General features: G+C 42.6%; 1 pseudogene; it reads left to right on the top strand.

The window, feature by feature from the left end:
* The first annotated feature begins 47,984 nt into the window (after positions 1-47,984).
* LOC124583706 lies at positions 47,985-57,778 on the top strand (annotated as a pseudogene).
* Positions 57,779-72,089: the final 14,311 nt, after the last annotated feature.

Raw genomic sequence — 72,089 nt, 5'->3', positions numbered from 1 at the left:
TGGCAGTCACAAGCTGCAGCCTGCTGCTACATTGACTTGTTTTTATAGTGATGCCCAACATTGGTAGCACTTGCGCGTAATGAAAAGATTGAACATTCACAAATGTGTACATGAGGTTTCCATTGGGGAAAAATATTTCTCTGGCAGCTAAGACACATCAAAAAATAATGTACACAATTGTAGCCGGAGCGTCTGAAAGAGTTAAGGCGCTGCTTCCGGGGCGCGGAAGTTTCCCGGCCACCGCTCAAACCCGCCCGGCGGATTAATGATGACGGTCGGTGTGCCGACCTCTCTGCTTGTGGTTTTTTGGTTGTTTCCCATATCGCGCTAGGTAAATACCGGCGTGGTAAGCACGTCCCCCCTCAGGTACACGAATTGCAAACATTTTTAACATGGTGATGACTGGAAGGGCAGTCGGGCACCCCTCGAATTAACTAAACCAAATTCATTTGTAATCAAGCTGACCCTGCGTCAATGTACGACAAAGGTATAAGAAAAAGAAGAATCCCCTGTTGCAGATGATTAATGCTAGTGTGTCCACGGGGTGGGAACAGAAGATTAATGGGTGAGACTCCTCTTGTCTGCTCATGGGGAAACAGACTGTACGTCTCATTTCCATCCTATAAACCTACAGCCCCATATCAGACCAAACACCAAGATGTAGAAATGTGAACATGAACGATGTGTGCACGTATTTCCACTCCCTCCCAGCAGCTCGTGATGAAACGCCAAACTGAATCTTTATTACTAAATATTAAGAAATTCGTTGTAGATGTACAAAAGGAAATCTCTTAACTTTGCTTAAATGCTACCAAAGACAAGTTGGAAATTGGGTGGCCGCGAGCCTTAATGCGATTATTTTTAAGGAGGCAAATCTTCAAAGCAGAGCAAAGATTCGCGGAATCACTTTGCCTAATTACGAACTTCCGTTTTAATCTTTTAAATACCGACTTATTCGATTCAGAGTCCTGGACCTTATCTAAAAGTAAAACCTGCTGTAGGGAAAACGGCGTTCATCTTATTTAGATAATTTCAAACATACGAATGAACTTCAACTAATATCAGAGACACTCACGATTGCATCGTTGTAGACATTCTTTACCAATCTGTGTTTCGTACATTGTACGTGCCCTATGATTTCGATGTTGGGGAGACCGTGGTGAAGTGAGCATAGGGGCACAGTGAGCAGTTCGTTAAAAGAAACCTATGTTTGAATGTAGGGTGACGTAATTTACCCAAGGGAAGGTACTCATATGCTGGTAACGCTAACTGGCTTTGCAAGATGGCCTCTCTCCATGGCTTGCAATCAAACATCGCTCGTGCATCTGAACTTCGTTTCTTGCAAGATTTCCGTGAAATAAAAACGTTTCTACCGGTTTAGCTTGTTGCCGTGAGAAATCTAAAGCAATAAGCAAGAATGTAGCACGTTTAGAAATGATGTTTAAGCCCTGAGATCGATCATACATGTACTTGTAATTTTATTATGTAGTAAGTTTTGCGTACACAGTGGCAATTGATGCTTAGGGCACAGTGGGCATAGTGTGCAGTGCGCCCCGCTATCATTGCAATTATTACTCTGTAGTCTTACCCTGTTTTCTCTCTCATGTTTCAAGAAATATGATCCGGAATTTGAAAAGGATAACTAATATTGTTATGACACCTAAAGACAGGATGAAAGAACTGTACAGGCTGTCCTAGAAGATGGTTATGCTGTGTCTGCAGCATCTAGGAATATGGGATTACTAGACAGATACTTACACGGTATGTTAACGTTATTAATCTATGGCCAAATTTGAAAATACAATTCGAAAGAAGTATATAACTCTATGCTAATTCACAAATGTATTTTTCCAGGTATGTGAACAAAGCAATGGCCGTACCTACCTTAAAAAGATGTTCGAATTTATTTAAAGTATAATTCTAGACAAGTTTTTACATTGCAGTAAGAAAAACTTTCACCTGAGTATGTCACGGTATCTGCTAACATTCTGTATTTTAATACCATACGCAGCTTGACGAGCTGGCATATGAGACCGCAACTAGCAATAACAGAAGAATGCCAGGAAATTGGGACACAAATAAACATGCTGGTTCAGATTGGCACTAGGAGTTTTTGAGCAGATATCATTCACTGAGTTTGAGGGAGCCAGAGTTAGTTGTCAAGAGCAAGGTTCAACCCTCACAACATGGGAATGTTCATTGGGAAAGTGGTGCAGATCTTCAATCGCCATCTATATGACCCTGAATCCTATACAATTTGGATTAGAGTGGAGTGACAACCGTGCAGCAAAACTCATTGCTCCAAAAGGACAAAAACAGGTAGGGCGCTGCACGTTATGCCAAACGTGGCCAACTTGTTACCCTACCTCCTCATACGCTGGAGAACTCTATTCCAACAATATTCCCTAGAGTTTGTTGTGCTGGACACATGATACATGGCACATCACCATAAGTGCTAGGGTTAGCTCATAAGTCAGGATGGTTGACAAAGGAATATTTTGTTCATTACATGAACCATTTTGTGAAATATTCACGTGCATCAGCTGACAATCCAGTTCTGTTGATTTATGAGAATCGTGGGCGCCATTTCAATATAGAATGTATTGACACAGAAAAGCAGCATAGTGTAACAATTCTGACACGCCCACATCATTGTAGCCACAAACTGCCACTTCCAGAGAAAACTGTTTATGGTCCTTTTAAGAGATTTTATTACTCCATTTGTGATAAAAAATGTTACAGCACTATTGGAAGTGCATATCTGATGGCATTCACAGTATCCGATATTACATCAGAATTCCAGTATACTGGAATCTACTCTCTTAACACAGATATTTTTCATAGCAAGATTTTCTGTCTGCCTCTGGAACGCAGTGTGAACTAATTAAGGGAAATGGAAAATGGAACTTTAATGTAATTGATGACAAAGTCGATAATGTCAGTGTTTCATCAACCTTCGTTGAGTCCAGGAAACTGTAAGAAAGTGCTAAATCCGGCTTTTTAAGTGTCTGTCACACATCAAGAAATTATTCCATCCCCAAAGGCACCGGTAAAGAAAAGTTCAACTGCCGGAAGGAAAAGAGGCAAAACACGAATTTTGATAGACATCCCAGAAAAACAAGAACTCATAGAATAAAAGCAGAAAAAAAACAAAGAGAGCTGCAAAAGATATCATTCCTATGGAGCAAGCAGTAAGAGCCAAAACGCAGCTTGTTTTTGAAAGTAATGACTCAGATGCCGAAATACTAATCGAGTTAAATGACACGGACGGTAACACGGATTTTTAGCCATAGTAGTGGTGAAGAATTGTACAGAACGATTTGACAGGGGAAAAGTGTAGAAGGTTGGGAGGGGGCGGAGTGGGGGAGGGGGCAGGAGTGCACTGTAATTGTGCACATTAGGTGGTGGTAATCATACAGTATATGAATTTCGCGGTAAACAAGACGGTTTCTAATTGTTGCTGTCCTCTTGTAAGTCCTACAAGCAACAAAAGTAACAAAAAGATAGGTATCATTAGAGCTGTGGAACTCTGGAGTAAGAGATAAATAAAATAAGACGGTTTCTCTCTCTTTTTCTTTAAGAAGACAGAAAACAAGAAGGTAAGCTTACAGTTGCTACTGCATTCAAACCTGTAATTCATTGCATCACTTCATAGCTTTGCTTCCCAGATGTAATAATTTAACATACGGAATCTTATTACGTTAGTATGTAAGAGGGGATGGGGGCAATAGTGAGCTGAAAGAGTACAGGTGCATACCCCCGTGAGAAAGGAATCTGGAAGAAACTGAAATGAATATGAAAATAATTATAGAAAAGAAACTTACTGATTTGAATCACAGGAATGAGAAATTTGTAAGTGGCTGCTTTACTTTGCAGGCAGAAAAGAAGATAAAGGAAACCATGAGTATGGAGGGAACGTCATGGGATATTGCCGGCATTTGTGATGATAACGACGAAGGTTATGATTGTCATTTTGCTGCCACATTGAAATTACTACTTACACATACTAAAGGATCTAATGACCTATGTTACAACTGTGGATGAGCGGGTAAAGATTAGACAATTGGTACAGGTGTTTTGGGTGCTGCGTATACTTAAGAAGACATCCATAGACTATTTTTGTGGTAGCTGCTCATCCAAGAAATGGCCATTGTACAGATTGTTGATTACTGGAAATGAAAGTGATTATAAATTCATTTCAGTATCCTAACTTCCCAATAGGATATGTCAGATAATTTAAGACGCGATTATTTTCACTGATGTTCATGTAATATTGGAATCCACTATCAACCGCTGCAGATAGCTACCCAGTGGTGTGCCCAAGCATATGCATTCACATCTTTGTGATATTTGAAGATAAACTTCATTGTTTATTTTACATTTAAATTTAGGCTAGTATAATTAAAGTAGAGCAAACACGGCAACCTTACCTACAGCCATTTTTATGTTACTTATTATGAATAATTAAGAATAAAATTTTTGTTGTTATATTCACACTATTGCCCACACTCATCTACCAGACAAGTAACCAGTGGGGTATTTCTTTTCCAGGGGTCCCTATTTTTGTCCGCAGCTCGTGGTCGTGCGGTAGCGTTCGCGCTTCCCACGCCCGAGTTCCCGGGTTCGATTCCCGGCGGGGTCAGGGATTTTCTCTGCCTCGTGATTGGGTATTGTGTGCTGTCCTTAGGTTAGTTAGGTTTAAGTAGTTCTAAGTTCTAGGGGACTGATGACCATAGATGTTAAGTCCCATAGTGCTCAGAGCCATTTGGTCCCTATTTCGGTAACACGAGCATGCCTATTGCACCTTCATACTTGTACCAACCTGTTGCAGCGTTAGTGCATTTGACGTCTATTGTTGTTCTTAAGTGGTAAGGATTTCAAACGCTGGAATAACAGAACTCGTAGCACTAGCGTCTTGTATGCAGTTTCCATTACTTTCTCGGAATCCTTCGAACAAGTTTTACTTTTCCATTCATTTTCCCTTACGGTTTAAGTGCTACCTCTAAATCAGGCGTCGTAACATTAATAGTCTCAACTACTGCAACTTACACAAAATATACATGTTCTTCAAAGTAGTCACCATCATTGTGTATACCCCATTGCCAGCAATGCGTAAGTCGTAGGATGTACTTAGTAGCGCCATCTGTGTTGATACTTCAAATGCAACTGTCGACTGCTCAATGAATCTCTGTAACAGCTGTGAACCAAGTGCCATAAAGTGCTTCCTTCCTCTTAGGAATCAAGTTGAAACACAAAGGTTTAAGTCCGGAGAGGGACTCAACTTGCGCAATATGCTCCTGAGCATTTTTCTACAGACGAATGGGTGGATCCTACAGCAGTTCATTTTTTGAATACAGGTTGCTATCAGCTTAGAGAAAGGAGAGGCGACACTTTCTGCAGGACAATCTTCGACTGCATATGGAGCAAGCTGTGACTGACTTGTTCGATCGATGGCACTGGGAAGTGCTGCACCACCCACAACACTCCACGGACTCCATTGTGACTTCAGTACGATTTCATGGTATTCGCATCAGAACTCTTACAAACATTAATTGGGCAACAGACCGCTCCACTCGAACTATCAACTGAAATGGCATTGCCATCGGTGTCCCGCGACATCCACAACGCTGGCAACAGGTTGTACACAATGCTGGCAACTACTCTGAAGAACAGTAAAACATATATCTATCTAGTGTAAGTATTAATTAAGTTGTTGCCACTATTGAAGTTCCAACACTCAGAGTGATGTGATATCTTACCGTAATTCAGTCTGGGATTCGCTTTAAATAATCTTTAATTGGTAGACGAAGGGAATGCAGCGTCGAAGCAAAATAGCATATGACGCTCGACGCAAGGACGGCATAGGAAATAGATGATCCCAGACAAGGATGGCATTGCTGGCCAAAAGACATCAACTAGCATCAAACGTCGGCATTAATCTGAAGGAGAAATTTTAGAGGATGCGATTTTGGACCATAACATTCCATTGAATTGAATTATGGACTATGGGAAATCGGGTAAGACGAGAATCGAAACCTCTGACATATGGTGCTACAGAAGGATGTTGAAAATTATGTGGATGGTTGAAATAATAAACTATGGAGCTCTCCGCAGAATTATTGAGAAGAACACTTGAAAACCTTTGACAAAGAGAAAATGAAGGATGGTAGGATACATATCAAGACACCAACAAATATCTTCACGGCACTTGAGGCAGCGTTATAGGATAAAAAACATAGAGGAAGACAGAGATCAAAATGCACACATCAAAAATGTTTTACATCACCCCAGTTCCCAGAACTCCTGAAGATAGACGTTCACTGTGTATATTGTGTCACAGACACAGCGCCTTTGACTGTTCAGAGATGTCACTAAACCCGCCCAAAGATGTAAGCAGTCACGCATGAGCAGCGCCTGTTAGAAGGAGGGGGTCCAACAGCCGATCAGTTCCAGTCATTCCACCAGGATTCTCGGAGTGAACCCAAGCAATGTTGTTCGGACATGGAGGATATACAGACAGACAGGAACTATCGATTACATGCCTCGCTCAGGCTGTCCAAGTGCAGTGGATGACGGCTACCTACGGATTATAGCTCGGACGAACCATGACAGCAACGCCACCATTTCAACAATGCTTTTTGTGCAAACACAGGACGTCGTCCAGAATGATATTTTCACTCTGCAACGGAGTGTTCGCTGATATGAAACTTCCTGGCAGATTAAAACTGTGTGCCGTACCGAGACTCGAACTCAGGACCTTTGCCTTTCGCGGCACTTGCCCGCGAAAGGCAAAGGTCCCGAGTTCGAGTCTCGGTCCAGCACACAGTTTTAATCTGACAGGACGTCGTGTTACGACTCAAACTGTAGGGGAGGGTTAGGTTAACTGGACAGGTCAGGTCAACTGGTCCTTGCTCGTAAATTGTATCAGAATCTGTGTTCTGTGTCTTCCAGCAGATGGCTCAAGTAACTACTTAGGTCAAAGACCTTAAGCTACCAGTAACAGTTGAAAAGCAATAAACAACTGTTTTGTGTGGCTTTCTTTGTTTCCGAAGTCCCACATTTTTTTCCCGCTCATATTGTTTGTTGTTTATTTGTGACTTCGGGAAGAGTTTTGGAGAAGTTAAATACACAATAGTAATTGTAAGTGTTTAACCTTTACAGCAGATGGTTCTGTTTTTGACTAACGTTAGTTTAGCAGTTGTTTTAGCGACATTAAAGAAATGTGTAGTTAGGTTAACTGGACACCAAGGCAGTTAGGTTATGTGCACCGGTCCAGTTAACACCAACATAACTATTTACTTTTGTAACTTACACAGCTTTTAATTTCAAAATATTTCACATAATATTTACTTAGAATAGTGATGAACTGTACATAAGGCCTGTTTTAGCTGAGGTATAAGTTTTTCTTTCAAATGCCACGAGTTCGTATTTGTACAATTAACCACCGGTCGTATTCAGCTGAAGATCTTAAACTAGCAGTGACAGCTATCAAAGAAGGAACTAGAATTCGTGCAGCATCTAATCGGTTTCAGATTCCTCGAACAACGCTAAAACGTTATGTCTGCAAATCTGCTGATGACCGTGAAGTAAACTTCAGGCCATCAAATGAGCACAAAAGGGTGTTTACACCAGCAGAGGAGCTTTCTTTGTGTTCCTACTTGAAAGAAATTGCTGGTATGCATTACGGTTTATCATTCACGAGGAAGTTAGCATATGAATTTGCTTGCAGCTAACAAGAAGGAACTTCTGGCAAACTGGAAACAACAAAATATTGCTGGGAAGGAGTGGCTTCGTTCTTTTATGAAGAGGCATCAGCTCTCTCTTAGACAACCTGAAGCTACTAGTGTGAGTCGTACTACTAGTTTCAATAAGTAAAATGTTGGTAAATTTTATACCAATTTGAGGGAAGCTTATAGAAACTTCAAAGTTGGTCCAGAAGACGTCTACAACCTTGATGAGATTGGCCTCACAACAGTACAGAAGCCTGGAAAGGTAGTGTCTCCATGTGGCCAGAAGCAAGTGGGGAAGATAACTTCTGCAGAGAGAGGCACGCTTGTACGCTTGTAACCATGTGTGGCATAATTGGGAGCACTGGAAAAGCTGTTCCTCCATTTTATGTGTTCCCACGTGTCCATTTTAATGATCACATGCTCCACAATGCACCACCTGGAAGCGCAGGGGGGCTCACCCCTCAGTATGGATGACCGGGGACATATATATGGATGTATTGGCACATTTTGTCAAATATGAACGACCAAGCAAAGGAAAGCCAAAACTTCTTATCGTTGACAATCATGAAAGCCACATGTCCATAAGGGCAATAACATTTGCCAACGCAAATGGCATAGTTTTGTTAACAATACCACCACACTGCAGCCATAATCTACAGCCTCTGGATGTTGCCGTTTTTGGGCGTTTCAAGTCCTTTTGCAACAAAGCTTGTGACAGATGGCTACTAAATCATCCTGGTCAGACACTGCTTATCTATGATGTAGCAGAACTAGTAGGTGAAGCATTTCCATCTGCTTTCACTCCGTCTAATATCAGCAAAGGTATCAAAGCTACAGAAATAATGCCTTTCAATGATGAAACATTTAGTGACGCAGATTTTTTGTGTTCATCTGTGACAGACCGACCATTTGAGCCAACAGAGAATGAAGTTGTTTCAGAAAGTAATGTTCTTAATACAGTTCCAGGTTCAGTTCCTCCACCTCCTCCTGCATCTGCTTCTCATCAAGTTCCTTCAACGTCTGCTGATAATCTCATACCTCATTCTCCTCATGAACAAGAATTCATAGCAGCACTGTTTGTGAATCCAGAAGCCTTGCTTCCATTTCCAAAGTGTGGTCCCCGAAAAAGAGATAATTGTGGCCGAAAGAAAGGAGAATCTCTTATTCTTACAAGTTCACCAGTGAAGGCTCGCCTGGAAGAAGAAGCCTCTACCAGAGATGAAAAGAAGAATAAAAAGCATTAAAAAAAGAAAGTAGTACAAGTTTATATGCCAACTAGCTCTGCAGATGACGAAGAAATTGAAGAAATGTATGATGAAATAAAAGAAATTATTCAGATAGTGAAGGGAGACGAAAATTTAATAGTCATGGGTGACTGGAATTCGAGTGTAGGAAAAGGGAGAGAAGGAAACGTAGTAGGTGAATATGGATTGGGGCTAAGAAATGAAAGAGGAAGCCGCCTGGTAGAATTTTGCACAGAGCACAACTTAATCATAGCTAACACTTGGTTTAAGAATCATGATAGAAGGTTGTATCCATGGAAGAACCCTGGAGATACTAAAAGGTATCAGATAGATTATATAATGGTAAGACAGAGATTTAGGAATCAGGTTTTAAATTGTAAGACATTTCCAGGGGCAGATGTGGACTCTGACCACAATCTATTAGTTATGACCTGTAGATTAAAACTGAAGAAACTGCAAAAAGGTGGGAATTTAAGGAGATGGGACCTGGATAAACTGAAAGAACCAGAGGTTGTACAGAGTTTCAGGGAGAGCATAAGGGAACAATTGAAAGGAATGAGGGAAAGAAATACAGTAGAAGAAGAATGGGTAGCTCTGAGGGATGAAGTAGTGAAGGCAGCAGACGATCAAGTAGGTAAAAAGAAGAGGGTTAGTAGAAATCCTTGGGTAACAGAAGAAATATTGAATTTAATTGATAAAAGGAGAAAATATAAAAATGCAGTAAACGAAGCAGGCAAAAAGGAATACAAACGTCTCAAAAATGATATCGACAGGAAGTGCAAAATGGCTAAGCAGGGATGGCTAGAGGACAAATGTAAGGATGTAGAGGCTTATCTCACTAGGGGTAAGATAGATACTGCCTACAGGAAAATTAAAGAGACCTTTGGAGATAAGAGAACCACATGTATGAACATCAAGAGCTCAGATGGAAACCCAGTTCTAAGCAAAGAAGGGAAAGCAGAAAGGTGGAAGGAGTATATAGAGGGTCTATACAAGGGCGATGCACTTGAGGACAATATTATGGAAATGGAAGAGGATGTAGATGAAGATGAAATGGGAGATACGATACTGCGTGAAGAGTTTGACAGAGCACTGAAGGACCTGAGTCGAAACAAGTCCCCCGGAGTAGACAACATTCCATTGGAACTACTGACGGCCTTGGGAGAGCCAGTCCTGACAAAACTCTACCATCTGGTGAGCAAGATGTATGAAACAGGCGAAATACCCTCAGACTTCAAGAAGAATATAATAATTCCAATCCCAAAGAAAGCAGGTGTTGACAGATGTGAAAATTACCGAACAATCAGTTTAATAAGCCACAGCTGCAAAGTACTAACACGAATTCTTTACAGACGAATGGTAAAACTAGTAGAAGCTGACCTCGGGGAAGATCAGTTTGGATTCCGTAGAAATACTGGAACACGTGAGGCAATACTGACCTTACGACTTACCTTAGAAGAAAGATTAAGGAAAGGCAAACCTACGTTTCTAGCATTTGTAGACTTAGAGAAAGCTTTTGACAATGTTGACTGGAATACTCTCTTTCAAATTCTAAAGGTGGCAGGGGTAAAATACAGGGAGCGAAAGGCTATTTACAACTTGTACAGAAACCAGATGGCAGTTATAAGAGTTGAGGGACATGAAAGGGAAGCAGCGGTTGGGAAGGGAGTAAGACAGGGTTGTAGCCTCTCCCCGATGTTATTCAATCTCTATATTGAGCAAGCAGTAAAGGAAACAAAAGAAAAATTTGGAGTAGGTATTAAAATCCATGGAGAAGAAATAAAAACTTTGAGGTTCGCCGATGACATTGTAATTCTGTCAGAGACAGCAAAGGACTTGGAAGAGCAGTTGAACGGAATGGATGGTGTCTTGAAGGGAGGATATAAGATGAACATCAACAAAAGCAAAACGAGGATAATGGAATGTAGTCGAGTTAAGTCGGGTGATGCTGAGGGTATTAGACAAGGAAATGAGACACTTAAAGTAGTAAAGGAGTTTTGCTATGTGGGGAGCAAAATAACTGATGATGGACGAAGTAGAGAGGATATAAAATGTAGACTGGCAATGGCAAGGAAAGCGTTTCTGAAGAAGAGAAATTTGTTAACATCGAGTATAGATTTAAGTGTCAGGAAGTTATTTCTGAAAGTATTTGTATGGAGTGTAGCCATGTATGGAAGTGAAACATGGACGGTAAATAGTTTGGACAAGAAGAGAATAGAAGCTTTTGAAATGTGGTGCTACAGAAGAATGCTGAAGATTAGATGGTTTGATCACATAACTAATGAGGAAGTATTGAATAGGATTGGGGAGAAGAGAAGTTTGTGGCACAACTTGACCAGAAGAAGGGATCGGTTGGTAGGACATGTTCTGAGGCATCAAGGGATCACCAATTTAGTATTGGAGGGCAGCGTGGAGGGTAAAAATCATAGGGGGAGACCAAGAGATGAATACACTAAGCAGATTCAGAAGGATGTAGGTTGCAGTAGGTACTGGGAGATGAAGAAGCTTGCACAGGATAGAGTAGCATGGAGAGCTGCATCAAACCAATCTCAGGACTGAAGACCACAACAACAACAACAACAACAACAAAAGAAACATACTCCACAAGAACTAGATTCATCATCAGAAGACAGCACTCACTTGGTTTTAGAAGAATCCGGTTGTTCATGGGATGAAGACATTGAAGCAGATGAGGACATATCAGAAAATAAAGCTGGTTACATCTTAATTGTTAAAGTCCATGGAATCAAATAAAGGCTCAGGTAGCAATTACGTAGCTGTTGTGAAAAAATCTCTTAGTTCTGGGGCTGAAGTGATTTTCTATAAGCGGCACGAACCGTCTAACAGATTTTCCGTAACAGATGAAAATGCATTTGTTGCCACTGCAGATATTATTGTAAAACTACCCCAGCCCCTTAAAGACTTCCGTCAATGATCTGAAGACATGATTTATTTCAACGTCGATTTATATGAATACAGCCTTCACCAAGACTGCTTTTATTTAAAATTTCAATCAGTACATTTGACATATAATGTAATAAAAACGAAATGTTGGTGAAATATACTTTCAAACATTGTAAAATTCAAAATTAAATGTATTTACTGTATTTATACTGATTTTACTACCTGGACCAATTAATCAAATCACCTCGGACCAGTTAACCTTAACGGTTAGGTTAAGTGGTCATTTTGCGAAGAAGTTTATTACCTCAGATGTCACACAAACTGGAAGTAATACAGTGTCTTTGAACACTACATTGCAAAGTAAACGTGTATCCTAGGCTTCCCATAAAATTAAACACTGGTAAGTTGTACAGAAAATGATTCGGACCAATTTTAAAAAATGTGGCCCAGTTAACCTAACTCTCCCCTACGCAATAGGCTGCATGATACGCAACTTCACTTCCGACGTCCATGGTGAGGTCCATCTGTGCAACTACGACACCATGCAGCGCGGTACAGATGGGAACAAAAACATACCGAATGGACCGCTCAGGATTATCATCACGTTCTCTTCACCGATGGGTGTCACATGTGTCTTCAACCAGACGATCGCCGGAGACGTGTTTGGAACGCCTTAGACACACTGTCCAGCGAGTTCAGCCAGGTGGAGGTTCCCCACAGTTTTGGGGTGGAGAATATGGGGCCGACTTACGCCGCTGGTTGTCATGGAAGACGCCGTAACGGCTGTAAGATACGTGACTGCCATCCTCCGACCGATAGTGCTACCATATCGGCAGCATATGGGCGAGACATTCGTCTTCATGGACGACAGTTCGCGTCCCCATCATGCACATCTTGTGAATGTCTTGCTTCAGGATAACGACATCGCTCCGACTGGTGTGGTCAGCATGTTCTCCAGACATGAACCCTATCAGATATGCCTGGGATAGATTGAGGAGGGCTGTTTATCGATGACGTTACCCACCAACCACTATGAGGGATGTACGTCGAATCACCGTTGAGACGTGAGAAAATCTGGGCCAACAGTGCCTTGATTTAACTTATGGCTAGTATGCAGGACGAATTCAGGTATGTATTAAAGCAAGTGGACGTGCTACTGGGTATTAGAGGTAACGGTGTGAGCAGTAATCTGGACCACCACCTCTGAAGGTCTCGCTGTCGTGTGGCACAACATGCAATATGTGGTTTTCATGAGCAATAAAAATGGGGGAAATGATGTTTATGTTGATCTCTATTTCAATTTTCTGTACAGGTTCCGAACTCTCGGAAAAGAGTGATGCAAAACTTTTTTTGATGTATGTACATCTAAAAATAACTGAGGACTTTGTGTGCAGGTGCCACTCTGTGATGAAGAGGCTGGCATAACAAAGAAATTCATGGCGGTCGGGATCAAGCGAGGAGGATATCAGATGGAAAGAAAGGTAAATAAATTGTCTTAAAGGTGTTACAGTAGTTTTTACCTATAGTCAACATCATGACTAGCCCTGTATCATGAATAGATTATAAACGTTACTGAACGCGTGGAAAATAATGGTCATCGAGGAAGAATTCCTGATATCCCATGTCATAGAGATACTGGATCATGTTTAGAATTTGTACTAATGTTGATCATTATTTTCAATCCGTCAGAAACGTTTTGCACGAAACGTTGTAATAACTGGTCATAATACAGACCATGGGGCAAAAGCAGTGTAATAACTTTGAAAGTCTGACGGTATATTCCTGTGATCTTTCTTTCTTCTTTGGTTAAACTTAAGTGTGAAACAATAATCCAAAACAGTGCTTCTGAATAGCTATCAACACTAAGGCAACAAAATGATTTTGTGATATTCGTCGAAGTAAGAAAGACATAGTAGGTATTTAATCCAGAGGACATCGTAGTTACTACAGTGTGTAGACGATTGATAAATAAAGGACTGCGTGATCTCCAGACTATAGAAAGAGGACTGGAGAGTAGGGTCATGTTTGACAGGGTAGCTGGAAACATCCTGAAGAGAATAAATTTTTCTGTTGGTATAAAATTACAGAGATCTCACTGGGTAATGACGACGTAATCATTAGTTAAAGTAAAGGGAAATATTTTCCAACTACTAAGGACGTGAATAACAACTTTTCAGTATCGGAGAAGCTTCGTCATTTAACCAGATACAGCCACGTTTCGTCAGCTTATTACTGACATTAAAATTTATAGGGAGTGACAAGCGAATAGAAAAAACAGTGCAACAGATGCGCCCTGTAAAATTGTGAAGGTGCTTTAAAACGATTATCTACTCCCGATGTGTGCCTTATAATAAAGAAGCAGTTTCGATAAAGTATTCCATCGACGATTATCTTAAATATGCTGCTAGTCAGCGGATGCTGCATATCTATGAAGAACAAAAAGAAAACCCACATACTTTGCTATTCACTTCTCGATTTGAAGGCTACTAAAGAAACCCGAGAAAAAGAATTCTGTCTTTGGGGCAAAGGGCACCAAAACGAAACAGGCGAACATATGCGAACGGCGAACATATCTGTACAATGGCTATACTATTTTAATTTTTCACGAAATAATTAAGTATCGGAATTGAAATGGTCAGTGGTTAGCTAGAAGTGTAATAACATTCATTAAATTGTGAATAAATGGTGTAAAAATGATAGAGTGCGATGAGTTTGGCCCAACAGAAGCGCTAATCAACGTTTAATTGATGGTACTCGGCGAATCCCTGACAGCTCTCCCCGCTTTTTCTCTCTCTCCTCTCTCTCTCTCTCTCTCTATCTCTCTCTCTCTCTCTCTCTCTCTCTCTCTCTCTGTTTCTCTCATAAGCACCACGATGCGGACACGCAGCGTGGACTTGAAGTTTGCCTCTTCTGGTAACACATTTCCAATTTTAAACAACATACCGAATGCAGCAGGATAACGTCTTCGAGAATCGCTGATTTTCACAGATAAATATCCCGTCATTTTCAAGGCACAAATTCATGCACTGTTTTGAAAATGGTGGGTTTTCACCTGTCGAAATATGGGCGGCTGTCGAAGACGTCATTCGGCTGCTCTCTTGCTGTTGTTACGAATCGTTTAAACGTCGGGAGAGAAGTTTCACACCCAGTTTCAAATGATGATTAACTCAGGTTAAAATAATGTGTCCCAGAGCTAACGATTGGACACATGTTGAGGGCGTAACATGTTCATTTCTCGGCCCATCTAATTTATATTCGCGTAGCAGGTTTCCCATATTCTTTGAAAGCTCCTTTCAAGATAAAAAGAACATCCGTTTTCTACCATCAGCCATGTCCAGTCCCTAATCTTCCATTGTTTTCTTCGTTCGCCATTAATACTACTAACTGAAAAATATACACCGCCATAAATTCTGTTGCAAATAGTAGGTCGGAGAAGTCAAGAAGAAAGTTAGAGAAAATTATGAAATAACAAAAGGTGCAAAAGGAATAGATCCTAATACCTGGGATAGCAGATGATATAGCCCCCTTCTGGCGGAATGACCACATGGCCTCAAAGGAATGGATAGCATAGTTTTCAGAAAATCTGACTTAAGAATAAACAAATGAAAGCCGACGGTGATGAAAAGTGCTGTAGATAGAAGAACAAAGACTTGTTTAATGTCAAAACTGGAAAGAGACTGTAGTGGAAGATGTATAAAAAAGTGTCAGTTTGTTTGTTTGTAGTTTATACAAATCTACTATTTTATTACGTTCTTGAAGAAGTTATGCGCGCTTTGCCGTCAAGACAAGAGGAAGATCTGTGTCTACATGTATGTAATACACACATCAAGAGGTGGTGATCCAGATTGCTGTACACACCGGTGTATCTAATACCTAGTACGCGTACTCTTGCATCGATGCATGCCTTATCGTCGTGGCATAATATCCACAAGTTCACCAAGGCATGTTGGTCCAGATTGTCCCACACCTCAACGGCGATTTGGCGTAGATCCATCAGAGTGGATGATGGGTCACGTCTTCCAAATACAGTCCTTTACACAAACAATCCCAGGCATGTATGATAGGGTTCATGTCTGGAGAACATGCTGGCCAGTCTAGTCGAGCGATGTCGTTATCCTGAAGGAAGTCACTCACAACACATGCACGATGGGGGGGGGGGGGGAGGGGGGGCGAATTGTCGTCCATGAAAATGAATGCCTCGCCAATATGCAGTCGATACGGTTGCACTAACAGCCGGAGGATGGCATTTATGTATCGCACAGCCGCTACGGCGCCTTCCATGACTACCAGTGGCGTACGTCGGCCCCAGATAATGCCACCCCAAAACAGAAGTGAACCTCCACCTTGCTGCAATCGCTGGACAGTGTGTCTAAGGCGATCAGCCTCATCGAATTGGCTTCAAACACGTCTCCGACGATTGTCTGGTTGAAGGCATATGCTACACTCATCGGTGAAGAGAACGTGATGCCAATCCTGAGTGGTCCATTCGACATGCTGTTGGGCCCATCTGTACTGCGCTGCAGGGTGTCGTGATTGCAAAGATGGACCTCGCCATGGACGTCGGAAGTGAAGATGCGCATCATGCAGCCTATTGCGCACAATTAGAGTCTTAACACGACGTCCTGTGGCTGCACAAAAAGCATTATTCAACATGGTGGGGTTCCTGCGAGCCATAATCCATAGGTAGCGGTCATTCACTACAGTAGTAGCCCTTGGGCGTCCTGAGCGAGCATGTCATCAACAATTCCTGTCTCTCTTTATCTCCTCCATGTCCGAACAACATCGCTTTGGTTCACTACGAGATGCCTGGACACTTGCCTTGTTGAGAGCCCTTTCTGGCACAAGGTAATAATGCGGACGCAATCGAACCGTGGTATAGATCGTCTAGGGATGGGTGAAGGACGAGCCGTGTACCTCCTTCCTGGCGGAATGACTGCAACTGATCAGCTGTCGGACCTTCTCCGTCTAATAGGCGCTGCTGATGCACGGTTGTTTACACCTTTGATTGGGTTTAGTGACATCTCTGAACTGTCAAAGGGGCTGTGTCTACGATACAACAACCACAGTGAACCTCTGTCTTCAGGAGTTCTGGGAACCAGGGTGACGTAAAATTTTTTTTCATGTTTGTATTTGAATATCTAAAATTTCTGGGAGATTTACTCCGAATTTTAACACGATTTCTCAGTGAGCTCTTGACTGGTATAGGCTATGTATTTTTAAGAAACGTTGTTACCAAACATTTCGGAAAGTACTTGAATGAATGATGTCATAGTTCTGGCCAATTTTCTTCAGATTTCTACATTCAAACGAAACAACGAATGAATTAATCAGAGCTTAAAAAGCTAATTTACGAAATTACAACGGCAATACCCGTTTTGGAGATAGTACCATCATACGCCATTATGTAGCGGGACGAGCGAAAGTTTGAGAACTTGACAGAAACGTAATTGTAAATTTTATTTTCTGATTACTTGCCATTGTTACATATGACATGTCCTCTAGAAGATGTTTTAGTCCGTGTTTCACAGTTATTTTAATTAGTAAAATCTGTAAAGCCGTACAAATGCTAAAGCTGGTCATGGATATAGTACCGACAAAAGCCACTAGATCACGAGCCGATCAAAATATCGAACAGAATCCGAGATTTCCCGAACGATGACTCAAGCTGTTCGGGCAGTTCTAGTCATGCTCAAAAACAGCCTTACTTGTAACAGTGAAAACCGATCTGAAATCATAGAAAACGAACTCTACAAAAACACAATGATAGTTACCGCAAAATGTAACGACAGACGTTGCAACTAATCATCTTTTCATAGAGGTGAAGATGTATTTATTCGTCGCATTTCGTTGACATCCCGTGATTTAAATATGCCAGTCGATGTAAAGCGATTGCTGTTGCTCACGCAGTTCGCATTCACTATGAATGTAGACAAGGCACAGGGTCAATCACTTTGTATGGCAGACATTAAACATTCCAGGCAACGCCGAGCTTTGCAGCCAGTACGAAATAATTCTTCAAACTGCGAAGTGTGATGGCTTACAATATCGAAGCAAAGAGTTACCAGAAGCACACTAAAGCAGGAGAAGAAATCTTGCCTGAGTAAAAGAGCCTTATATGGAAGCGTAGTGATCGTCAGAAATCCAGAGAAGCATTTACAGTGCAGTGCTGTGAAGCAAATCACATGGACAGATAAAATACGAACTGATGACGCGTTGGAAGGAACAGAGGAAGACAGAAGTCTACGGAAGAGCCATACCAATAAAAGAAGCAGGTAAGAGAGTCGTCTACTATGCCACTAAGGAATAGTTAACCAAGTGCTGAAACGAGCTTAAAAGGAAAACGTAGTTTGGGGTACAGAAACAAAAGAATGAAAGGAAAAACTGGATCCAGTCCACGAGGTTTTCATCTATATCTTCATTAGGGTGGCCCTTATTATTCAGCTGTCAGGACGTTTAGCTTCCACCTCCCACCGCCCCTATTTTGTTCCAGTCAATAAAAACATGACATATGAAAAATTTCAGTTCGGTCGGAAAACTACAGGGGGACCTTCAGCGAGCAATTAGATTTTAATTTTCGCTGTGAATTTTGCAACGCAGTTCACATATCATTATTATTAAATAAAGTTTTTTTTATTAGAGATATGTCCTTTTTAAACCCTGCTTTAAGACATTTATCCTAGTAGTGTAAGGTATAAATATATCATAACTCGGTTAACAGTAAAACGTTAATAGTTTTAGTAAAGACGGCTGTAGTAGCCAGATGGGAGTGAAAGTGATGTGTTGCTTTCATTGATTTAGAGAGTAGTGAAAACCTAGCGGTGAACAATTAAAACCATACAAAGAGACTACTGTGATACTGTCAGCGAGTTTCCTGGCGATACTTGCATGCGATAGCACATTGGAAATTTGCCGGAAGGTCTTATGGGACCAAACTGCTGAGGTCATCGGTCCCTAAGCTTAAGCACTACTTAATCTAACTTAAACTAACTTACACTAAGGACAACACACGCACCCATGCCCGAAGGAGGACTAGTACCTCCGACGGGGGGAGCCACGCGGACCGTGATGACAAGGCGCACTAGACCGCTCGGCTACCACGCACGACCATGGGATAGCGCGCTGTGTTATTGTTTCTGTTGGACAGGAATGGAAAGTTGCTCGCAGAGTTCATTTGTGTTCAAAAGATAGATTAACTGGCGGTATTAGTAACATTTGAAGGCGAAGAACAATTTCTTGGGAGTCCCTGAGGTCCCAACATCTTCTGGAATAGATCAAGCCATGGTTGTTCACCAGCCATCAGAGAAATTGGTAAAACTGACGAAATTCAGGAAATTCGCTGTGGTACGGCAGTAAGCGATACAGGTTAAGCAGATGGCAGCTCTACAAATCTACAAAAATTGTTCAATCGTAACTATTATACCTCCCTTGCTATCATCACATTCCTGAATTGCTGTAGAGGACCTATTTCGAATCACTAATGGAGGCAACTTCGGCCCAGACATGAGAATTTTCAAGAAATGTAGAGTAAATTGGTCGGAAGTCGACAAGAACGGTCACATAACCGGTAGAAGTGACGTACCAGGTGACTTGCAGTCTGTTATTGTGATATTTCTAAAAAACTAAGTTTCTTCGCAGAAACAACAGCGAGATGGTATTTTAAGGAATGGAATATCGTTTCGCATCCCAGAGTTATATGGCAAAGACCATATATGCATTCAAGGTAGACGTGTTTCATGATCAGTTTAATTTACCTAATGTGGAGAAGAGCTTATTGACAAGAGCATGTATTTCTCTTGGATGCGTGTACGTCCGAGTATGGTTTCCTTCAATAGAAGCACCTGAGGCATCTTGTCATACTTTCCTGTCAGGAGTCAACTGATATCCGGATATTGATCTAATAATCAGTAAGACTGCTGCAAAACAAGTTTTCACATCACTTCTGATACTTAGCTGTGTTTTATGACATTGTTCCAATAAAGGTCAAAACAAATTCGAGTAAGCTACTTTTATCTTGGAAATAGAAAAATATAAAGAGGAAGAAGAAAGTAAATCAAGTTGAAAATGTATTACACACAAAATTACCTTTCTTCTTTTACGAATACCGACTTCCATCTTTTGTAACACATGTTACAAAAACTTTCATCAGGAGTTTTCCTGTCAGTACCGATTTTCTCCACAAAGACCCTTCAACATGCAAAGATAAATTTCGTTACAAACGCGGACTCCAGAAACTTGGTTGATTTGAGCGAGGTTGCAGAAAGAGGTGCTGAACGCATTCAAGACTACAACAATATTATCCTTAAAGACAAAACTGAGAAGCAAATTGTTTTACATATTGTTGTTGGAAGACCAATCAAAATATCCAGTAGCTTAAAAACTTCTCTTACTGATACATAATGTTCAGTGTTCACTCAACCAAATTATCTTTTGATTTTATAGAAATGAATTTTGCAAAATCATTATTGTAAATACAAATGATTCATATTGAGAATGTCTCTATTACAGAAAGTAAATTTAATATTTCTCAAATTTTTCGTATTATTTTCTGAACTCATCGAATGCTCTTCTCAGTAATACGATTAAAAATGATTTGCTTGAATGTATCACATACATTAATGTTGCGGAAGACAAGTTTTCAATGGAAATCAGGGGGAACACGACGCGTGTTAACGGAAATAGGTCTTTCGAATGCTATTTCGAACTTCAAGGCGTTGAGTATTTGTTGAATTGAGATGAAGTTTTTCACAAATTATATATTTTTTTCTTTGAACTGGAACAGAGCGAGCGCTGGGAGAGGCAAAATTGTAACTTTGGAAAATTTGCTTATAGGTAATGGCCACTCTAATACACTTACAAACCATGCAAGCTATAGTGCAGTGCATGACGGAGGATACGTGCTACAAATATTTTCTAGGCGCTCAGTCAGGAACCGCGCGACTTCTACGGTCGCAGGTTCGAATCCTGCCTCGGGCATGGCTGTGTGTGACGTCCTTAGGTTAGTTAGGTTTAAGTAGTTCTAAGTTCTAGGGGACTTATGACCACAGATGTTGAGTCCCATAGAGCTCAGAGCCATTTGAACCATTTACAAATATTTTCAATTTTCCTTCCTATTCCACTGGCGTTTTGAACGAAAGGAAAATGACTTTATACCCCATTAAGAACTTATTCCCATCATACCTACACGAGATGTTCGATGATGGCAGCATAATGTTTGTACAGCCTTCTTAAAATACATATTCCTTAAATTTACCCAACACGGTTTGGCGAGAACTACGTCGACCTTCCAAGGATTCACACTGAAGATACCCGCGCAGCTCTGTTGCATCCATGTGTTGACTATATCGACCTGTTACTCTCGTGACAGCACGTCTCTGTTGTCCAATGTCGTGTCGTAAGCAGACCAAACACTGGAAAAAAAACTCTAGCATTGGTCACTATAGCATCTTGAATGCACTTTCATTCACGTGTGCTTAGTATTTTCTCAGGATCCTTCCGATAAATTTATGTCTTCCGTTTACCTTTCCAGGACGAACATTATGACATCGTCCCAGATGTTACTTCTTCTTGCTCTCCCCCTAAATACTTACGCTTTCTGGGGTGCTGAAGATGTTCACCGCTGCTCTTGCACTCGGGCCCTATGAGGTTCCATTGTTTGTAAGCACGACAGTACAGTAATCAACAGTTAAAGGGAATTTTTTTTACCGTCCCCTTTACAGGTCGTTGCGTTCCTGCAGACAACGGGAGCCTTAGCGAACAATCTTATAATTCTGCGTATGCCTTCTGATAAATGAAACATTCGTCATCCAGCATTGTTACCCTGTTCTCTTAGTCATGGAGGCATTCACTCGTTTCCAAAAATGCTTCGTGTGATCGATCTTGGTACAATGTCGAACACGTTTCGGAAAGACAGGACGACAGAACCAACGTGTTGAACAGCGTCCATTGCTTTACGTCGTGTATGCATAATTCAAGCCGTTTTTCACGCAAGAACTTCTCCTTAATAAGTGTTGATTCTTTCAGAAAAGATCTTTTTCGTTCAGGAACGTCACACTATTCCATTTCTAGATGCACTAATGACCAGCAGGAGAGGTACGTCGGCTATATGGCTATGTAATTCTGTGCCTCCAAATATTTATTCCTTTCGTTAACTGGAGTCACCTGAGACCTTTTCCCACATGTAAACATGTAGGAAAAAGAAGACCAGGGGGAAAGGATGGATGGAAAATCGTAACAGCTAGCCACACAGTGTATTGTGGTACAGCAATGGCGAAATATTGTGCCGAATCGGGACTCGAATCCGGATTTATCACCTCTTATGAGCTGTTGTCTTAACTGTTTTCTTTTCTTGTTAATCTATTTTTGTTCGTTATTCGTTGTTTGGGACGGATGTCCCATGACGCCTGTTCAGGTTCATTGTGGATCCTTTCACAAAGCTTTTTGTTACAGAGGAGAACTAACTCTCTTACTGAGCACGCTGATCTACCATACCACCGCTGCTTCGGCCATCTGGACACGATCCTTAACGGGCAATGCAGCGCCCCTCGTCCATTAAACACTGTACTTCAAATTCCAATTGCTATAGGAGTTAGGGCCATATTTGTGGATTGACACAGAAACAAATCGAGGAGCTGTTGAGAGAGGATAAGTTACTCTCGCACCTATTTTTCGTATACAGAAAGTTATTAAAGATTTTTTTACAACCTGACGCAACTTGAGCGAGACTCTAGAAAGTTAACGGTCTGAGCAGACGTTGATGGAGCCTAGCAGGGCGCTAAAAGCATGAGGTTGGTTTATGGGTCTTAGCTCGTAGAAGTGGCATGTTGGGAGTTGGAAGCAATTGGCAGCGAGCCCATCCCTCAGTATATCTTTCCAGGCAGCCCACAGACATGCAGAGGGGACAGAGCAGCCCCTTGTTGAGACAGGTCTCCAGCAGAACAATGCCACGATACCTGAATTGGCACCAGCTGAAGCCTGGCCTATGGACGATGGACTGAAGGAACGTGTCTACACAGTGGAGCCATAAACTGGGCATTGTGTGCAGTGCCACGCATAATAAAAATTCACAAGTTTTCGTGTTCATCAATAGGCCTGTGACCCCGATTCCATCGGCTGCCTCAGTTGTATAAGAAACTCCAGCGTCTGAGAAACTTTTACAGATATAATCTTCATTCCACCTCATAGCTAGGACTAACTAGGTCCAAGGCACAGGGGATTTAGATAAAGCTCATTAAGATTGTATCTGTTCGCTTGTTACTGTGGGAAGTGACACGACTTTGGAGAAAAACATCTTCTCCCTCCACAAAATCTTAGAAAAAGCCAGTAATTGGCGTTTTTTTTCCAGTGATACCGTTTTCTTAATTCTTGCCCTGGTGCAACCGGAGTTTGTTCTATCATGTGGTAGGGGAGATTTAGCGTCTCTAGAGCTCAAAACGGCGTGAAATCGGCGTCGTTCATGTAGTATGTGCAAAAACAATTTTTTTTCTGGAGAGGTGCGAAGCACTCGGGTGCTGGACTTTGGTCTGGTAGGAGACTTCTGGTCGATGCTCTGGCATATCTGGTTAGTGCTTGGCACCTGTCCTGAGACTGACTTCACTTGTGAGTAGTTTAGGCGAAGTTCAGGCGAAGTTCAGAAGAACGCGAAATCCCGAAGATTGGCTAAAATTTACAGACGCGCGAAATTTGGCACGGACTTCAATGCGAGATGCCTTTAATAGGTTCCACAATGAAACATTATCTCGAAATTCGGTAGAAAATCCGAAGAAATTCTGGTTGTATGTTAAGTACACAAGCGGCAAGACGCAGTCAATACCTTCGCTGCGCAGTGCCGATGGTACTGTTACCGACGACTGTGCCGCTAAAGCGGAGTTATTGAACGCAGTTTTCCGAAATTCTTTCACCAGGGAAGACGAATGGAATATTCCAGAATTTGAAACACGAACAGGTGCTAGCATGAGTTTCTTAGAAGTAGATACCTTAGGGGTTGCGAAGCAACTCAAATCACTTGATACGGGCAAGTCTTCAGGTCCAGATTGTATACCGATTAGGTTCCTTTCAGATTACGCTGGTACAGTAGCTCCCTACCTAGCAATCATATACAACCGTTCGCTCACCGATAGATCTGTACCTACAGATTGGAAAATTGGGCAGGTCGCATCAGTGTTTAAGAAGGGTAGTAGGAGTAATCCATAGAACTACAGACCTATATCATTGACGTCGGTTTGCAGTAGGGTTTTGGAGCATATACTGTATTCAAACATTATGAATCACCTCGAAGGGAATGATCTATTGATACGTAATCGGCATGGTTTCAGAAAACATCTTTCTTGTGCAACGCAGCTAGCTCTTTATTCGCACGAAGTAAAGGCCGCTATCGACAAGGGATCTCAAGTTGATTCCGTATTTCTAGATTTCCGGAAAGCTTTTGACACCGTTCCTCACAAGTGACTTCTAATCAAGCTGCGGGCCTATGGGCTATCGTCTCAGTTGTGCAACTGGATTCGCGATTTCCTGTCAGGAAGGTCACAGTTCGTAGTAATAGACGGAAAATCATCGAGTAAAACTGAAGTGATATCAGGCGTTCCCCAGGCAAGCGTCCTGGCACCTCTGCTGTTCCTGATCTGTATAAATGGCCTGGGTGACAATCTGAGTATTTCTCTTAGGTTGTTCGCAGATGATGCTGTAATTTACCGTCTAGTAAGGTCATCCGAACACCAGTATCAGTTGCAAAGCTATTTAGAAAAGATTGCTGTATGGTGTGGCAGGTGGCAGTTGACGCTAAATAACGAAAAGTGTGGTGTGATCCACAGGCAGGACACTTAGAAGATGCAACAAGTCCACTAAAGAGAGAACTTACACTACACTCGTTCGTCCTCTGTTAGAATATTGTTGCGCGGTGTGGGATCCTTACCAGGTGGGATTGACGGAGGACATCGAAAGGGTGCAAAAAAGGGCAGCTCGTTTTGTATTATCACGTAATAGGGGAGATAGTGTAGCAGATATGATACACGAGTTGGGATGGAAGTCATTAAAGCAAAGACGTTTCTCGTCGCGGCGAGATCTATTTATGAAATATCAGTCACCAACTATCTCTTCCGAATGCGAAAATATTTTGTTGAGCCCAACCTACATAGGTAGGAATGATCATCAAAATAAAATAAGAGAAATCAGAGCTCGAACAGAAAGGTTTAGGTGTTCGTTTTTCCCCCGCGCTGCCGGCTGAAGTGGCCGCGCGGTTCTGGCGCTGCAGTCTGGAACCGCGAGACCACTACGGTCGCAGGTTCGAATCCTGCCTCGGGCATGGATGTGTGTGATTTCCTTAGGTTAGTTAGGTTTAACTAGTTCTAAGTTCTAGGGGACTAATGACCTCAGCAGTTGAGTCCCATAGTGCTCAGAGCCATTTGAACCATTTTTCCCCCGCGCTGTTCGGGAGTGGAATGGTAGGGAGATAGTATGATTGTGGTTCGATAAACCCTCTGCCAAGCACTTAAATGTGAATTGCAGAGTAATCATGAAGATGTAGATGTAGATGTAGATGTAGGCTGAGCAGCCTGTGGTGAAGTTCTTATTGTTCTGATAGTGTGACTTCAAATGTCTCGGATTACTCATTTGCTGAGGGCACACTTATTCTTTTTTGGTTTACCGGCCTTGACGTTTGGTATCCTTGTGCGCTCTGTCATATAAGTGAGCCAGATTGCTGCATGGTACGACCAGCGAATAGGTGTGTTACATACTGAAGTCTACTATAATTTCAGGGCTCCGGTAGAGAGTAAATTGCGATCCGTTTGCTTGATCGCCAGACCGTGAGATTTTTGCATTTCTTTCGTGACTGAGATCGATTCACAGGTGCCGCCTCACGTCTCATCTCCGCCGCAACCATCTGGCCAGCTGCAAGTTACATCGCCGCACAAAGCAAACAGGGTTAACGTATTGCTGCTCCGGCATTGTCAGTGTTTATAGATCTCAATCGCCACTTGCTCTCAGCTGCAGCTATGTAGTGTAACCACAGTAGCTTTAATCAGTCAAAGTCTGCTCGGCGTCAGATCAATTTAGATTGCGTTATCCACATTTTTAGCGCCATAGTACTTGACTCACTTCTGCCACCAAGAATCCTTGTCCATTATACTCTTAAACTAACTGTTAGTTGTTTACGGTATTCAATGAATAAACTGTTTAGCATAATTCATGGCAGTCTTTGTTTTGGGAAAATAAATATTGTTAGTAAGCTATATTTTGCATACACTCTCAATCATTTTTAAGAGCCCCACAGGGTTAACTTACACCGTTCCCCTCGTTTTGTGAAATATATACATTTGATTTGTGTTTGTTCTGTCGGACATGTTGACAGAACAGACTCCACTCAGGTATATACCTTTTCCAGTGTCACAGACTGATGGATAGAGACTAGAAGTAGTAAGGTAGCTTATACAGGATGTCATGTTTAGTAGTTACATAGGGCTGACCAGCAAGCAGATGTGGAACACAGTATCAGGCTAGTATGACTGATGACTGAAATAAATATTCCGTAGGAACGATAACTGAGGATCTGTCAGATGAACGTTAGTCTAAAGAGGCTAGAGGTGCAATTCTCAAGTTTTCCTCACATATTGTAAGCAAGACTTTCGAAAACCCTAACTAACAGCCGGTACGACCATCTTTGCCACGGATATCAGTGCGACGCGTATTGGAATGTAATCAGTGAGGTATTTATAGGTTGCTGGAGAGAGCTGACGCCACTTCTGCACACACGTCATCAAATTGCTGTACAATCTGGGAGGGGAGACGATGAGCTCTAACGCCACGTTCAATCGCATTCAAAATGTGTTCTATCGGGTTCAGTCAGCGATTCTGGGGCTAGCAGATCAACTGGAACCCACCACTGCGTTCTTTGAACCAGACTATCACAATCGCGGTTTTGTGATACGTGCGCATTATGTTGTTGAAAAACGTCACAGCCGTCGCGAAACAAGATCGTAATGAATGGGTGCACGTGGTCTGTAGCCAATGTACGATACTCCTTGGTCGTCATGGTGCCTTGCACGAGCTCAGCTGGACCCATGGATGGCCACGCAGTGCTCCCCATAGCATAACGGAGCTGCCGCGAGCTTGTCCCCACCCAACACTACAGGTGAGAAGGAGCTGCACCCCTGGAAACAGACAGATTCTCGCCTTCTTATCGGAATGATGAAGATCTACATCTACGTGATTACTCTGGTTTTCACAATAAAGTGCCTGGCAGAGGGTTCAATGAACCACCTTTATACTGTCTCTCTACCGTTCCACTCTCGAACGGCACGCGGGAAAAACGAGCACTTTAATTTTTCCGTGCGAGCCCTGATTTATTTTATCGTGATGATCATTTCTCCCTATGTAGTTGGGTGCCAACAGAATGTTTTCGCATTCGGAGAAGAAAACTGGTGATTGAAATTTCATGAGAAGATCCCGTCGAAACGAAAAACGCCTTTGTTTTAATGATCGCCACTCCAATTCACGTATCATGTCTGTGACACTATCTCTCCTATATCGCGATAATACAAAACGAGCTGCCCTTCTTTGTACTTTTTCGATGTCATCCATCAGTTCCACCTGATACGGATCCCACACCGTACAGCAGTACTCCAGAATAGGGCGGACAAGCGTAGTGTAAGCAGTCTCTTTGGTAGACCTGTTGCATCTTCTAAGTGTTCTGCCAATGAATCGCAGTTTTTGGTTTGGTCTATGTGATCGTTCCAATTTAGGTTTATTGTAATTGTACATCGAGGAAGCAATGATGGAAATAAAAGAAAGGTTCAGGAGTGGAATTAAAATATAAGGTGAAAGGATATCAATGATACGATTCGCTGATGACATTGCTATCCTGAGTGAAAGTGAAGAAGAATTAAATGATCTGCTGAACGGAATGAACAATCTAATGAGTACACAGTATGGTTTGAGAGTAAATCGGAGAAAGACGAAGGTAATGAGAAGTAGTAGAAATGAGAACAGCGAGGAACTTAACATCAGGATTGATGGTCACGAAGTCAATGAAGTTAAGAAATTCTGCTACCTAGGCAGTAAAATAACCAATGACGGACGGAGCAAGGAGGACATCAAAAGCAGACTCGCAATGGCAAAAAAAGGCATTCCTGGTCAAGAGAAGTCTACAAATATCAAATACCGGCCATAATATGAGGAAAAAATTTCTGAGGATGAACGTCTGGAGTACAGCATTGTATGGTAGTGAAACATGGACTGTGGGAAAACCGGAACAGAACAGAATCGAAGCATTTGAGATGTGGTACTATAGACGAATGTTGAAAATTAGGTGGACTGATAAGGTAAGGAACGAGGAGATTCTACCCAGAATCGGAGAGGAAAGGAATATGTGGAAAACACCGATAAGGAGAAGGAACAGGATGATAGGACATCTGCTAAGACATGAGGGAATGACTTCCATGGTACTAGAGGGAGCTGTAGAGAGCAAAAACTGTAGAGGAAGACAGAGGTTGGAATACGTCAAGCAAATAATTGAGGACGTAGGTTGCAAGTGCTACTCTGAGATGAAGAGGTTAGCACAGGAAAGGAATTCGTGGCGGGCCGCATTAAACCAGTCAGTAGACTGATGACAAAAAAAAAAAAAAGTCCCTAAGTATTTAGTTGAATTTACAGCCCTCAGATTTGTGTGACTTATCGCCTAATCGAAATGTAGCTGATTTCTTTTAGTACTCATGTGAATAACTTCGCACTTTTCTTTATTCAAGGTCAATTGCCACTTTTCGCACCATACAGATATCTTATCTAAATCATTATGCAAGTCGTTTTGATCATCTGATGACGCTACAGGACGGTCAATGGCAGCATCATCTGCAAACAATCTAAGACGGCTACTGAGATTGTCTCCTATGTCGTTAATATAGATCAGGAACAATAGAGGGCCAATAACACTTCCTTGGGGAAGGCCGGATATTACTTCTGTTTTACTCGATGACTTTCCGTCTATTACTACGAACTGTAACCTTTCTGACAGGAAATCACGAATCCAGTCGCACAACTGAGGCGATACTCCGTAGGCACGCAGTTTGATTAGAAGACGCTTGTGAGGAACGATGTCGAAAGCGTTTTGGAAATCTAAAAATATGGAATCAATTTTACATCCCCTGTCGATAGAACTTAATACTTCACGAGTATAAAGAGTTAGTTGTGTTACACAGGAACGGTATTTTCTGAATCCGTGCAGTCTATATGTCAATAAATCGTTTTCTTCGAGGTAATTCATAATGTTCAAATACAGTATATGTTCCAAAACCCTACTGAAAATCGACGTTAGTGATATAGGCCTATAATTCAGCGGATTACTCCTATTTCCCTTTTTGTGTACTGGTGTGACTTGAGCAATTTTCCAGTCTTTAGGTACGTATCTTTCTGTGAGCGAGTGATATCGGGATTTATCAGATCATGCAACGTTCTGCCACTGATTAAACGTCTAACGCCGATGGTCACGTACCCATTTCAGTCGTAGCTGCCAATGTCATCGTGTTAACATTGACACATGCATGGGTCGTCGGCTTCGAAGGCCCTTCGTTAGGAGTGCTTCGTGCACTGCGTATTCAGGCACACATGTACTCTGCCTAGCATTAAAGTCTGATGACAGTTCCGCTACAGTTCACTCCTGTCCGGTTTTACCGGTACACCCCACCGACAACGTCTGACATATGTGATAAGAGGTGGGCGACCAACCTCAAGACGTCTGGACGTGGTTTCACCTTGATTTCTCCACGCGTTGAAGACACTCATCACAGCACTCCTCAAACGCTCGCCAAGTTCTGTAGCTCCCGAAATGCTCGTACCGAGCCTCTGTAGCATCACAATCTGCCCTCGGTCAAAATGAGATAGATCGCGCACATTTACCACTCTAGACGCGGACCGCACGCTAACTGATTCTACATGCACCGTCCGTGTTTCGGACTAGCAGCCATTCCTCTCCAGGTGATGCTTCTATCGCCTGGACGGGTTTACATCGACAGTCGGTAGGACATCAAAATGTTGTGGCTAATCAGTGAACAAAATGAACAACACCCAAGAGAGGGAAATAAGAATCGACTGCGAAGGACGAACTAATAATGTTAAAAAGAGTGTATGAAAGGGCTGCAGTCTTTCATTCCCACTGTTTAGTGTATACTTCCATGCAGCAATGACGGAAATAACATGTTTGTCAGTGAGATTATAATTCGTGGTGGAATAATACACTATGTGATCAAAAGTATCCGGACACAACCACACAACGTTTTTCATATTAGGTGCATTGTGCTGCCCCCTCCTGCCAGGTACTCCATATCAGGGACCTCAGTAGTCATTAGACATCATGAGAGAGCAGAGTGGGGCGCTCCGCGGAACTCACGGACTTCGAACGTGGTCAGGTGATTGGGTGTCACTTCTCCCATATGTCGGTACGCGAGATTTCCACACTCCTTAACATTCCTAGGTCCACTGTTTCCGATGTGATAGTGAAGAGGAAACGTGAAGGGACGCGTACAGCACAAAACCGTACAGGCCGACCTCGTCTGTTGACTAACAGTGACCGCCAACAGTTGGAGAGGGTCGTAATGTGTAATAGGCAGACATCTATCCAGACCATCAAACAGGAACTCCAAACTGCGTCGGGATCCACTGCAAGTACTATGACATTTCAGAAGGAGGTGAGAAAACTTGGATTTCTTGGTCGAGCGGATGCTCATAAGCCACACATCATGCCGGTAAATGCCTTGCTTGGAGTAAGAAGCGTAAACATTGGACGATTGGACAGTGGAAAAACGTGGCGATCCGATGACTGGGTGTTGTTACGGCGAATGCCCGGTGAACGTCATCTGCAAGTGTGCGTAGTGCCAACAGTAAAATTCGGAGGCGGTTGTGTTATGGTGTGGTCGTGTTTTTCGTGGAGGGGGGCTTGCACCCGTTGTTGTTTTGCGTGGCACTATCACAGCACAGGCCTACATAGATGCTTTAAGCACCTTCTTTCTTCCCACTGTTGAAGAGCAATTGGGTTGCATCTTTCAACGCAATTGGGCAGTTGTTCATAGTGCACAGGATGCGGTTACACTACAGTAACATCGCTGTTAATGGACTGGCCTGCAGAGAGTCCTGACCTGAATCCTATACAATACCTTTTGGATGTTCTGGAACGCCGACTTCGTGCCAGGCCTCACCGACCGACGTCGATACCTCTCCTCAGTGCAGCACTCCGTGAAGGATGAGCTGCCATTTCCCAAGAAACCTTCCAGCACCTGATTGAACGTATGCCTGCGAGAGTGGAAGCTGTCATCAAGGCTAAGGGTGGGCGAACACCATATTGAATTCCAGCATTGCCGATAGACGGTGCCACGAATTTGGAAGTCATTTTCAGCAGGGGACCGGATACTTTTGATCATTTAGTGTGCCAGTAATAAGATTCGTTTAAGATTTTGCTTGACTCAATGAAAGTAAAGAAGGATTGCAGGACATGTTAAATATGAGGAACACTAACAAGCACATACAATGGACTGGAGGAAAACCGAGGGAGAAGACTGTAATGAAGAGAATCAAAAATTATCGTGACATCACAGATTTGGACACGAAAGTAGAAAACTTAAAGGAATCCTTCTGTCTTCGTAGCAAAATTATTCATAACTGTTGAAGGAAGGAATATGTGGGAAACACACTAGCGCAGGCAAAGAAATAATACGTCGCAGAATGAAGACACTCAGCTAACTGTGAGTCTATAGATTGTGCCTATCCCTTAGACTGCTGTGAGCTGGACTGATGTCTTGCATTTGGGGTCGTACTTATGGCTGATTTCTACAACTTTCTCCTCCGAATGCGAAAATATTCTGTTGACACCGACTTACAGAGGGAAGAACGATCATCACCAAAATAAAATAAGGAAAATCAGAGCTCTTACTGAAAGATATAGGTGTTCATTCTTCCCGCGCGCTATACGAGATTGGAATAATAGAGAATTGCGGAGGTGGTTCGATGAACCCTCTGCCAGGCACTTAAATGTAATTTGCAGAGTATCCATGTAGATGTAGATGTAGAATTGCAGGACGCGACTGGTGGTTTTTGTGCACCGACAGCACTGGGGGGGTCTTCCCGTTCCTGATCAGCTGCTGCCGGCTGTCGGCGTTCGGTTCATTTGATACTCTGCTGTTGGCGAGCCGCTACCTCTGCGACAGCCACAAGACCACTGACGTAAGGGACTCCTATCGCTGGTGGCCGTGCACAGCCAGTACACTGCTGGTGTTGCACCGCCACGGGCTCTGAAGCCTTTGCTTGCCATCTGGTCGAGGCCTCGGCTGCTGTATGAATTCTGATAAATTAATTTGCGGTTAGTTTCCCTGTCTACGATCCAGCAACGTCATCACGACCTGCTACACGGTATAAACATTCAGGCCATCCTTAAAATATTGATGGAAGGAGGGACAAGATGATTGTAGTGTTTTAAGACGTCAAGGAACAGCTTCCTTAATGATCTATAGAGGATAAAAATTCTAGGGAGAGACAGATATCAATATATGCAACAAATAATTGAGGCCGTGGGGTGCTCTGAGTGCAGGAGAGGAATTCGTGGCGGGCTGCATCGAGACAGTCAGAAACAAGAATAAACAAAAAAAGTAAAGAGTAAATCTGTCTGATGCGTCATGGCTATCCCTTCTCTGAACTCACGCTGCGGTCAGCTAGTTGTGCACCGACTTGTTACTTCGGACGCCAGTAACGACTGGATATGTCTGTTTCCTCCGGAAACATAGAAACATTTACAAGTGTTGGTGTAACAGGCCCCGTTTCGGAGTGTCCCTGTGTTCTGAGAGCCATCTTGGTGAGTTCACAAACGTTTGCCGTGGCTGTAGCTGGGCCCCAGTGATATGCGATTTGCCACGGACAGCCGCGCTCGGTGGAGGGGGCGCCGCCGCCTCGGCTACCCTCGGCTCGGCACGCAGTGAGGCACGGCCTGGCGACCAAAATTGCGGCCCTGGGAGCGCACGCGATCCGCCGGCCTGCGCCAATTAGCCTCATTCGGCGGCTGGCGGCGTAACTAGCGGCTAATGAAATTGCCGCGGACGCGCGCGCTGGGCTGTCGTCGGTGTTGGCCCAGCTCTCTCCGGCGGCGGCTACACGCCCTACAGCCATGACAGCTGCGTTTGCCACACCGGAACCCCCACTCCGGGCGCCACAACTCGGGACATCAAGTCGGTGAAATTAGATTTCAGAATAATTCATCGCCATCAGTTCTTTACTATGTTATCAGATCTTTGCATCTCCATGTCTTGCTACCTGTATATGTTGCCATCCATCGCATCATCAAGGACATGGCATCTCTTCCTCCTTCATTTCCGATTCCAGATACAGTTCTAAAAAACTATTTATAACCGCTTTTTGTTTCCTAATATATGTCCAAAGCACTTTCTTTTCCTTCTGCTTATTACAATCACTAACTGTCTTTGCTCACCCAGTCTTCACAGTTCTTTCTCGTTTTTTACTCTTCCCATACATCTTTCTATTAATCGCCATTTCCAAATCTCAGAAGCCTCTGCTTGATCTTTCTTCCTCAATGTACACGTTGCAGCAATATACAGGAGAGCAGTTTACACGGTCCAGCCACATTACTGTGACCACCGCCTACGTTCGATGTTCGATGTCAACTTGCAATAACGTCTCACAGACAGAAGGCGGCAACACTACTGGTGGAGGGCATAAGAAGCGTGTTGGAGGGGCATGTGACATGGGAACCAATGAAGTCGTTGTCGTGATGTGGAGAGGGAACGATTTACCTGTCGTAAAAAGGGCATAATCTTTGCCTTTGGGCCGAGGTGGAAGCATTTCCGAAACGACTAAGTTTGTGAACTATCCGTGTGCTGCCGTAGTTAAAAGTTTACCATGTATGGCCAAATTTCGCTGTCCAAAATAGTCACGAAATAATTGTGTTGCATAGATGACAGGATAACGTACTACGAGTTGGGGCGTGAAATGTCAGAAGCTTGAACGTGGTAGGGAAACTAGAAAATCTGAAACGGGAAATGCAAATGCTCAATCTAGATATAGTAGGGGTCAGTGAAGTGAAGTGGAAGGAAGACAAGGATTTCTGATCAGATGAGTATCGGGTAATATCAACAGCAGCAGAAAATGGTATAACAGGTGTAGGATTCGTTATGAATGGGAAGGTAGGGCAGAGAGTGTGTTACTGTGAACAGTTCAGTGACCAGGTTGTTCTAATCAGAATCGACAGCAGACCAACACCGACAACGATAGTTCAGGTATACATGCCGACATCGCAAGCTGAAGAGGAACAGATAGAGAAAGTGTATGAGGATATTGAAAGGGTAATGCAGTATGTAAAGGGGGACGAAAATCTAATAGTCATGGGCGACTGGAATGCAGTTGTAGGGGAAAGAGTAGAAGAAAAGGTTACAGGAGAATATGGGCTTGGGACAAGGAATGAAAGAGGAGAAAGACTAATTGAGTTCTGTAACAAGTTTCAGCTAGTAATAGCGAATACCCTGTTCAAGAATCACAAGAGGAGGAGGTATACTTGGAAAAGACCGGGAGATACGGGAAGATTTCAATTAGATTACATCATGGTCAGACAGAGATTCCGAAATCAGATACTGGATTGTAAGGCGTATCCAGGAGCAGAAATAGACTCAGATCACAATATAGTAGTGATGAAGAGTAGGCTGAAGTTCAAGACATTAGTCAGTAAGAATCAATACGCAAAGAAGTGGGATACGGAAGTACTAAGGAATGACGAGATACGTTTGAAGTTCTCTAACGCTATAGATACAGCAATAAGGAATAGCGCAGTAGGCAGTACAGTTGAAGAGGAATGGACATCTCTAACACGGGGCCATCACAGCAGTTGGGAAGGAAAACATAGGTACAAAGAAGGTAGCTGCGAAGAAACCGTGGGTAACAGGAGAAATACTTCAGTTGATTGATGATAGGAGGAAGTACAAACATGTTTCGGGAAAATCAGGAATACAGAAATATAAGTCGCTGAGGAATGAAATAAATAGGAAGTGCAGGGAAGCTAAGACGAAATGGCTGCAGGAAAAATGTGAAGACATCGAAAAAGATACGATTGTCGGAAGGACAGACTCAGCATACAGTAAAGTCAAAACAACCTTTGGTGACATTAAAAGCAACGGTGGTAACATTAAGAGTGCAACGGGAATTCCACTGTTAAATGCAGAGGAGAGAGCAGCTAGGTGGAAAGAATACATTGAAAGCCTCTATGAGGGTGAAGATTTGTCTGATGTGATAGAAGAAGAAACAGGAGTCGATTTAGAAGAGATAGGGGATCGAGTATTAGAATCGGAATTTAAAAGAGCTTTGGAGGACTTAACGGTCAAATAAGGCAGAAGGGGTAGATAACATTCCATCAGAATTTCTAAAATCATTGGGGGAAGTGGCAACAAAACGACTATTCACGTTGGTGTGTAGAATATATGAGGCTGGCAATACACCATCTGACTTTCGGAAAAGCATCATCCACACAATTCCGAAGACGGCAGGAGCTGACAAGTACGAGAATTATCGCACAATCAGCTTAACAGCTCATGCATCGAAGCTGCTTACAAGAATAATATACAGAAGAATGGAAAAGAAAATTGAGAATGCGCTAGGTGACGATCAGTTTGGCTTTAGGAAAAGTAAAGGGTCGAGAGAGGCAATTCTGACGTTACGGCTAATAATGGAAGCAACACTAAAGAAAAATCAAGACACTTTCATAGGATTTGTCGACCTGGAAAAAGCGTTCGACAATATAAAATGGTGCAGGCTGTTCGAGATTCTGAAAGAAGTAGGGGTAAGCTATAGGGAGAGACGGGTCATATACAATATGTACAACAACCAAGAGGGAATAATAAGAGTGGACGATCAAGAACGAAGTGCTCGTAATAAGAAGGGTGTAAGACAAGGTTGTAGCCTTTTGCCACTACTCTTCAATCGGTACATTGAGGAAGCAATGACGGAAATAAAAGAAAGGTTCAGGAGTGGAATTAAAATACAAGGTGAAAGGATATCAATGATACGATTCGCTGATGACATTGCTATCCTGAGTGAAAGTAAAGAAGAATTAAATCATCTGCTGGACGGAATGAACAGTCTAATGAGTACACAGTATGGTTTGAGAGTAAATCGGAGAAAGACGAAGGTAATGAGAAGTAGTAGAAATGAGAACAGCGAGAAATTTAACATCAGGATTGATGGTCACGAAGTCAATGAAGTTAAGGAATTCTGCTACCTAGGCAGTAAAATAACCAATGACGGACGGAGCAAGGAGGACATCAAAAGCAGACTCGCTATGGCAAAAAAGTCATTTCTGGCCAAGAGAAGTCTACTAATATCAAATACCAGCCTTAATTTGAGGAAGAAATTTCTGAGGATGTACGTCTGGAGTACAGCATTGTATGGTAGTGAAACATGGACTGTGGGAAAACCGGAACAGCAGAGAATCGAAGCATTTGAGATGTGGTGCTATAGACGAATGTTGAAAATTAGGTGGACTGATAAGGTAAGGAATGAGGAGGTTCTACGCAGAATCGGAGAGGAAAGGAATATGTGGAAAACACTGATAAGGAGAAGGGACAGGATGGTAGGACATCTGCTAAGACGTGAGGGAATGACTTCCATGGTAGTAGAGGGAGCTGTAGAGGGCAAAAACTGTAGAGGAAGACAGAGATTGGAATACGTCAAGCAAATAATTGAGGACGTAGGTTGCTACTCTGAGATGAAGAGGTTAGCACAGGAAAGGAATTCGTGGCGGGCCGCATCAAACCAGTCAGTAGACTGATGACAAAAAAAAAAAAAAAGATGACAGGAACGAACGGTGGTTGTGGAGATGTGTAGAGGAGGAACCAAGGCGCTATCAACAGTGTCTCCTCAGCGACTGTCACATTAATGTTGCTGCGTATGGGCTTCCACAGCAGGAGCCTGGTTTATGAGCCCATGCTGACTACGGTTTATCAGCGGCAAATTTTCACACCAGTATCCACTCAGTGGCGACCGGTGGCCTTTTCAGATATTTTGAGCTCTATCGAACAGATGGTGGTTGGCATGTATACCGCGAAAATCTGAAAGCAAATGGACCACGCCGGATGAGGGAGCATTAGTAGTAGTGAGATGGAAGCGCCATCCCATTTTTGATGACAAATCGATATCAAATTGATGTGTCTATTGATTAAATTGATCAATTAATTACCCCCACACCAAAACCACCTCCCACCCACCGCCACACTTTCCCCAGATTACGTCTTGAGCTATCCTCTGCCAGTATGTGCGTCCCCGCCGTCCCTCCCCTCTGTCACTACAGTCCACCCCCTTCTCATTTCCCCACCTACCCTGTAGGTGGGTATTTGAAATCTTGCCTGGAATTTTGAATTTTTGTGGGAATTTCTCTGCCCAAGCGCTGTGCTCACGTACCACCCTATCCCCCACCCGGGAATTGGCTGGAATCTCAAAATGATGGTGCGCTTTTCGGGACTCGAACCTCGGTCATTCTGGACAGAAAGCCCAAGTGCACACCCCACCATATAGAAAAAGTCCAGATGCAGAAGAGGAAGGTTAGGTAAATGTACTTTATCTATTTTAGTTAGGAAACTGAAGTAAAGATTGGTCCTAATTACGTAATTAATGATAAGGTTGTTCCTAATTGAACAGCTATACGCATAGCGCTACACAAATACTGCCTAGAATCGTAATACAGCTCCAAAATTGATGATGTCATACAACTGATGTTATCCTGATGGGAAACAAATTCAAAATACCACTCGAAACTAGTGGCAGACACACTCAATCTCTACCCTTCACCTACAAGCTGGCGGAGAAAAGAATGGAGTGGAAGGTGCTATCTTTACTTTTATCGTGGGAAGTATGTTCAACTGAAGAGACGCTGTTGTTGCACAGAGAGGAATTTAATAAGTGTGTTACCTGTAAGCATACAGCTCTTTGAGTTCAGAGATTGCTAGCGACGCCTGCTCGACAAACACCCAGGTAATCGAAGCCAGTAAATGCTACCACAACTTATGTCCGCCCCGATAATGCCGGCACGGTAGCTCAGCGTCTTCGGTCAGAGGGGCAGCTGCCATCTGTAATAAAAAAACTGAGTTAATCGATCAACAACGAACTTAAAAGGGTGTCTTACGACGTCCGCTCCGAGCAGTTGCGACGAACAAAAGCGAACAAAATGAGATTTTAAAAAAAGCTGAGTGGTCAGCGTGACGGATTGCCGTCCTACGGGCCCAGGTTCAATTCCCGGCTGGGTCGGGGATTTTTCTCCACTTAGGGACTGGGTATTATGCTGTCTTCATCATCATTTCATCCCCATCCGGCGCGCAGGTAGCCCCATGTGGCGTCGAATGTAATAAGACCTGCACCAAGGCAGCCAGACCAGCCCCGCAAGGGGCCTCCCGGCCAATGACGCCAAACGCTCATTTCCATTTACCACAACTTATGGACAGTGCTTCACTGATCTAATTACACATCGAACTTGTGAAAGAAACTAGCTCTCATAATCAACAGATCATAATGCAACATATGCACTGGGGGAAATATTTGTCCCAAACGAGTTAGGACTGGCGGCAGTCGAAAGTGCGTTCTACTCGATGTACGGCCAGGAAGCAGCCAAATTAAAGGCACTCCTACCTCCCCTCACCCCTCCTCCTCCTTCTCACCGTCTACAGTGCTACAGTGGGGACACAGTTTTCAAATGGCCAACAACTACCGATGGATTCTCTGCTGCATACCGCCCTTCTACTGGTAGATGGCCATCACCCAGCCCGCCTTGAGGCAACACTCTAGGTCACGGCCCTCCACCAACACTAAAGAATGTAAAGTCAACTAAAGAATAGGAGGTAAATGAAGGCCCGCCCAAGTGGTTTTTTTACCGTATAAAATGCAGCGGCACCACAAAGCACCCCTCCCCCACCCCACCACACATACAAACACACACACACACACACACACACACACACACACACACACACGTCACCCTCAGGCCGGGGCGAGCCGTCTCGCCGAGCACGCAGGAAAGGGACGCTCCCAGCAACAACCGTTCTGCGATGGAGAACACATTTACTTTATGTCAAGGCTTCTCTTACAATCGAGTATCTATTAAAAAGGAAAACACAGTCACGATGGTTCAAATGGCTCTGAGCACTGTGGAACTTAACATCTAAGGTCATCAGTCCCCTAGAACTTAGGACTACTTAAAACTAACTAACCTAAGGACGACACACACATCCATGCCCGAGGCAGGATTCGAACCTGCGACCGTAGCTGTCACGCGGTTCCAAACTGAAGCACCTAGAACCGCTCGGCCTCTCCGGCTGGCCCTCTTTTCACGAAATTAGGCACAGTGCTTTTTCTTTTAATTTTATCGCCAAAATCAGTATAGTCTATATGTTCGATTGCAGATTATGCAAATTACATCTCATTACTTTTCAACATCCAGCGAAGTGAAAAGAAAAAGAAATTACAGCACTGCGTCCGATTACAGAAGATCAGACTGCAGTGGTCGGTGCTATACGCCTGTCAGATGTATTAACTTATTTTCATCTCCTATACATGTTCACCCTGCGTAAAATAGGAAAAAATTCCCTATTTTGCTGCTAACTGCCGTGTCCTTGTTATTTCGAAACAATCATCGGAGTAAAGAAAAAGCGCGAACTTAAACTTCAAAGCAAAGACATTATGTTAAGCAATTTCTTTCAGCTTGATGGACAAATTACACGCCCTGAGAACATCTCCTGTGTTCAAATAAGAGTCCGTAAATATATTGTCAAGCACGTGTATATTACAAGCATTTCAGACAAGTGAAATAACGTTACAGCATACAGCCTTTCATACCATTTGCTCATATGTCGGAAGAGAACACAATCATTTTAGTTTCGTCTAAAACGAGCTTTACTGTTTTGTGCACTAGGACAGATCCCGTTTTATCGATGCAATACTAAATCATACTGGCGTTTATGAAACAAATCGTGAGAGCCTGTGTTGTAATAGAACCCCCTATAAGATTTTACCACGTCTCTATCTTCCGACACATAGATACTAAATACGTCGGCGTGGTCACTTTTGACATTTTTGCTCCATTCGTCCGGTCTACAGCTACAGCAAACAATCATTCGCAATAGTAGCAGAGTCTTGCGTTTCAGTTTTGTACGGTATTTGATCATCACAGCCTGTTTCACGCAATCTACTCACATTTCGCGTAACGCACTTTCATTTCCAGGTTCTATAATGACCTATAATTCAAGTGTTGTCTGTTTTACAATTAGAGGTTATGAGGTATGAAATAACTAAGGGCTTCCGGTAACACCTATTTTTAACCACTACACACACTAACCGATGACGTTCACCGGCATTCGCCATACCCACATCCTGCTATCGGATCGCCACATTGTATACTGTGATTCGTCATTCCACACACTGTTTCTCCACTGTTCAATCGTCCGATGTTAACGGTCCTTACACCAAGCGGTGCGTCGTTTGGCAGTTACCTGCGTGATGTGTGGCTTATGAGCAGCCGCTCTGCCATGAAATCCGTTTTCTCACCTCCAGCCTAACTGACATAGTACTTGCAGTGGATCCTGACGCAGTTTGGAATTCCTGTGTGATGGTGTGGACAGATGTCTGCCTATTACACATTAGGACCCTCTTCAACTGCCGCTGGTCTCTGTCAGTCAACAGACGAGGTCAGTCTGTACGCTTTTGTGCTGTATGTGTCCCTTCACGTTTCTGTTTCACTGTCACATCAGAAACAGTGGACCTGGGGATGTTTAGGAGTGTGGAAAATTCGCGTACAGACGTATGACACAAGTGACACCCAATCACCTCACCACCTTCGAAGTTCCTGAGTTCTGCCGAGTGCCTCATTCTGCTCTCTCTCGATGTCTCTTGACTACTGAGGTTGCTGATGCGGCGTACCTGGCAGTAGGTGGCAGCACAATGCACCTAATATGAAAAAAAGGTATGTTTTTGGGGTGTCCGGATACTTTTGATTGCATAGTGTAGATGTCTTACCTTTGGAACTTAAATTCTCGCTTTTTCTTTACTCCGATAGCGGTTTTGAAATAACAAGGACACTCTGCAGTTATTGGTAGTTTTTGCAGCAAAGTAGAGAAATTTTTTCCGATTTTACGCAGTGTGAACATATATAGGAGATTTAAAATAAGTTAATACATCTGACGAGTGTATAGCACCGACCTCTGCAGTCTGATCTCCTGTAATCAAAGACAGCGCTGTAATTTTTTTTTTCACTTCGTTGGATGTCGCAAGGTAACGAGATGCGATTTGTATAATCTACAGTTGAACTTAAAGACTATACCGATTTTGCTAATAAAACTAACAGGAAATTTGCTGCACCTATTTTTGTTGAAAGAGGGACATTTTTCATTGTCGCGACTGTGTTTTCACTCTGTGGTAAGAGATGCTTTGATGTAAAGGAAATGCGTTCTACATCACGGAACGGCTATTGCTGGGAGCGTTCCTCTTCTGCATGCTTGTCGTCGCAGCTCGCCTCGGCCAGTGGGTGACATGTGCGGAGGTGTGGGGTGGCAGTGTGCGGCGCCGCTACATTTTAGACGATATAGAATGCGCACTTGGGCTGGCCCTCATTTACCCCCTATTGTTTAATTTGATTTACATCCTTTTCTGTTGGTGGAGGGCCGATGCCTGGGCCGTTGTCTTAAGGTGGGCTGGGTGACAAGCATCTGCCGGAGGAAGGGCGGTATGCTGCAGATAAACTATCAGTAGCAGTTGACCAATTGAAAATACCATGTCCCCAGTGTAACACTGTGGGTGGAGGGAAGAAGGGAGAGGGATGAGGGGTGGTAGGAGTGCCTGTAAATTAGTTAGTCCCTGGCCGTACATTGAGGAGAACGCATGCTCAACTACCAGCACTCTGCAATCTTTTGGGACAATTATTTTGGCCCGCACCTGTATTCCATTAGGTCCCACTCATTACGAGTGCTAGTTTTTTTCACTATTTCGATGTGTAATTAGGACAGTGAAGCTTTTCAATCATTTGTTGTAGCATGTATTGGCTTCGATTACCTGGGTTGCAGGGTATTTATTGAGCAGGCATCTGTAGCGAACTCTGACGTCGAACAGCAATAGATACTGTCCTCAGCTGTACGCTTACAGACAACATGTGTATTAAACTACTCTTTGTCCAACACCAGCATTTCGTGTGTTGATTGTATTTCCTGCCAAAAAGGTAAAGATAGTACCTCCCACTCCATCCTTTTTCCCGCCAGCTTGTAGGTGAACGGTAGGGTTTGAGCTCTGCCTCTAGTTTCGAGTGGTATTGTGAAATTTTTTCTCAGCGGAATAACAACAGTTGGATGGCATCGTCAGTTCCAGAACTGTATTGCGATTTTAGGCATTCACTGCGTAGCGCTATGTGCATAGTTGTGTAATTACGACTGACCTATATGATTAATTACGTAATTAGGACCAATTACGTGTGTTTTCCATTCACAATAAATGAAGTACACCAACCTAAACTTCTTCTCCTGCATCTGGACAGTTTCCATTTGTTGGGGGGGGGGGGGGGAGGGTGTACTTGAGCTTTCCGCCATAGACAGAGTAGGTTTCGATTCACATAAAGGGAACCGCCATTTTGAATTTTCCGCAAATTTCCGGGGAGGGCGGGGGGGGGGGGGAGGGTTTGTGAGTGGTATTGGTGGGGGGGGGGGCGTTAACTTAGCCCTGGGGCAGAGAAATTCCTACCATAATTCGAAATTCCCGCCAGTAGCTTGGGTGGTGTGAGGACATGAATAGGGGACAGGGACCCACGTGCAGGTTGGGGAAAACACATGATGTGATCCTAGGGTGGGGATTTGGGTGGGTGGGTGGTGGGTGGGGCGTGGAATGGAGGTAATTAATTTCTAAATTTAATTAATTTGTTTACAGTTTGATACCAGTTTCATATTACAATTTGAGTGGTGCCGCAATCTCCCTAACACCAGAGTTATAGTCTAGGGAATACTTTGTGGCCTTCACTGGCTGATCTCGTCATTCTAGAAGCAACAGTGGATCAACACAAGTAGGCATTTATCCTTTAGGACCATATGTAACCCTACACGTAGGTTGTCATTCTTTAATTCGCTGACATCTACCAGCTGGAGAATGCAATGCGTCACACAGCTCACAGTGTACATGCATTCTTCGAAGAGTACCAGGATAAGTGTATTTTCTTTAAATACAAGCTGCAATGTTGGTGATCAAATGGTTCAAATGGCTCTGAGCCCTATGGGACTTAACATCTATGGTCAGTCCCCTAGAACTTAGAAATACTTAAGCCTAACTAACCTAAGGACATCACACACGTCCATGCCCGAGGCAGGGTTCGAACCTGCGACCGTAGCAGCAGCGCGGTTCCGGACTGAAGCGCCTGGAACGAACAGCATTCCAGGGGGTGTTTCCCAGCAGGATAATGCTCGCCAAAACATCGCTGTTCTAACCCAACATACTCTAAAGAGTTTCGACATGTTGCTTTGGCCCGTTTAATCACTAAATGTATTCCCAATCAAGCACATATGGGGCATCATCGGACGACAACTGAAGCCTCATCTGCAAGCAGCAATAACCGCCCTGTATTAACCGTCCAAGTGCAAAAGTCGTTGAACTACATCCCACAAACTGACATCTGCCACATGTACAGCATAATGAGTGCAAGTCTGCATTCAACATTTGGCGGCTAAACCGATTATTAATGTGCCAGCCTTTCACATTTACAATGGCTCATCCCACATTTATCTTGCAATGTTAATCAATTAAATATATTATACAGATTAATGTATTTCCAAAATTTCAGTATGAAGAAATTATTTTTTGTTGTTGCAATTTCCATCATCATATTTTGCTACTTAATCTCAATATTTCCATAATTTCTTCTTGTTTCAAACATTTTAGTATTTATCCTGCTGTCGTACACATACCTGCTACTTTCCCATTTCTCATTGCGGCTATTGCACTCTTTATTACTTTGATTCTGATTATTGCTCGTTTCTCATCATCACCGGCACTGTACAAGGATTCTAGCTCCAGAGGAAGAAGTTTACTGTTGAGTTGACAAAACACTTTGTTAGAGGCTCGGAACGGTTTTTATGTTCAACACGACTGCTTCTCAAAAGAGAACTAAGTATGTCTGATTATTAAATCATAGCGCTCTCTATTGAACTGTACTGTGTCCAGCTACCCTGGACTGTCTCCTGCTTACTAGTGTACGGATTATTGTTGTGACGAACGGAATTGCAACAGTAGTTGATTGTCAGTTTTTCCCCACGTTGTCGTTTTTACTCTGTTCTACAGCAAATCATATCCTCCCTTCAGCATGAGTACCGGGAAGAAACACAAGAAGTAAAAGATTATTTACAACTCGTGCGGAGACTTGACTACAGTTACAAAGTCGAAATACAAGGAAGTGGAACAATGGCTGCGGAAGGGAACGAGACAGAAAAGCAACCTACGTTACTCCGTCTATGCACTGAGCAAACAGTGCAGAAAACTAAGGAGAAATTAGGAAATTGGATTCAAATTCAGAGAAATGAAATAAAAATTTTTGGGCTTTGCCATGGCATAAGTTTTCGAGCTTTGCCATGACATTGCAATTCTATCAGAGACGGCACAGGACCTGGAAGTTCAATTAAACGGAATGGTTAGAGTGATGAAAAGCGGTTGCAGGATGAACAACAACAAAAGTAATGGTAATGGAACGCAGTCGAATTAAATCAGGCAATGCTAAGGAAGTTTAATTAGGAATTAGACCTGAAAGTAATAGATGTGTTTTACTATCGGGGCAGCAAAATACGAATGATGGCAAAATTAGAGATCATACGGACTGGTTATAGGAGGAAAATAATTTCAGAAAAGGAGATATTTGTTAACATCTAAGACAAATTTTAATGTGCGGAAGTCTTTAGTAAAGGTATTGGTCTGTGGATTAGCCTCGAATGGAAGCTAAATGTGTGCTGTAACAAAGCTTAACTAAGAGAAAGAATCGAATGGTAGGACAAAACCTAAGGTATTAGAGAGTCGTCAATAGTCAGCAATGTGTGGGGAAAGGGGGGGAGGCGGGTAAAAGTTATAGAGGGAGATGATGAGTGCGATAAACAGGTTCAAACGGATGTACTGGGTGGTTATGATTAAACTACAATTACTCACTGACGTCAAGCGTGGACTGTAATTACCTTATGGCTGCGAAACTTGATAGATACGTTAATTAGTTAATGCGGAACCGATTTACGATGGAAAAACAATTATTTCCAACTGTGGCCAACAGATGCAAATCTGGCGCTCTAGATTGTTTGTATGACGCAATGTAATCGACCCTGTCATTTGACGAGTCATAACGAAAGTTAAAAATACCGTTATCGAGAAGAGAAACCATGCGTTATTAGTGAAACTGTTGTATGTGAGCGGTAGCAATTACAATGCTACACTGATAGATTATCACCGACTGAAAAGTTTCAGGAGAGGCCGCACGTCTTTAAATTGTCTAAAGAAGATGATAATTAAAATTCTAAAACACTGTTGAGCTTGGTGTGGCAACTGGAAGAGTCAGACGTCCTATCCAAATGGGAGTTATTGACGAGCTTGCTGTCGCTGTAACTGACCATACAGCACGTACTCCGTGTAGTGCTAGTGCTCGTGCAGTGTCACGAGAATTGTCCATCTCGTGGTCAGCAGTAAGGAAAGTTTTGTAGTCTATTTTACGCTGGTATCTCTACGAGATCCAGAGGCTGCAGCAACTGAAACTTCATGATCGGCAGCAACGTTCAGAATTTGCTCTTCGGTTACTGTTATGGATCAAAACTGATGAAACGTGGCCGTCCAATATTCCATAAAGTGACAAGGTATATTTTAAACTACAGAGTGCGAAGAATACATAGAACTGCATAACTCGGGGTACTGTTAAACAGCGTGTTTCTCACGAAGAGCCATTGCATTCACTGTATGTGAATGTGTGGTGTGAATGCACAAGCATCTTTATCTCGGCATCTTCTTTTTTGAAGAGAATACACAATGAGAGCTCGTCAGATGTACCTGACGTCTGCATGTTATCGATGCCTCCTTGTGCACAACATGATTCCTGCTTTGGAAGAGCGCAACTGTGTGGAAACTGTTATTTTCACACAAAAGGGGCAACATTTCATGCCGCTCGGCTAGTGGAAGATATGCTTAATGCAACCTTCCACGAACGTGTTATATCTAGGGGCTTTCCAGATCCATTATCTGCGAGATCATCTGGCCTGAATCCACGTGACATTTGGCACTGATGTCCAAAAGAACGCGTTTACCAGGGACATGTTTGGACTCTACCTCATCTGTAGGCCATTAGACAGAAACATGTTACTCAGGTTATATCGGACCTGCTGCGAGCAACTGTTGATCACACAGTTTTACGGATGCAACATCTGGTCGACGTCTCCAGTGCTCCGACTCGACAAATTCTGTAAGCAGCAATTAATCATAAAATTACCATAATGCCTTCCTCACCTGTTTGAACTTTTCTGTCCACGTCCCGATCACAATCCATTACATACGGGAACATTTCTGTACGTCTTTCTTGCATTCACAGTGCCAGATATGCACCTCGTGGCCAAAACTGGAAATAATTTTTTCCTGTGCAAATCTGTTCCGCGTTAACGAACAAGCGACAATTACAGCCCACACTGGATCTCTGTGAGTCGCAGCCCTTTAATTATAAGCACCTGGTTAAATGTTGCAGTGGTTACGGAGAGATGAAGAGGTTTACACAGGACAGACAACCGGGCTGAATCGATGCAGTCTTCGATTCGACGACCATGTACAGGGTGACAATTATTAAACTATACGATAAATAACGTAAATTAGATACAAATTTTGGCGTGCATACACTTTATTCAACATGCAAACGTCACTAAGGGTGATGATGTTTGTTTTTCGAGGTGCTCAACTGCGAGGTCATCAGCGCCCGCAATATATCCCAATTTCTTCATAGTCCAATTTTTTTCACAGTCCAACCTAGCCACTGTTTCGAATGATGAGGATGATGACGAAATGATGAGGAAAACACGAACACACAGTCCGCATGCAAAGAAAAATCCCCAACCCAGCCGGGAATCGAACCTGGGTCCAGAAGTAGCAACGCTAGCCGCTAGACCACGAACTTCTACCACAGATATTCGCATTTGGGTTATTAGATGTTCGATATGTCTCTAATCATTGGCGATGATATGTTGCGGACGAATAACGAAATTCTGCATGACACACTGAAGTGTCGCAACATCGATGTTGTCAATCACCTCCTAAATGGCTGTTTTCAGTTCAGCAATGGTTACACCTTAACACAGCCCCACAAAAACGAGTAGCGTGTGTTTGGATCCGAACAATATGGCGGCCAATCGAGGCCCATTCCAGAGGCCTCTGGGTACCACAGAGCGAGAATGTGGTCCCCAAACTGTTCCTCCAGGACATCAAACACTCTTCTGCTTCGGTGGGGTTGAGATCCGTTTTTCTTGAACCACATCTTGTCGAAATGAGGGTCACTACCGATAACGTGGATGAAATTATCTTCCAAAACCTTTAAGTACCATTCAGTAGTCACTGTGCCATCAACGAATATCACACCAATTATTCCGACTGGGCATTGCACACAACACAGTCACCCGCTGAGGGTGAAGAGACTTCTCAATCGTGAAATGCGGATTCTCAGTCCTCCAAATGGGCCAATTATGCTTATTGACGAACCTATCCAAGAGAAACAACAAGGCGTGTGCGAATGCGCATACTAATTCCCACTATGCCCCGCGGCCAACCGTGCACTTTGAACGCCCTAACGCAAACCGTACAGAAACCATGACGATTTTGTTTCATATAGTTCAATAACTGTCACCCTGTAGCACGCAGAGGTACGAAATGGCTCTCTCTAGGGAGTCCATAAGAATTAAGAATTTTGGAATAGTCCAGTAATCTGTATTTACTTCATTTGTCTGTAATTCTAATGATCACCCAGGTTTCTTGCTGCCGTGTACTTTTAATTAAACAGAGAATGGAATACCTCGCGTGAAAATTCGATGTGGCGTGTGCTTTATCTCCCTCCGCTTCTCGTGCGGCTATGCAGGTCGCGAAGAAATTCCATTCCGGTCGGGGCTGCACAGCGAGAGAAGACGGACTTGTGGGCGGCTGCAAGAACCGTGCGGCGCTGCTGTGCGCCCGTAAATTGCGTCGCCTCGCAAACAAGAGCGGCGCGGCTTGTGCCCTGAATAACACAGCAGCCCGGGCCGCGCTGGCCGGTCTCTGATCAGCGCGGGAAGGCTACACTCTCTCCCTCTCTCTCTGGCCGCAAGAAACACGACGACACACTCACACCGCAGTCAAGCAAAAGACTTTCGCCCTGATAGCGACGCTTCTTGTAACGGCCGTGAAAACTGCATGACCAAAAAGGACGTACGTGACTGAGATCTAGTGTATATTGAAGATCAGGTAGTAGATGATAATCATAACACAACTATACATGATGTCTCACTAGAAATATCAGTCTGCAATGGAGTAATCACTGTTTTGAAACCCCTGATATCACAACTATATATCGGTGCAGGAGTCGAACAAGCAACTTTGGAGTCCATGGGCAATGGTATTAGGGCCAGAAATATCAAGGTACGTCGCACGTCCCGTCTTCACAGTTCCATATCTGCCAAAACTGAATAGCTCTTGTGAAGAGCACTGGAAAGAGTACACTGAAGGCTTCTATGACGGGAGAGGAGGTGTTCTGATGACATGATAAAAGAAGAAACAGGGGTAGATAAAAAAGAGATGGGGTCCAGTATTAGAATCAGAGTTTAAAAGGCTTTAGAAGAATTAAGAGCAAATAAGGCAGAAGGGATGGATAACATTCCACGGGATTTCTAAAATCTTTGGAGGAGACGCAACAAAAAGACAATCCACGTTGGTGTGAAGAATGTAAGAGTCTGGCGATGTACACAGGAGCCCAGTATTCACACAATTCCGAACATTGCAAGTGCTGACAAGTGAGAGAATTATCGCACAGTCAGCGTAGCAGCTCATGCACACAAGTTTCTGACAAGAGTAAAATATAGAAGAATGGAAAATGAAAATTGAGGATCTGTTACATTACGATCAGTTTGGCTTTAGGAAAGATAAAGGCACCAAAGGCACAGTTCTGACGCTGTGATTGATAACGGACACATTCGTAGGATTTTCGACATGAAGAAGAGTTCGACGATCCAAAATGGTGCAAGGTGTTCGAAATTATGGTTCCCAATTACGAGAAAGATAAGGGCAGGCTGCGGAAAAAGCCGGTTAATATAGAATATGTACAAGAACCGAGAGGGAAAAATTACAGCAGTTGACCGAGAACAAAGTGCTCTGATTAAAAAGGGTGTAAGTCAGTGAATTAGTTTTTCGTCCCTACTGTTGATTTTATACATCGAAGAAGCAACGATGAAAATAAAAGGATGGTCCAAGATTGAGACTAAAATTGAATGTGAGAGGATATCGAAGATAAGATTATCTGATACCACTGATATTCTCAGTGAAAGTGAAGAACGTTTACAAGCATCTGTTAAATGGGATAAACTATCTAATATGTACAGAATAAGGATTGAGAGTAAATGGAAGAAAGACGACAGAGATACAGAGAGACAGGAACTGTCGATGACATGCCTCTCTCAGGCCGCCCAAGGGCCACTACTGCAGTGAATGAGGGCTACATACCGATTATGGCTCGGAGGAACCCTGACACAACGCGACCATGTTGAATAATGCTTTTAGTGCAGCCACAGGACGTCGTGTTACGACTGAAACTTTCCGCAACAGGCTGCCATATCGGCAGAATATGGACGAGGCGTTCGTGGACGACAATTCGCTTCCCCATCGTGCACATCTTAAGAATGAATTCCTTCATGATAACGACATCGCTCGACTAGAGGGGCCAGCATATTCTCCGGACGTGAAACCTATCGAAAATGCCTGGGATAGATTGAAAAGGTCTGTTTATGGACGACGTGACCCACCAACCATTCTGAGGGATCTACGGCGAATCGCCGCAGTCTGGACCACCACCTCTGAAGGTCTGTCTGTATGGTGATACAACATACCATGTGTAGTTTTCATGAGCAATAAAAAGGCGGAAATGATGTTTATGTTGATCTCTATTCCAATTTTCTGTACAGGCTCCGGAACACTCGGAACCGAGGTGATGCAAAACCTTTTTCGATGTGTGTATGACGGGTAGAGCATGCAGAACTTAGAAAGTTGATAGACGCTGAAATACTGGGTATTCCTGGTCAAGAGAAGTCTACTAGTATCAAATATAGGCCCTAACGTGAGGAAGAAATTCCTGAGAATATACGTTGGACCACAGCTTTATATGGTGGTAAGACAGGGACTGTGAGAAAATCGGAACAGGAGACAACAGAAGCAATTGAGATGTGACGCTACAGAAGAATGTTGAAGAATTGGTGAACTAATAGTGACTTCCTCCACAGAATCAGTGAGGAAACGAAAATATGTAAAACACTGATAAGAAGATGGGACCGGATGATAGCACATCTGTTAAGACATTAGGAAATAACTTCCTTGGTACGAGGGGAAGCTCCAGAGAGTAAAAGTTGTAGAGTGTATCCAGTAGCCGGCCGGAGAGGACGAGCGGTTCTAGGCGCTACAGTCTGGAACCGCGCGACCGCTACAGTCGCAGGTTCGAATCCTGCCTCGGGTATGGATGTGTGTGATGTCCTTAGGTTGGTTAGGTTTAAGTAGTTCTAAGTTCTAGGGGCCTGATGACTTCAGAAGTCAGGTCCCATAGTGCTTGGAGCCGTTTGAACCATTTTTGCATCCAGCAAATAACTGAGGACATATATTGCAAATCGTACTCTGAGGTGAAAAGGTTGGCGCTGGGGAGGAATTCGTGGCGGGTTGCATCAAACCACTTAGAAGCCTGAAGAAAATAAAAAAAAAGTAGGGCCGGAAAAGTGCAAGGGCGCTGGCTCTAGGCGCGATCCGGAAGAAAGTATTAATCAGCAGGAAACTAGTTGCTGCCGACGAGCACGCTGTCAACCTGTTACGTCGGCAGCCGACCAGAGCGTGGTACGGTGCTCCTTACCGCCGTTACAACGTTTCGTATCTGAGCAGGACGATGCCTGGTCTGCATGTTTGCCTTTCTACTCAACCACAGTAGTATGTTAGGATATGGTAGACGGACTGCTTGTTCGGACCGACCCTGGTATTGGTGCTCCCCATATTTGACTCCCTACGTAACAGTCGACGTCTTACATTATGTGTATTGCCGCCCAAACATTTGTGTTTGTGATTCATCGACGCCTTTTCTTCAGTTCCGGCTGTCTGAACAAGTGAGAATCCTCCGAAACGTCTACATTCCGCCGAACAGCTCGACACTTAACGGCGTCCAAGACCGCTCTGTAAGAGTTGCTATGTGTGGTACCGACGCAATGGCACGCGTGTCACTCGTCGAGGTCGAAGCAAGGGGCATCAAACTGTTAACACTTCAAAAACCTCTGCGGAGTTTAGAAGAGTGGGGCTAGTAGGGGGTCATTCCACCTCTCTAAAAATCTTGCGAAAGTCTTTGTTGTTCCATTAGTTCAAAATGGTTCAAATGGCTCTGAGCACTATGGGACTTAACATCTGAGGTCATCAGTCCCCTAGAACTTAGAACTACTTAAACCTAACTAACCTAAGGACATCACACACATCCATGCCCGAGGCAGGATTCGAACCTGCGCCCGTAGCGGTCACGCGGTTCCAAACTGAAGCGCTTAGAACCGCACGGCTACACCGGCCGGCGTTCCATTAGTTGCTTTAATGGAAGATTCAAGGCCATATATCGCCCAAAGTTAAACATCCAATGCTCATGACTCGTTACACGTGCTAAATATTGGAATTTGTAAGTACTACCACACGTTAATGATCGCGTTGTTCTTCTACTAACCTACTGTGTCAAAAACTATAATTTGGTTACAATTTTGATAACATATACCTTCATAAAATAAACACAGTTGAAAGAATATTCATGAGTATAGCTTTGCGGAGTGTTGTGTATCAACCCGTAGACGTTCCAGAATAAAAGGCTGAGTAGTTTCTAAGAAAACGGGGCACATGTATCGAAAACGAACAAGCTATGAAAGAAGCATTTAAAATTTCCATATGATATTTATTATACTCATTGTTACCTGGTATTAGTTAAAAACACTCTGCTCCATTTTCTGGGTTATCATATTCAGCACTGTTATCAAGTAACAACTCTATTTTCCTTTGTAGCGAATATGCTTTCCGTTGACACAGCTTTTCTTACTCTCGCTGTGTACATTTCCTGAACTCCTTTTACTGCGTGCTTCTCAAAACTCACTTTTAGTTTCTCAATCATTCTCATCTTCCACCGGTCCACTATTAAAAATAATTAGAGTGTCATAGGTCCCTAATCTTAAACTTTTTGTCCCAGTACATACAAATGTAGTGCTAACATGTAGTTAGGACGCTTTATTTTTCTTGGTGTTAAAACTCCATTGCTACTGCACCACAAAAAGAGAGTAGCTCACTATTTCATTCTGAACACCGTTTAACATATAAAACTTCAAAGTTATAGTATTGACCATGGCGTTCTCTACAGTGGGTGCCTCATAAACGCCGAAGTCCACTATCTCTCTTAAAGCACGGAGTGAAGTTCGCAATGCTCTTGTTTTGTCACAGGAGTATCTTGTGTTATTCTCGAACATACATTTTCAGTATCACCTACAAATTTCGGTAAAACCTGTTCCCTATAATTACTATAATTACATTTTCTTAAAGACTTTTCTTATCCTCGACATTACTTTTTTGGAAAATACCCACAATGAATACTTGCTAGCCTAACCCAAAACTGTCAACGAATTTTTATTACGTTACTCGCAGAACCATTAAAACAAAGATCTCCAAAACACTTTGTATCGCAGGTTGTCTGCCTAGAACAACGAAAAGCACAGCCTCTTAGAGTAAATACTTTCGGAAGAAAGACTAGTAAAATAAACCGAAGTAATTCGAGAAGAGTCAAACTCACAATACATTTAAGAACGATGCCACAAAACCACCAGGAAACTGTTTACTCCAAATAAAGTAATGTAAGAAACGTGAAGGAGATGCTACAATTGTAATGAAACAAGCAAACTGAAATTGATTTTTTTCTTTTTCTGCCTCGAGTCTCCCCTTAAGGGCGCTCTGCAGGTTGTTCATTAGCGTCCGTTCCTGCGCCACACAGCATCCGCTGCCACCTTCATGAAATCTTTTTTTATGACATAGTTCCATTCCTATGCATTATTACACACACACACACGCACACGCATGCACACATACTCGCACACAAAATCGTCGCGTCACAGAGGAATTATCCGAATGGGATGGATATCGGTAGATTTGATGTACACGAACAGACAAAACAATTTCAGAAAAATTTAGTTATTTATTGGAGACAAAGAGCCACACACATCGAGTGAGTCAATAACGCGTTGGTCGACCTCTGACTCTTAAGCAAGCAGTTATTCGGCTTCACATTGAGCGACAGAGTTGCATGTGCTCCTAAGGCATATAGTGCCAAATTCTGTCCAAAAGGCTCGTTAGATCGTCAAAGTCTCTACTTGGCTGGATGGCCCTGCCCGTATTGCACCAAACTTTCTCAACTGGGCAGAGATCCGGTGACCTAGCGCGTCAAGGTTGGCTTCGGCAAGCACGAAGATAACCAGTAGAAACTCTCACCTTGTGCATACGGGTATTATCTTGCTATAATGTAAGATCAGGATGGCTTACCATGAAGGGCAACAAACCTTTGCTTAGAATATCTTTGACGTACCGCTCTGCTGTAAGGGTGCCGCAAATGACAGCTAAAGCTGCTCTCTTATGAAAACAAATAGAAACCTAGAACCATCCTAGAACCATTACTCCTGGCTGCCGGCCGTTTGGTGGGTGACAGTAAGGCTGGTATTCCATCGTTGTTCGGAATGGTCTCGAGACAAGTCTTAGCTGGTCATTGGATCTCACTTCCAAGCGGGAATCATCACTGAAGACAATTCTACTCTAGTCAGTGAGATTCCAGGCCGAACATGAGTCTGGAGACACCCAGGACAACGATGTGATACCAACCCGATGGTCCCCTGCCATACCAGGAGTGACGGTCTGGGGTGCCACTTCTTTTCGGAGCAGGACACTTACAGTACAACGGTAAGTCGACGCTACACTGCGCCTTGATTTGTAGCCCTTTTGGGTAAACCGTCCTGGGGTTATAAGATTTCAGCAAGATGATGTCCTCCCGTACAAGGCGAGAGTTTCTACTGCTTGGGGCAAAATTTTGCACGACAACATTTAGAAGGACATCGAACAACCTATGAGTCAATGACAAGCCGAATAACTCCTTGCATTAGGGTCAGAGGTGGACCAACGTGTATATGTCTTGCTCAATTTGTGAAACTATTTCTCTTGAATAACTTATCCAATTTTTCTGAATTTCTAGCCTTTTTTTCGTACATATACATCGCATCTAACGATTTCCCATTCGACTATTTCCTTCATAGAGCGTCATTTTTTGTCAGACAGTATATATACACTACAGGCCATTAAAATTGCTACACCACAAAGATGTGCTACAGACGCGAAATTTAACAGGCACGAAGAAGATGCTGTTATACGCAATTGATTAGCTTTTCAGAGCATTAACACAAGGTTGGCGCCGGTGGCGGCTCCTACAACTTGCTGACATGAGGAACGTTTCCAACCGGTGTCTCATACACAAAAACCAGTTGAATGGCGTTGCCTGGTGAAACGTTGTTGTGATGTCTCGTGTAAGAAGGAGAAATGCGTACCATCACGTTTCCGATTTTAATAGAGGTCGAATTGCAGCCTATCGCGATTGCGGTTTAGCGTATCGCGACATTGCTGCTCGCGTTGGTCGAGATCCAATGACTGTTAGCAGAGTATGGAATCGGTGGGTTCATGAGGGTAATACGGAACGCCGTGCTGGATCCCAACGGCCTCCTATCACTAGCAGTCGACATGGCAGGCATCTTATCCGCATGGCTGTAACGGATCGTGCAGCCAGGTCTCGATCCCTGAGTCAACAGATGGGGACGTTTGCTAGACAACAACCACCTGCACGAACAGTTCGACGACGTTTGCAGCAGCATGGACTATCAGCTCAGAGACCATGGCTGCGGTTATCCCTGACGCTGCATCAGAGACAGGAGCGCCTGCGATGGTGTACTCAATGACGAACCCGGGTGCACGAATGGCAAAACGTCATTTTTTCGGATGAATCCATGTTCTGTTTACAGTATCATGATGGTCGCATCCGTGTTTGGCGACTTGGCGGTGAACCCGCATTGGAAGCGTGTTTTCGCCATCGCCATACTCGTGTATCATCCAGCGTGATGGTATAGGGTGCCATTGGTTACACCTCTCGGTCACCTCTTGTTCCCAATGACGGCACCTAGAACAGTGGACGTTACATTTCAGATGTGTTACGACCTGTGGCTCTATCCTTCATTCGGTCCCTGCGGAACCCTACATTTCAGCAGGATAATGCACGACCGCATGTTGCAAGTCGTGTACGCGCCTTTCAGGACACAGAAAATGTTCGACTGCTGTCCTGGTCAGCACATTCTTCAGATCTCTCACCAATTGAAAACGTCTGGTCAATGTCGGCCGAGGAACCGGCTCTTCACAATACGCCAGTCACTACTCTTGATGAACTGAGGTATAGTGCTGAAGCTGCATGGCAGCTGTACCTGTACACGCCATCCAAGGTCTGTTTGACTCAATGCCCAGGCGTATCAAGACCGTTATTACGGCCAGTGGTGTTTGTTCTGGGTATTGATTTCTCAGGATCTATGCACCCAAATTGCGTGAAAGGGTAATCGCATGTCAGTTCTAGTATAATATATTTGTCCAATGAATACCCGTTTATCATCTGCATTTCTTCTTGGTGTAGCAATTTTAATGGCCAGTAGTGTATTTTTTCCTGATGTCGTTTCCAAACTCATTTCACCTGATAGTTTTAGTACTTCTTTCAGTGAAAAAGTATGTTCGCTTTATACTCGTCCATAAAGAGTTCTCACTGAATCTTATGCAAGAATTTCCGTTTCTTCAGCAAATTGAACTGTTTGATAGTGGCTGTATAAAACGTACTATTTGTTGCAAGTAACCAAGTTGTGTGATAAAATCTTTTACTGTTCTGGACTCTCACCGTTCCTACATATCTAACCTTTTACATGCTCCTGATACAGGTAATTTGGAAATATAAATATCTCAGTTTCGCTTAGGTTGGAACTTTTTCCTCTCATTTTTCAGTCTGTCCTGCTATCTTGGTTTTACTTTTGCATTTATTATTGATAAGCATCTTAAGCTCACTTCAGAACTATCTTCCTCATTCGCAATTTATTACTCGAACTGTAGTCGTCCGTTATTCTAAAAGGCACATTGAGAGCAGAAGTACGTTATTTTAGTGATACTATTCAAGGGGCAGAAGGGAATCGAACTTATGTGTTATCGTAACTGTAAATTATTCTTTAAATTAATCAAACAGAACTATCACTTCAGTACAAGAGGAAAGTACCGAGTGTATTAGAAAGAGTCTAGAATCTTTGTGTCTACACAATTCAGACAATTCCCGAGTCCACAGCCAGTAGTGAAAGTCAGGAAAGGTTCAGGAAAGCTGCATCCTGAGACTGTGCGGCTGGCGCGGCTTTATTAAAAGTTGGTCCCGCCAGCAGATTACGCCTGGGGCTGCTTCCGGAGAGCCGTAACGGCGCCGCCTGTGCTGCAATAACGGCCGCTCGGCTGCCGGAGTGGACGCAGCCCACCACCTGCTGCACCACACTACCCCCCCCCCCCCCTCCAAAACAGTTTTGACAACTCCTTTCTTGCAGCAGTCTTGCGTCTTCTTTTATTTTGTTCCACCTACACTCATATGCTTCTTAATTCTGGCGAAAAATGTTCGCTAATACGCTACTCCTGTTCTAGGGGATAGACTGACAGTGAGGTATTGTTGCTTGTGTGCTTTTGATGTGACTTTCAAACAACGGCAAATTGGTAAGTTCTGGTGCCACTTTCTCTTTTTGTAGTCTGCTACGCTGTTGCTGCGGAGGGAGAGCAAAAGTAAGGCCCTGAAGTAACTGATAAGGTGTGGTCTGACATAAAGATAGGAGAGGAAAATGTGGGCAGAATAGAGATCAGTCTGTTCGGTAAAATTGTACCTAATACACTTAAGAATTTTGTTGAGCTTGGACGAAAGCCTGCAGCTGGAGGTTAAAAGGGAAGCAAATTTCTTAGAATGATTAAGAACTTCATCATACAAGGAGATGATTTTACCAGGGGTGAAGGACCTGAAGGTCCAAGCTCCTATGGAGACATGTTTGCTGATGAAAATTTCAAGCTAAAGCACTATGGAGCAGATTGGCTCTCAATGGTCAATGCAGGACAGGACACAAATAACTCTAAGTTCTCCACACAACAAATCAAACACCATGGCCTGATGGGAGACGTTTGGTATTTGAAAAAGTGTTGAAGGGACCGGATGTTGTCAGGAAGATTGAATCCACACCTGCGGACGGCAGAGAAAGGCCAAGCAAAAATGTTGTTGCCGGCCGCGGTGGTCTTGCGGTTCTAGGCGCTGCAGTCCGGAACCGCGGGACTTCTACGGTCGCAGGTTCGAATCCTGCCTCGGGCATGGATGTGTGTGATGTCCTTATGTTGGTTAGGTTTAAGTAGTTCTAAGTTCTAGGGGACTGGTGACCTAAGATGTTAAGTCCCATAGTGCTCAGAGGCATTTTGAACCAAGATATTGTTGTAGCAGACTCTGGAGCAGAGACTGTATCTGAAACATTTACGGTGGCTAAGGAAGATGTCACGCAATGAAGACGTGTAAGTAGAATTCGACGTGAACAAACATCACAGAAGCAGGAATTACAGAGAAGACAGTGGCCAGATGATTCCACAAATATTGGATAAATGCTCTTTGTACAAATTTGAACATTTGTGTTTGTGTGTCTTTACAAATGAAGAATAAGGATAGTTTTATTAACAGAATCACAGAGAGTAGCTTCTTTGAGTAGTAATGAAACTTATCTCAGTCCCGAGTTCGAACCCCGCCATTGCCTACATTTGAATAAAAATCAGCACTGGCAGCCAAAGACTTCCAGTGTAAGAAGTCAACCTCATTTTTCCAATGGCCCTATCAAAGGGGGCGCAGTAGTGGACGGAGGTTGGGGGCAATCTCTTGCCTTCCAGGTGGGAAACTGCCCCTAAAGGCAGAAGAATCAGGAATGATCAACAGTATGAGGATGCAGAAGGCAATGGAACCCACAGCATTAAAGACACGTAATGTGTGTCCAGAGGACATGTGGCCCGTAATTGAAGAAGTGTCCTGATGATGTCTCCATTGGCGAAAGATTCCGGAATAGTCCCCCATTCGGGTCTTCGGGATAGGACTGCCAAGGGGTAGGTGATCACGAGGAAAAGATAGCATAAACATCGAAAGGATAACGTTTTACGAGTCGGGATGTGGAATAACGGAAGCTTGAATGAGGTAGAGAAGCTAGAAAATCAGAAAAGGAAAATGCTGAGGATCAATCTAGATATAGTGGGGGTTAATGCAGTGAAACAGAAAGAATTCAAGGATTTCTGGACAGATGAGTGTAGGCAACGTCAATAGAACCCGGAAAATGGTATAACGGGAGGATTCGGTATGAATAGGAAGGTAGGGTAAAAAGTGTGATACTGTGAACAATTTAGTGATAGGGTTGTTCTCATCGGAATCGACAGCAAATAAACACCAAGAGCAATAGTTAAGGAAAACATGCCGACGTCGCAAGTTGAAGACGAAGAGATACACAAAGTAAACGAGGATATTGAATGGGTAATTCAGTATGTGAAGGGAGAAGAATATCTAATATTCATGGGCGACTGGAACACGGTTCTACGGGAAGGAGTAGACAAAAGGTTATGGAGAATGTTGAATTGGTACTATGAATGGGGAAGAATTAATTCGGTTCTGCAGTAAGTTTCAGGTAGTGAATATTCTGTTCAATAATCACAAGAGGAGGAGATATACTTGAAAGATGCCGGGAGGTACGGGAATATTTCAGTTAGATTACATCTTGGTCAGACAGAGATTCCGAAATCAGATTCTGCATTGTAAAGCAGAGCAGATGTAAACTCGGATCACAATTTGGTAGTGATGAAGAAGAGGCTGAAGTTTAAGAGATTAGTCAGGAAGAATCAATACGCAAAGAAATCGGATAAGGAAGTAGTAAGGAATGAATAGATACGTTTGAAGTTGTCTAAGGAATAGATACTGCGATGAGAAATAAGTCAGCAGACAGTTGAGTTGAAGAGGAAGGGACATCTCTAAACAGGAGAATCACAAAGGGGGAAAGAAAAACATGGGTACAAAGAAGCGAACTGCGAAGAAGCCATGGGTAACAGAAGAAGTACTTCACTGGATCGATGACAGAAGGAAGTGAAAAACGCTCACGGAAATTCAGGAATACAGAAATGTAAGTGACTGAGGTACGAAGTCAATAGGAAGTACAGGGAAGCTAAGATGTAATGGTTGCATGTCAAGGCCTCTATGAGGGGGAACATTTGTCTGATATGATTGAAGAAGAAACAAGGGGTAGGGGATCCAGTATTAGTATTAGAATTTAAAAGAGGTTTGGAAGACTTAAGATCAAATAAGACAGAAGGGTTCAATACCATTCCTTCAGAATTTCTAAAAATCATTTGGGAACAAAACGACAATTCACGTTGTTGTGTAGAATGTAAGAGTCTGGAGGTATAACATCTGGCTTTTGGAAAAGTATCAGCCAAACAATTCCGAGGACTGCAAGGACAGACAAGTGAGAGATTTACCGCCGAATCAGTATCCAAGCAAAATCAGCTCATGCTTCCAAGTTGGCAACAAGAATAATATACAGAATAAAGGGAAAGAAAATTGGGGATATCTGAGGTGTTGATCAATTTGGCTTTAGGAAAGTAAAGGCATCAGGGACGCAATTCTATCGTTATGGTTGATAATGGAGGCAAGACTAACGATAAATCAAGACACGTTCATAGGATTTGTCGACCCGGAAAAAATGTTCGACAATGTCATACGATGCAAGATATTCGAAATTCTGAGGAATAGAAGGGGAAGCTGTAGGGAGATAGAGGTAATATACAATATGTACAACAGTCAAGAGGGAATAATAAGAATGGAAGACCAAGAACAAAGTGATCTGATTAAAAAGAGTGTAAGACAGGGATTACCCTCTCGCCCGTATTGTTCAGTCTGTACACCGAAGAAGCAATGATGGAAATAGAAGAAAGCTTCAGGAGTGGAATTAAAATTGAAGGGGAAAGGATATCAACAATACGATTCGCTGACGACGTCGCCACCCTTAACGAAAGTGAAGAAGAATTACATGATCTGGTGAACGGGATGAACAGTCTAATAAGTACAGAATATGGCTTGAGAGTAATATGAAGAAAGACGAGAGTAATGAGAAGTAGCAGAAATTAAAACTTCGAGAAACTTGGGATTGGTTGTCACGAACTAGATGAAGTTAACGAATTCTGATACCTAGGCAGAAAAATAAAGAATTACGAACAGGGCAAGGATAAGATTAGCACTGTTGAGAACAGCATTTGAAAATTGGCTACACAGAGTCACAGCGCCAGGGATTGCTCCAAAGAGTATTATTCAGCCGCCTCCACTGGGGAGTAGTAGTTCAGAAGTTTCTGTGGGCAGTAGAAGTTCAGAGGTTGCCGTGGGCAGTGCTTGTTGAGAGGATGTCGATAGCAGTACTAGTTGAGGGCATGTCGTGTGCAGTTGTTCTGTTGGGCAAGACACCAGATGCTGTTCGATTGGGGATGTTGTAATGATCACAGTGTATTTTTCGTCAATATATATGAAGGTAACAAAATTTTTTTTTATTTCAAATTTCCTAAATAACAATGCCTCTTGGTCACAGGTTCAGTCAACAAAGCATCTGGCTTGTGTTCATGTATTAGACTGTAATTCTGGTTTCTATATGCAATTATAGTATTTCTGGTTTTTCAATTACTTCATTGCAAATGGTATTTAAAACATCTTGTCGTATTGAGGAAGAACTGTGCCAGATGTCTACGTTGAATCACACTTCCACACACAGAACAGTTACGCTTGTGCCTTGTTGTTTCGTAGCTTTTATAGTTGCTGGAGACTTAATTAATTAATTGTGTTAACGGAAATTTCCTTTCATTCTTTATTGTTATTCTATGCAGTCAGATTGCGTACTAATACTACTCAGGGCCAACCGGTTACGAGACTGCATAACTGGACAGACAGCGACTAAAATTAAAGTTATTTGCATTGTATTTAATTAAGCCCCCATGCACGTGGCGACCCTGTCAGGATCGTCCCTTGAAATTCTTTTGACAGTAAAAATAGCAGATAGTAGTATTGTTGTAGTAATTTGTAGTTTAGTAATTGTAGTCTATATTGCATGTGTAGATTTGGTAATGAACATTTGTAGTTGTCTTGTCTTTCTTCTAATGGTATTTTTGCAGAATTTAATTTTTGATGTCGTATATGACTTTGACAATTTTGTGCAATTGTGAAGGTTTCAATTGTTCATTAGGCGTGTTTGTCTGGAAGCATTTCGTGTGAATGGTATTGTTGGTGATAAAGTGTCATATTGTGTGTAATTTTCGTATAGTGATGGGTTTAGTATGTTTTGTAAATGATTACGTGATAGATGAAAAAGGCAAAAATGATGGATAGTCAGAACGACGAAATTGTTAACATGGCGAACTCGCCAACACAGGATAACAGTATGATGAATAATGAAGTAGAAAATAATTTAATAAACAGGGAAAATAGTCCGGAACTAGTTCAAAATTTTTCACAATCAAAAATTTTCAGAATACGAGATTAACGACAGAAGATTCTGGAATAGTATCGAACACAGATAGCTTTACAGCTGTGACAAATGAAGTTGGTTTTGCGGGAAATGTTAGGGGTGAAAAGAATTTCGAACCAATTAATATGGAGCAGTTGATGAGTGCTATATTAAATTTGGGATCTGAATTAAAAACAGTGGGATCACAAATAGGAACAATTAAAACTGAGATAGGAACAATGGAAACACGGTTAGACTCACTGGGATCGCAGTTACGACCTGAATTAAAAACGGAGATGGGAACTTTGGCAATACGGTTAGAAACTGATATGGGAACAAAGGAAACACAGTTATACTTACGAATAGGGACATGTTTTAAAAACGTGAAAGATGAATTAAAGAAAGGAATTAGAGAAGAAGCACAACCGATTTTGAATGCTCACAATAATACATTAATTTCAATAGAAATCAGACAATAGGAACAGGATAGAGAACAGGAAGAAAGAGATCGCGTGATAGTACAAAAATTTTCGGAGTTAAATTTACAACGTTCACACGATAAGGAAGAAATACTTGAACGAATCGAGGAATCTGTACAAAATGACAGAATAAATAACCTATCACAACAGTATGAACAGTTAATTACTGAATGTGTCAATACTGAAACCCGAGTCGCGACACTTACGGAAGAAGTAAATAAACAGAAAGAACAAATAGGTGACTTATCGGAAAGAGTTGAGGAGATTTCAGATAAATTGACAAGTCTTCATTTAAATGGGGACAGAGATTCAGATGATACAGCTCCATTGCCATTTGCAGAAACCGAAGAGTACCAGAACATAAATAAACATGTTGAAAATCAGGGAAAATTTAATGAACGCGTTAAAAGGGAATTTGAGGCGTTACGAAAGCAAGTCAAACAAATTGAAAGCGAAATCGTAGGAAAAGACAGCAGAAGAAATTTAGAATCACAGTTAGCAGAGGGCTTTGAAGAAAATAATTTATTTCATTTACGAGATGCAACAAGAGAGCGCCAGGCTCGCGAACTTGACAATAATCGACACTCTGACTGGGACAGACGCGGTAGGTCTTTGTCGCCACGACGCGAAAACTTCGACTACAAACACTTTTTAACTGTTCGGAAATTTAAGATCTTTCGCAATTCTAAGAATGACATACATCCATGTTCATGGTTAGATCAATTTATGTACGCACTTCCACCAAATTGGCCACTAAGTCACAAACTGTAATTTACGTGCGGCTATTTAAGTCCTCAGGGTATTCACTATACTAAGTGAATATGTGCCGTAGCGTGCACGGGGCCCCGAGCTGTAGTGGTGCTATTGCCCTTTTAGTTTTCTGCACTGCTGCCTACTCTTTTACTATTCTTTGTATCTATCAAAACAACTCTTCAACTGTCAATCTATCTAGAGAGTCGGTAGAGAATAACCGGATATGACTATTTTACCCAAAAGTGATTTCGGAAATTACCGTTTGGACTTACTGTATCTTCAGCAGCATTCATTCGTGGTTTAAACGAAATTTTACCTGTTTATCTTCGTGACAATATTACTTCATATGTTGACGATATTCTTATTGCTAAACGTTCTTGGAGTGAGCATAACAAAATTTTGGATTCATTATTACGTATTTTTGCAAGAGTTGGCATTGCAGTGAACTTGGAAAAATCTGAATTTGGTCGTTCTCAGGTGAAATTTCTTGGTCACATTATTTCTACAGAAGGTATTCTTCCTGATCCAGAGAAACTAGACGCTATTCGTAATTATGCTGTTCCTACTACAAAACGTGATCATCGAGGTCTGGAATTTCTTATGTCAACAAAATTAACACATGGAGGATTGTCACGATGGGCGCTGTATCTACAGCAATTTGATTTTGGTATTGTTTACATACAGGGTTCGCCAAATATTACTGCTGATGCTATATCACGTGCACCTATGGGTTTGAAACAAAGTGCTGAGGAGGACTGCAAAGAAAACAATTATTGTTTGATGTATATTCAAGGTGTTGCGTTTGAGAATTTTATTTCGTCTTCGCTCCAGGACATCGCTAAGGAGCAAAACAAGGATCCAATCTGGAGGGACATTAAGGAGAAGTGGAGAAGAAAGGAAAGCGTAGCGATTAGACAGTATTATTTAGTTCGCAATGATATTCTTTTTAAACGAAAATCGGTCGACAACTCTGTTTGGTTAGTTTGCATTCCTGATGAGTAGGTTAATAAATTGATTTGGTATACACATTTCAGTTATGCACACTTTGGTCCCATAAAATGCTTCCATAAATTACGAGAAAATTGCTACTTCAGTAATATGGAAAAACGTATTCGATCTGTTCTTGCCAAATGCAAATTACGTCAAAAGGCTAGGCCGCCAACTATTTCTCACAGAGCACCGTTGTTTCCTATCATTCCAGCGAAATTAAAGGAGGTGGCTGCAGTCGATTTGTTCGGTCCAGTGGTTCGTTCTACTAATGGTTTTGCGTACATTTTGGTAGCAGTGGAATTGACATCAAAATATGTGTGTTTTACACCTTTACGCAAAGCAACAGCTCGTTCAGTATCTAACGCTTTCATCAAACATTTTCTTAAAGGAGTAGGTCATGTTGATAAGGTTATATCAGATAATGGATCACAGTTCCGCTCTAAAATTTGGCTTCGTACTCTACGGCGTCGTAAGATTAAACCAAGTTTCATTTCACTTTTTCACCCTCAATCTAACGCTTCAGAGAGATGGGTGAAGGAAATCAATAAATTGTGTCGACTTTATTGTCATCAGAATCACAGAACTTGGGATCAGTATCTTCACACTTTTCAAAACATTCTGAATGAATTCCCTAATGATTCAACTTCTTTACCGCCTATATTGATATTAAAAAATAAAGCACCGACAAATCGCGTTTCTGAAATCGTTCCTTTTCCGCCTTCACGGAAACTGCGGCATTCTGAAGTTGTCAACCTGGCTCTACAAAATATTGCATCTGCGGCTGCTAGAAGAGGGAAATCAGCTAAACGTCCTGGTCGTTTAACAACCTTGTCAGTTGGTCTCACCGTTTGTCTCAAAAAGGAAAAGGCTTGTGTCGCAAATTTTTTTCTGCTTTATAACGTTCCATATAGAGTTCGCAAAATTATTCATGATAACACTGTCGAAGTAGAAACTCTTAAATCTCGGCGCTCTAAGGGAATACATCATATATCGAATGTTAAAATCTTTGTGGAATGATATACTTTTGAGAAACTAACAGTTATACGTAAACACGCAGAGAATACAAGGATACCGCGCCGTGTTCTGGCAGCGGCACGTACTCAAAGCAACAGTCAAGTCTGCGCGCCGCACAAGGCAGTCGTTGACCGCAAACACTTTCTACGTCACGCGTACCTACAGCTGATCGAGAGCTCAGTGCGAATGCACTGACAGCCGTAAACAATTACACAGTCTAATTTCTCCGAATAAATTCAGTATAAAGCTATAGTGACTTGATAAATTATGTTATTAACGTTCAGTATTTTTCAGGATACGGTTGTATAAAATATTTAAGAACTTCAGGTAAATTCTGTGTGTGTCCGACGATAAGAGGACTTGCTATCGAGAAAATTTCAGGAAGAATGTAATTTCGAAGAAGAAACTAATAAACTAAAAAGGTAAACAATTAGCTGAGTTTATTTTTCAGGTAACATATTTCCACTTAGGTACGTACTTTAGACGTAATTTGCTGCTCGCGATTTCGTGATTTATACTTTGTGCTAAATTTTATGTTTCATGAATTTACTTGTGAAGCGACGTGCTTGCGTACATTTGCTGATTTTGACAATGTTTTATTAATGAACAGGGTTGTTACTTGTGTATATTACGCATCGCTTTGCTGCTATGCTTCTCACTGATGTCACATTTTTTTTATTATGTGCCTGCTGTGCTTATTTATTTAAATTATAATTTTCACCTGATTAATTGTGCAGATATGGTTATGTATGTGGGTTACACTTTGTGATTTATCTGATTGGGCCTTCATGTTTACTTATTACATATGAACATTTATTTGCTTATGCTGAAATGATGCTAATGACCTGTTTATTATGTAAGATATATATTTGCTGCATTGCGTATGGATTGCATATTTACACATTTCTGTTTTGTTGTCATAACTACTCTTTAATTTGGTATATAGAAATGCTGATATACTGTGTACGAACATAGAGTTTAGGTTGCACTATGGTATTAATTATAGATTGTTTGCTTGTCATAGCCTCGTTGTAGGGATTGTGCTACATCCATTTGTTGACACTCTGTTCTCTACTAGTATATTTACTCGCTATTGCATGTTTTGCTTACGCTCAGTGCCTTATATTTTAAGATAAGAAAATGGACTGCTATAATTCTGCGAACGACATTGGTACAAGAAACTTCATTGAAGTCACATGAGGTGGAGGTTTTATGGAGGCTGTATAAATTTATGCTAATAGGAAGGAAGCTAACGACATGACATACCAACACTAGGTTTAGACCATTGACAGCTATTACACTACATTCTTCGTGAGCGATTGAAATAGCAAGTGACACTTGACACAAGAAATACTCCACATGTTTGCTTCGGTTTTGCCATGATTCTTGAAGTGGTGTACACACTGTGAAATATTACGATCATTCGCACTCCATACTCGTACTTACTTACTGAAAGTTATTCAAACTAAAGGCTGTTAGAGGTCATGTATGCATTTCTTTTATTTAATGATGGACAAGGTAACCAAAATATATTTTATAATTCATAATGAGTAGAGGATTTGGATCAGATGGATTACACAGAGGTTGTATGTGGATATTGTGTCTTCGGATTGTATGGGATGATGAATTGAAGTTTGCACTAGGATTTTATCTGTACTTGTTCGAGGAGACTGACTAGAGGAAAGAGTTGTTACGGAAGTGAAATGATATTGGCGGTAAGGTTTCTATGTATCGACGTATTGAAGAGGTATTATTGAGGTATTGAGATTGTGTGAAGTTGATGATTATTGGAGTTTTGGTGGACAAGAGTTAAGGTAAATGATATTGATGGTAAGGTTCACATGTATCGACGTAAGAGGTATTATTGAAGTATTAAGATTATCTCCAGAATGATATTTTCACTCTGCAGCGGAGTGAGCGCTGATATGAAACTTACTGGCAGATTAAAACTGTGTGCCCGACCGAGACTCGAACTCGGGACCTGCTGCCCGCGAAAGGCAAAGGTCCCGAGTTCGAGTCTCGGTCGGGCACACAGTTTTAATCTGGCAGGAAGTTTATTAAGATTATGTGATGCTGATGGTTATTGGAGTTTTGGTGGATAAGAGGTAAAGTAAGTGAGGTGCATATTTTTTTGTTTGTTTATATGGAACAAGGAGGATGAAGATGGCAGACTAGAACACTCAAGTGGAAGGAAGATTGTCTACACACACACTTTGTTAAATCAATAAGCAGTACATACCTTTTTTTTCTGAGAGAGGAAGTATTTGCATATCTTGGCACACTGACAGTTGTTCAGCAACCGTACATTTGATTTGGCTTGGCAGACATTGGTCTTGACATGATGACTACGACGTTGACTAACTATTATTGACTGTTATACACTGCTGCCACTACTACTCGATACACATGTTGAACATCAAATTTTTGACAGAATTGCATTTACACAGTTAACACTATTCAATTAGAAAGATGAGTGAGTGTGTTTTGTGTGTTTCCTTTCCTAATCCCAAATAATAGGTACCGACCTACCTCCTAAATATTATTTTACTTGTTTGTTATTGCTTGCACCGACACCCATAAATATTATAGGTTTACTGATACTTGTGTATTTGTAATAATTAATATGACAATTACCTGACACCATTTGTGTGTTTGTTATAATTTGTATGTTTAGTGTAAGAGCATTGATAATAATATTGTAAAAGCAATTGTGTGTGCATTCAAACTGTTGTTTGTGCTTACATGTATTAACATTGGTGGGTGCCACTTGGAAATGTTTAATTTCTGCTGGTGAACTATGATGAACTGTCTCTTTAGCGATAGTGAATATTATGGACTGTTACCTGCACCTGCTCAACATTGCTGGGTGCCACTGTTGGAACTGCTTCTACTGAAATGATGTCACTTGTTGGTGTCTACGCCTGTTCAACATTGCTGGGTGCCACTGTTGGAACTGCTTCTATTGAAATGATGTCACTTGGTGTCTCCACCTGTTCAACATTGCTGGGTGCGACTGATGGAACTGCTTCTCCTGAAATGATGTCACTTGTTGGTGTCTGCACCTGTTCAACATTGCTAGGTGCCACTGATGGAACTGCTTCTACTGAAATGATGTCACTTGTTGGTGCCTGCACCTGCTCAACATTACTAGGTGCCACTGATGGAACTGCTTCTCCTGAAATGATGTCACTTGTTGGTGTCTGCACCTGCTCAACATTGCTGGGTGCCACTGATGAAACTGCTGCCACTCAGATAATGTCACTTGTTGGTGTCTGCGCCTGCTCGCCATTTCTGGGTGCCACTGTTGGAGCTGTTAAAATACTGCTGATGAAATGTTATGAGACTGCTATTTGCACCTGTTGACCATTTTTTTTATTTCAAATTTTCTAAATAATAATGCCTCTTGGTCACAGGTTCAGCCAACAAAGCATCTGGCTTGTGTTCATGTATTAGACTGTAATTCTGGTTTCTATATGCAATTTTAGCATTTCTGGTTTTTTAATTACTTCATTGTAAATGGTGTTTAAAATATCTTGTCGTATTGAGGAAGAACCGTGACAGATGTCTACATTGAATCACACTTCCACACACAGAACAGTTACGCTTGTGCCTTGTTGTTTCGTAGCTTTTATAGTTGCTGGGGACTTAATTAATTAATTGTGTTAACGGAAATTTCCTTTCATTCTTTATTGTTATTCTATGCATTCAGATTGCGTACTAATACTACTCAGGGCCAACCGGTTACGAGACTGCGTAACCGGACAGACAGCGACTAAAATTAAAATTATTTGCATTATATTTAATTAAGCCCCCATGCACATTCCTGGCCAAGAGAAGTCAACTAGTATTAAACAAAGACCTTAAAGCCTCCGCTACACGCCCGACAGTTTCAACACCATTACACGCACGCGGACTGGAAATCCGTATTACATTTAATAGCTGTTTGACGAATAATTTTAGCAGTTTTGTTTAGAATTATAATATGTTTGATCATGGATAGTAAAAACAAAGAGCTGAATTCGTAAATATTACATATTTGAGCACCTAAAATAACGTTTGCTATAAACACAGAAATTACCTTTCATTCTGTTTTTCCGCTGTTTTTAAGATTGAGTATTAAGTAACACTTATTTTCAGTAAAAACTTCACAATTTTTTTCAGATAAATGGTAGTTTACGGCACAATGTCTGTTTCAGGCAAATCGTTCAGCGTGGTTTGTTATTGTCACTGCACTCACACCTCTGGTATGCAGCAACCTTTTCCAGGCACACAATTTTTTTCGCACACCTGGCAACAAAATCTTGCTGGCCTGTTTTTCTTCCTATCACAGAAGTTGCATCTTCCGTGAATAGTTGCTTGCGTAGCTCTTGGAGTTAAATCTGGTTTCGGTAATGCCAAAATTCCCGTGGTACGGTATTTAGTTGGTTTACCTTTATTGACAAATAATCCTGCAACAATTTTCTGGCAAGGGCTTTCAGATAGTCTTTTCTGGGAATGGTTGAGTTTCAAATCGTCTCGTAAGTTACGTATCCATCGATTCCAACAACATTCAGAAGAGAGAAAAAAAAGTTCCTTTCTTCTGATAATTCTCGCCACAGAATACGTACATTTCATCTCATCAACCTTATCCACACCAGATTTGGTATCATTATAAAATGTGATGATTTATGGCTTTTACTTTTCCGAATCACTGTCAAAATACTGTCTTCAAAACGTTAAGTAGATACCGCCAGAACAACTTTCTCTTTCTTATGCTTGTAAGAAATGTGTCATATTCCTTCTAAACGCAAAGATGCTGGATTCCAGAGGTCGTCTATTGCTGTTGTCATAAATGGAGGAATCCCTCTCTTATTTTTTCGAATTATTTCAACCATTGTCCGCTTATCGTTTTCAAACAAGTCAACCGCAAGTGCCATTGATGTGAACCAGTTATCACATGTTACAATACTACCAGATGTAGATATGCATTTCACCAGTCTTTTGACCATAGCATGAGGTGTGATTTCACAAAAATATGGGCAATTCATCTGTTTTCCTTAGTATGTTTCTAAATGACTTGCATAAATCCTCTTCGCCTCAGTAAGTGCAAACATTTTTATACCTGATTTTGCCAGTTTTGATGGAATGTGTTGTATAAATACGCATCTGCTCCTAAATGCATCCAACGTTTCATCTGCTGGAATTCGTTCTGATAAACTATAACGCCACTTGCAGATTTCATCGAACTGATCGATCAAGATTGGGAGGGCGGTTAATTTGTCTGCCCACTGAAAATCTGAAGTACTCCACTCCAGTACCATCTGCAGCCCAGAGATATAGTAAACTTGATTGTGATGTTCCTAGAACATCCGCTAAGAAAAGAAGTCGTATACATGATTTGACTTCCCCGATGTTAGTGTCTGCAGCATCTACACTCCTGGAAATTGAAATAAGAACACCATGAAATCATTGTCCCAGGAAGGGGAAACTTTATTGACACATTCCTGGGGTCAGATACATCACATGATCACACCGACAGAACCACAGGCACATAGACACAGGCAACAGAGCATGCACAATGTCGGCACTAGTACAGTGTATATCCACCTTTCGCAGCAATGCAGGCTGCTATTCTCCCATGGAAACGATCGTAGAGATGCTGGATGTAGTCCTGTGGAACGGCTTACCATGCCATTTCCACCTGGCGCCTCAGTTGGACCAGCGTTCGTGCTGGACGTGCAGACCGCGTGAGACGACGCTTCATCCAGTCCCAAACATGCTCAATGGGGGACAGATCCGGAGATCTTGCTGGCCAGGGTAGTTGACTTACACCTTCTAGAGCGCGTTGGGTGGCACGGGATACATGCGGACGTGCATTGTCCTGTTGGAACAGCAAGTTCCCTTGCCGGTCTAGGAATGGTAGAACGATGGGTTCGATGACGGTTTGGATGTACCGTGCACTATTCAGTGTCCCCTCGACGATCACCAGTGGTGTACGGGCAGTGTAGGAGATCGCTCCCCACACCATGATGCCGGGTGTTGGCCCTGTGTGCCTCGGTCGTATGCAGTCCTGATTGTGGCGCTCACCTGCACGGCGCCAAACACGCATACGACCATCATTGGCACCAAGGCAGAAGCGACTCTCATCGCTGAAGACGACACGTCTCCATTCGTCCCTCCATTCACGCCTGTCGCGACATGATTGGAGGCGGGCTGCACGATGTTGGGGCGTGAGCGGAAGACGGCCTAACGGTGTGCGGGACCGTAGCCCAGCTTCATGGAGACGGTTGCGAATGGTCCTCGCCGATACCCCAGGAGCAACAGTGTCCCTAATTTGCTGGGTAGTGGCGTTGCGGTCCCCTACGGCACTGCGTAGGATCCTACGGTCTTGGCGTGCATCCGTGCGTCGCTGCGGTCCGGTCCCAGGTCGACGGGCACGTGCACCTTCCGCCGACCACTGGCGACAACATCGATGTACTGTGGAGACCTCACGCCCCACGTGTTGAGCAATTCGGCGGTACGTCCACCCGGCCTCCCGCATGCCCACTATACGCCCTCGCTCAAAGTCCGTCAACTGCACATACGGTTCACGTCCACGCTGTCGCGGCATGCTACCAGTGTTAAAGACTGCGATGGAGCTCCGTATGCCACGGCAAACTGGCTGACACTGACGGCGGCGGTGCACAAATGCTGCGCAGCTAGCGCCATTCGACGGCCAACACCGCGGCTCCTGGTGTGTCCGCTGTGCCGTGCGTGTGATCATTGCTTGTACAGCCCTCTCGCAGTGTCCGGAGCAAGTATGGTGGGTCTGACACACCGGTGTCAATGTGTTCTTTTTTCCATTTCCAGGAGTGTATTTCTTTGGAATATTTATGACGAATGATAGATATGTAAATATTAGTTCAGCGAATAGTTTCTTCTAAAATGTCGTCTGTGAAAAAAAGCTGTGAACAATCAGTTGGACACTTGGCCTTTTATTTTGATGTACCTATGACTCCAAGTTAATGGTTGACAAGATTATGTTGATCTTTTCTTACTCAACTGTTATGAATCAGAGATTGATGACTCCACTGCCTACCATTTTTCTCAACA

The sequence above is a fragment of the Schistocerca americana genome, chromosome 1, assembly GCF_021461395.2.
Source record: "Schistocerca americana isolate TAMUIC-IGC-003095 chromosome 1, iqSchAmer2.1, whole genome shotgun sequence".
Taxonomy (NCBI): Eukaryota; Metazoa; Arthropoda; class Insecta; order Orthoptera; family Acrididae; genus Schistocerca; species Schistocerca americana.
This window is presented reverse-complemented; position numbering and strand designations above follow the sequence as displayed.